The sequence below is a fragment of the Lotus japonicus genome, chromosome 6, assembly GCF_012489685.1.
Source record: "Lotus japonicus ecotype B-129 chromosome 6, LjGifu_v1.2".
In the NCBI taxonomy this organism is placed as follows: Eukaryota; Viridiplantae; Streptophyta; class Magnoliopsida; order Fabales; family Fabaceae; genus Lotus; species Lotus japonicus.
In genome coordinates, this window is record NC_080046.1 from 18,211,494 (window position 1) to 18,283,582 (window position 72,089).

The 72,089-nt window shown below is 42.9% G+C and overlaps 1 protein-coding gene, 1 long non-coding RNA gene and 1 other non-coding gene across 3 annotated transcripts; all 3 read left to right on the forward strand.

Moving 5' to 3' along the window:
- Positions 1-2,989: 2,989 nt before the first annotated feature.
- LOC130725037 (uncharacterized) lies at positions 2,990-4,795 on the forward strand. The gene has a single exon (XM_057576300.1). The coding sequence runs from the start codon at positions 2,990-2,992 to the stop codon at positions 4,793-4,795; it is 1,806 nt and encodes a 601-aa protein (XP_057432283.1).
- A 12,324-nt stretch (positions 4,796-17,119) lies between these two features.
- LOC130724411 (uncharacterized) lies at positions 17,120-18,987 on the forward strand. The gene is made up of 2 exons (XR_009014493.1): positions 17,120-17,223; positions 18,746-18,987. It is a non-coding gene; the product is annotated as an uncharacterized LOC130724411 (long non-coding RNA).
- Positions 18,988-44,210: 25,223 nt separating this feature from the next.
- On the forward strand, positions 44,211-44,317 carry LOC130727060 (small nucleolar RNA R71). The gene has a single exon (XR_009015100.1). It is a non-coding gene; the product is annotated as a small nucleolar RNA R71 (small nucleolar RNA).
- Positions 44,318-72,089: the final 27,772 nt, after the last annotated feature.

Below are 72,089 nucleotides of genomic sequence, written 5' to 3' on the forward strand. Positions count from 1 at the left end.
GATGCAAGGAATCAGATCCAAAGACAACTGCTACATGTGGGTCTCACCAGAGAAGGCACAAGTCTCTAGATGCTTGATATCAAAAGTTGATGAGTTGAATCTATGGCACCAGAGATTGGGTCATATCAATCTTAAGAGCATGCAGAAGATCATTTCTGAAGAAGCCATTCGTGGTTTACCAAAGTTAAAAATTGGTGAGGGAAGAATATGTGGAAAGTGAAAAATTGGAAAGCAAACCAAGATGTCTCATGCAAAGCTCCGACATCCAACCACGACAAAGGTCCTTGAACTGCTACACATGGATCTAATGGGACCCATGCAGGTTGAAAGTTTGGGAGGTAAAAAATATGTTTTTGTGTGTGTTGGTGATTTTTCCAGGTACACTTGGATTGATTTCATGAAAGAAAAATCAGAGACATTTGAGATTTTCAAGAGACTTTGCTTGAAGCTTCAAAATGAGAAAAGCAGTACTGTAGTAAGAATCAGAAGTTATCATGGAAGAGAGTTTGAGAACTCAAAATTCTCGGATTTCTGCGGCTCAGAAGGAATAAGTCATGAGTTTTCTGCTCCCATCACTCCTCAGCAGAATGATATTGTGGAAAGGAAAAATAGAACTCTTCAAGAATCCACCAGGGTGATGCTTCATGCAAGAAAGATTCCAAAGAAATTCTGGGCTGAAGCAATGAGTACTGCATGCTATGTCCACAACAGAGTAACGATTAGAGCAGGAACTTCATCTACTCAGTATGAAATCTGGAAAGAAAGGAAGCCTACTGTGAAACATTTTCATATTTTTGGGAGTAAATGTTATATTCTGGCTGATCGTGAACCAAGAAGGAAGCTTGATCCCAAGAGTGATGAAGGCATCTTGATAGGATACTCAACAAACAGTAAAGCTAATAGGGTGTATAATTCTCGTACAAAGGTCATGATGGAATCTGTCAATGTTATTATAGATGATGTACCAAGCAAAATGTCTAAGACAACTGCTAGTGAAGATGATGATGCTGATGTCCCAGTCGATGTCCCAACGATTGACCTCGACAATGAGTCTGTGACTAGTGCAGATGAACAAGAAGGAAAAATGATTGAGTCAAACAAAGCCCCATCCATCAGAATTCAGAAGAATCACCCTCAAGAAAATATTATTGGTGATCCTAAGGAAGGAGTAACTACCATATCTAAAAGTTTCATTGCTCATGGTTGTTTCATCTCTAAAATAGAACCCAAAAATGTCAAGGAAGCACTGACTGATGAATACTGGATAAATGCAATGCAGGAAGAGCTTGATTAGTTCAGAAGGAATGAAGTTTGGGACCTCATCTCACGCCCTGAAGGAGTGAACATTATTGGTACTAAATGGATTTTCAAGAACAAGTCAGATGAGAATGGAGTGGTCACTAGAAACAAAGCGAGATAGGTTGCTCAAGGCTATACTCAGATAGAAGGAGCGGATTTTGATGAAACTTTTGCTCTAGTGGCTAGACCGGAATCTATAAGGCTATTACTGGGAGTTGCTTGTTTGTTAAAGTTTAGACTCTATCAAATGGATGTAAAGAGTGCTTTTCTGAATGGGTACTTGAGTGAAGAAGTATATGTTGAACACACCAAAGGATTCATAGATCCTCATCATCCAGATCATGTGTACAAGTTGAATAAGGCCCTGTATGGATTGAAACAGGCTTCAAGAGCATGGTATGAAAGACTCACTGAATTTCTTGTCAGCAATGGCTATTGCAAGGGAGGAATAGACAAGACCCTGTTTGTAAAGAATGACAAAGGCAAGCTCATGATAGCACATATATATGTAGATGATATAGTATTTGGAGGAATGTTGAGCACGATGGTTGAGCATTTCGTTCAACAAATGAAATATGAATTTGAAATGAGTTTGGTAGGTGAGTTGAATTATTTCTTGGGTCTTCAGGTTAAGCAAATGGAAGACTCTCTGTTCATTTCACAAAGCAAGTATGCTAGGAGTATTGTTAAGAAGTTTGGACTAGAAAAGGCAGGTCACAAAAGAACTCATGCAGCGACACATATCAAGTTATCTAAGGATGAACAAGGAGAAGATGTTGATCAAAGCTTGTATAGGAGCATGATTGGTAGTCTTCTGTATCTTACTGCTAGCTGGCCAGACATCACCTTTGCTGTTGGTGCTTGTGCTAGATATCAAGCTGCTCCAAAGACTAGTCATCTCTTGCAAGTGAAGAGAATAATCAAATACGTTAATGGTACATGTGATTATGGTATTCTCTATACACACGATACGAATCCTACTCTTGTTGGTTATTGTGATGCAGATTGGGCAGGAAGTGCTGATGATAGGAAAAGCACATCTGGAGGTTGTTTCTACTTGGGGAACAACTTGATCTCTTGGTTCAGCAAGAAGAAAAATTGTGTCTCCTTGTCAACTGCTGAAGCTGAATATATTGCTGCTGGGAGTAGCTGCACTCAACTCATGTGGATGAAACAAATGCTGAAAGAGTATGAAGTCGAGCAGGATGTTATGACACTGTACTGTGACAATCTTAGTGCTATTAATATTTCCAAAAATCCTATTCAACATAGCAGGACCAAGCACATTGATATCAGACACCACTTCATTAGAGACTTGGTTGAAGATAAAATTATCACTCTAGAGCATGTTCCTACTAAAAAGCAATTGGCTGATATATTTACCAAACCACTTGATGCTGTCACGTTTGAGAAATTGAGAGGAAATCTTGGGATTTGCCTCTTTCAAGAAGCATAGCAATTACCGCATCACTTTGCTCTAACAGCTAATTTTCTGGTAACTACCAATAACTGCCGTTATGACATCATCATCATGATTGCTTCTCATCCACTCAACTGCTATATAATCATCACCAACGGCCATGTTTCTATCTTACAACTGATTGAGTTTTTTAATTGTGTAATTCTGATTCATCTTTGCTCTCAATTTTTCTTTGATCCTCTGGATCTGCATACTCTTCCATATTTCACCATGTCTCAAGTCTCAGGAAAGCAAGACTCCATCAAAGGCAAGATTGAGAAGACATCTTCTGGAGTCAAGGTTATGGGCTTGAATGCGCAATCCTCCGCTCAATCCAAGAAGGCTTCTGCAAGAAAAGATTCAAGAACTCCTGCCAGCAAGCGCTACATGTCGAGTACGAGATCTCAGGGCACTCGTGACTCACCTGTGCTTGAGGATGTTTCTCATGAAATTTCCTCTGCGGATGAAGAGGCAGATGTTGAGGCTTCTGCTCCTCAAACTGAAGTTCCTGTATCCAATGTGCCTGGTGAGGAGAATTCACCATCTCTGGATTCCTCCTCTGAGTCCAAGAACTCAGAACCAGAGAATGAAGCTCACGAGGAGGTATCTTCTGAGGAGTCTACCAAATCTCCTCCATCTGTTCTTGAAATTTCAGATGATGATGACTCAGATGATGTTCCTCTGGCAAGTGTTGCTGCCAGGATGAAGAAGAGAAGAAGGGTTCCTGTTGAAGACACCCCCTCTGGTTCACAAAAGAAGGCCAAATCCACTATGGATGTGAAGAGCAAAGGTAAACAAAAGGCTGTGGATTCCTCACACAAGAAGGTAAAGAAAACTGCTGAGAAGAAGAAAATTCCAACGATTGATTTGGAATCTGAGTCTGATGTTGAAGTCGATGTTCAGAACATTCGGACTTCTGAAAAGAAGAAATTCTCTGGTAAGCGAATTCCTTCAGATGTTCCTTCTTTCCCTATTGATAATGTTTCCTTTCATGCTGCTGAGAATGTTCTCAAGTGGAAATATGTTTGCAACCGTCGGATTGAAAAAGAAAGGGAGATTGACAAGGATGTGCTTGAGTGTAAGATGATTGTTGCTCTTATTGACCGGGCTAGTCTAAGGAAGACAGTCATGGATATTGGAAAATGTTATGAGAAGCTAGTGAAAGAGTTCCTAGTTAATTTGACAGATGATGTTGGTATTCCTAGAAGTGCTGAATTCAGGAAAGTTTATGTGCGAGGGAAGTGTGTAACTTTTTCTCCTGCTGTGATCAACCAAGCCCTTGGAAGAAGTGTTGTGGAGTTTGTTGAGGAAGAATTGTCCTTGGACAAGGTTGCCAAGGAACTCACTGCTGGACAAGTGAAGAAGTGGCCTGCTAAGAAGCTTTTATCTACAGGGTTGTTGAGTGTGAAGTATGCTATTCTGAACAGGATAGGAGTTGTGAATTGGATTCCCTCTCATCATACCTCTGCTGTATCTGCAATTTTAGCCAAGCTGATCTACAGGATTGGAACTGAGCTTCCTTTTGATTTTGGCTCTTTGGAGTTTGCTCAAACTTTAAAACATGTAGAAACTTGTGCTGTAAAGCTGCCCATTTCTTTTCCTTCGCTCTTGACTGCTATCATTCTGAAGCAGCATCCTGATATACTTAGAATGGATGATGTGGCTTTTCCTAAGGGTACCCCCATCACTTTGGATCATCGTCTGTTCATGGATCCCCATGTCCTGGATATTGATATGCCATCTCACAGGACATCAATTCCTGTTTCAATGTCTGCTTATGGAACTCAAAGTGTGATTGCTAAATTGGAGAATCTCTCAAAGGAGCTGCAGGTGTCTATCAAGGTTACTACTAAGAGGAAATTGAAGGTGGATGCTTTGCTTCTCAAGCTTAAAGAGGAGGCCGGTCATGAGGATGTTGCTGAGGAGGAAAGATCTGAAGACCTTGCAGAGGAGATCTTCTGGCATTTAATAATGGTCCTGTGTCTGTTCTGTTTTGGCTCATGTATTTGTTTTCAACCTTTGCCAAATTTGTGCTAAAAGGGGGAGTAGTTAGAAGACAAGATTTTTGTTGAAGATGTTGAAGACTGTGTTTTGTGTTTTCTGTTTCTGCTTCTGGTTTGTAATAATTAGCAGATTTATTTCAAGACAGTGTGACAGTACTATGTTTTTTTTTCAAGTTCTACTGATATTCCTCTCTGGCTTGGAATTTGGTAATTGTGTGCTGCTATAGTTATGACTTGTGTACTTCAGGCAGTTTTTATGAGTGTTGTTGGATGCTTCATTTGAGGGGGAGTTTCTCTATGTCTGCATATGAAGAAGCATCGTTTTGAGGGGGAGTGTTGTCTCTTTTGTTCCGCTGCTGATTCTGTGTGTTTTTACCCTCTCTGGTTATGAAGTTGTTTTTAGGAAAAATTTGACAAAGGGGGAGATTGTTGTTCCTTGTGTTGTCATGCATTTTCCTAAAAACAATCAGATGTCGAAGCCTACGTCCTGACATCAGATTCTGTGAAGCCAAGACATTCATTCCCTGGCTCGCGTGCATTGTGGGTCCCTTCTGTTATCTGTTAAAGATTTGTTTGTTGTTACTTGAGGATCAAGTAGCTGATTAAAGGGAGTTCTTTGCGGGTTGTTTATACTATATTGTTGAAACAAATCTATGATTGAAGATTTGTTTCTATCTCTTCTTAGTTGTTACGCAAATCATATCTTGGAAGATTGCGTTTGAATTTGTGTGGATCAATTCTGTTCTTCAGCCCAGTCAACCCTAGTGGTGCCTCTGCTGAAGTATAAAAGGAACAAAGACCTAAAACGTGAAGGGACCGGAGCTAAGATTGAATATCAAGTGTTTTAGGATTGTGAGTTGTGCTTTGTTCTTGTTATTTGTGAACTGTTCTTGCTCCCTGATTCTATAAAGCAAGATTCAGTTCTGTGTTGAGTTTGATTGTTCAAACACTCTTGTTATTTGTTTTCACCAATCACTGTGGCAGTGATTGAGAGAAAGTGAGAGGGGCTCTCATACTTAGGTTGAGATACTAAGTAGAAATACACTGGGTAGATTAGGAAAAGAACAACGAACTGGTTGTGTTCATGTGTGTCTGTAGTTCCTGAATCTTGAGATAGTGGATTTCCTTTCTTTGAGCTTAGCCCTCCAGACGTAGGTGAAGTTTCACTGAACTGGGTTACCAATTCTTGTGTCTTGTTACTTTTGTGTTTAACGTTTACTGATACTGTGTGATTGTTGTCATAATCGATTGTCCTGACATCGCGTACGACATTGTTCTAAGGGAACTAGAATTTGAACTTCATTTAGATAAAGCCTCGTCTTTCTTCGCCACTTCAGAACGAAGGTTTTCAAGGTCGGTCTCCATCAAAGAAAGGGTTTGATCTTTGGAAGCCGCCAGATCCGCCTTCGCCTCAGATTCTAGCTGCACCTCCTACTGAAGCTTCGCGAGAGCTTTTTCCAAGTCAGAAATTCTCCTGTCTCGAAACTCCAAGCTAACCTCAGCACGACGAGTCTGCTCGCTCGGCTCTTTGGAAAAGGAGGTTCCTTTGGCTTTCAGCTGGGCAAGAAGCGCTCGGCGTTCCTCAATAGATTCACCATTGAGGGCGCGGAGGCACACCACCTCAGATTGCAACTCGTCGGCACCCTGGGCGGACCATTTGTAACAGTGAAAGGCGTGGAGCATTGTCGCCAACGCGCTTTCCGAAACTCTGTCCAAGCCTTGCTTCTTGACCACTTCGTCCATCCTCGCGATTTGTGTTGATGTCAGGGATAGAGAATATGGCAATTCTCGGTTTGAAGAGCCCGGAGGCGGGTCGGGATTATGACTGGGCGAGGGTATGCTGGCGGATGGCATTAAGTGTTGACCAGGAAGCGGTGGGATAACTTTCGCACCAGGGGAAGGCCTGTCCTGTCAAAGGAATCACCCTGGGCGTCGGGCGAAGAAACTGGAACCGCCTTTGAAGGTCCGGCGGGCTGGTCCGACGTGGGAGTCTCCTCAGACTCATAAAAAGCTGCGGAGATAATATGAGTTCTTTCCCCGCTAGAAGACGATGCAACAGCCGCGGGGTGCGGTCTTTTTAAGGAAGGGCGAGGGGTTTCCTTGCCGAGAGGCCGTTTCCCACTTACTTTCTACAAGGACGTTTTGTCGCCTTTCAAATTAATTCGGGGAGGAAACGAGACGTTCCCTTTCTTCTCGAAGGCGGCCAGAAGGCCCACACTGGCATGGCGTATTTTTCCTAAAGCAAAGAGCGGCAAGGATGAGCTAGCAGAAAACAGGGAATACGAAGTTGTAAGATCAAGTTTTGATCGTGTAGTACAACTCTATGTTTTGATGATTACAAGTTAACATTTTAGTATGAACAATTATGGTACTCTAACATGTTTACTGAGTGTGCTCTTAACAGGCTCTGACCTTGACTTAATCTCACACAAATCAGAAGCACTTTGCTTAAGAGTGACCCTAGCAACGCTTTCGCAATCTCTACGTTCAATCTGAACAGTAGAAAAGCTTCAGAAGATCTGAAGTTAATCAAGCTCTGATAAGGACTCAATTCACTTTAAGTTCTGAAGATCCAGACGTTCTGACAACCCAGGCACTCTGAAGGCTCAGAAGTTCTGATGGTGTAGAAGACTCTGAAGATCCAGAAGCTGAAAGGTGAAGACTCTGAAGTCTAGAAGCAAACTGGCTCTGAAGACCAAGTACTTCTCCTCTGAGTTTAGAATCAGAAGGTACAACGGTCAGAGGATCCATGCTTCCCTCTGACTCTGATCAACAAGCTTCACAAGTTCCAACACGAAGCATTCCTCTGATCAGAAGTCAACAAGGTTTAAGGTCAAGTCACTATCCAAAGTACAAAAGCAAATGTACCATCCTGACGACCTAACCTAACATACTCAGCCACAGCAGAAGCTGGAAATCCGAGATCTGCCCTCCAACAGTAGCATTCCCATGCAACGTTCAAACCCTAATCCTTGGAGTATATATAGAGGCTGAAGACTGAAAGATGCGGTCGGAAGAATCTTACATGCGCAAGCTATATTCAAATCTTCTAAGCATTCTTTCTTGATTGAATTCATTGTGTTTACTACAAGCTTTTAAGAAGCAATTTCTTTGTAAACAATATTCTTCAAATAGTTGTTTGATTTACCTTTAGGAGATCAAGGTTGATCGGATCCTAGAGAAGACTAAGAGAGTGAATCTTAGTGTGAGCTAAGTCAGTGTATTGTTAGTCACTTGTAGGTTTCAAGTGCAGTTGTAACAAATCTCTGATTAGTGGATTGCCTTCATTCTAAGAAGGAAGAAATCACCTTGACGGGTGGACTGGACTAGCTTGAGTGATTCATCAAGTGAACCAGGATAAAATCCTTGTGTGCTTTTCTCATCTCTTATCTTAAGCACTTTACTTGTGTCTCGAAAGATTTGTTAAAATCTTAAGGTGGAAGTTTTATTCTGAAAACGCTATTCAAACCCCCCCTTTCTACCGTTTTTCATACCTTCAATTGGTATCAGAGCGCAAGTTCTGATTACCACACCTAACAATGTTCAGTGATCCGGGTCGGTGTGAAAAACAAAGGGCTACCACCAGTGAAATGCAAAAAGATGGTTACAATGCAAAGCCTCCCATGTTCGATGGTCAAAGGTTCGAATATTGGAAAGACAGAATTGAAAGTTTCTTTCTAGGCTTCGATGCAGATCTCTGGGATATCATTGTGGATGGCTATGAGCGTCTAGTTGATGCAGATGGCAAGAAGATCTCCAGATCAGAGATGACTGCTGAGCAAAAGAAGCTTTACTCACAGCACCACAAAGCTAGAGCTATTCTTCTTAGTGCTATTTCCTATGAAGAGTACTAGAAGATTACAGATCGTGAGTTTGCCAAGGGCATCTTTGAATCCTTGAAGATGTCTCATGAAGGAAATAAGAAAGTGAAAGAATCAAATGCGCTGTCTTTGATCCAGAAGTATGAATCCTTCATCATGGAACCTAACGAGTCCATTGAGGATATGTTTTCCAGATTTCAGTTGCTTGTAGCTGGAATAAGACCTCTCAACAAAAGCTACACTACAAAAGATCATGTCATAAGGGTTATCAGAAGTCTTCCTGAAAGCTGGATGCCTTTAGTGACTTCAATAGAGCTTACAAGAGATGTTGAGCATATGAGTCTAGAAGAACTCATCAGCATACTGAAATGTCATGAGCTGAAGCGCTCAGAGATGCAGGATCTGAGGAAGAAATCTATTGCCTTGAAATCGAAATCTGAGAAGTTTAAATCTGAGAAGTCAAAAGCTCTCCAACCTGAAGCAGAAGAATCTGAAGAAGCCACTGACTTAGCTCACACTAAGATTCACTCTCTTAGTCTTCTCTAGGATCCGATCAAACTTGATCTCCTAAAGGTAACTAAACAACTGTTTAAGAAAGAATGTTTACAAAGAATTTGCTTCTGAAAAGCTAATAGTAAACACAATGAATTCAGATGAAAGAATGCTTAGAAGGTTTTGAATATAGCTTGCGCGTGTGAGATTCTTCCAACCGCATCTTTCAATCTTCTGCCTCTATTTATACTCCAAGGATTAGGGTTTGAACGCTGCATGGAAATGCTACCGTTGGAGGGCAGTTCTGGAAATTCCAGCTTCTGTTGTGGCTGAGAATGTTAGGTAGGTCGTCAAGATAGTACATTTGCTTTTGTACTTGGATAGTGACTTGACCTTTAAACCTAGTAGACTTCTGATCAGGGGAATGCTTCATGTTGGAACTTGTGAAGCTAGTTGACCAGAGTCAGAGGGAAGCACAGATCCTCTGACCATTGTATCTTCTGATTCTGAACTCAGAGGGAAGTACATGGTCTTCAGAGTCATCTTGCTTCTGGACATCAGAGTTTCCACTTTTCAGCTTCTGGATCTTCAGAGTCTTCTACACCATCAGAACATCTGAAGCTTCAGAGTTTCTTGGTTGTCAGAACGTCTGGATCTTCAGAACTTCAAGTGACTGAGTCCATATCAGAGCTTGTATGACTTCAGATCTTCTGAAGTATTTCTACTGTTCAGAGTGAACATAGATGTTGCGAAAGCGTTGCTTGGGTCACTCTTTATACACAGTGCTTCTGATTTGTGTGAGATTGAATTGAGGTCAGAGCCTGTAAATAGCATACTCAGAAAAACACGTTAGAGTACCATAATTGTTCATACTAAAATGTTAACTTGTAATCAACAAAACATAGAGTTGTACTACTCGATCAAAACTTGATCTTACAGTCAGGGGCTTACCCACTCTGAAGTTCTCTTCAGATGCTCTTTGTGAAGCATGTCAGAAAGGAAAATTCACAAAAGTCCCTTTCAAGGCAAAGAATGTTGTCTCTACCTCAAGGCCGTTGGAACTTCTGCATATCGACCTGTTTGGACCAGTGAAAACTGAGTCTATAGGTTGCAAGAGATATGGGATGGTCATTGTTGACGACTATAGCCGCTGGACATGGGTAAAATTTCTATCCCGCAAGGATGAGTCTCATTCTGTGTTCTCTACCTTCATAGCCCAAGTGCAAAACGAGAAGGCTTGTAGGATTGTACGTGTCAGAAGTGACCATGGTGGAGAGTTTGAGAATGACAAATTTGAGAGTCTGTTTGATTCCTATGGAATTGCACATGATTTCTCTTGTCCTAGAACTCCTCAACAAAATGGTGTTGTTGAGAGGAAGAACAGAACTCTTCAGGAGATGGCTAGAACCATGCTCAAGAAACTGGCATGGCAAAGTACTTTTGGGCAGAGGCAGTAAACACAGCATGTTACATTCAGAACAGAATCTCTGTGAGACCAATTCTGAATAAGACTCCTTAGGAATTGTGGAAGAATATAAAACCCAACATTTCTTATTTTCATCCTTTTGGTTGTGTTTGCTATGTTCTAAACACTAAGGATAGATTGCATAAGTTTGATGCTAAGTCTTCTAAATGTCTATTACTTGGTTACTCTAATCGATCTAAAGGTTTCAGATTTTATAATACTGATGCTAAAACTATTAAAGAATCTATTCATATTAGATTTGATGATAAGCTTGACTCTGATCAGTCAAAGCTAGTTGAGAAGTTTGCAGATTTAAGTATAAATGTTCCTGACAAAGGCATAGCTCCAGAGGAAGCTGAGCCAGAGGAAGATGAACCAGAAGAAGCTGGTCCCTCTGATTCACAACCTCAGAAGAAGAGCAGAATCACTGCGTCTCATCCTAAGGAATTGATTCAGGGTAATAAAGATGAACCAGTCAGAACCAGATCGGCCTTCAGACCCTCTGAAGAGACCTTGCTCAGTCTGAAAGGATTGGTGTCCTTAATTGAACCTAAGTCAACTGATGAAGCTCTTCAAGACAAGGACTGGATTCTGGCTATGGAAGAAGAACTAAATCAATTTTCCAAGAATGATGTTTGGAGCCTAATGAAGAAACCTCAAGGCGTTCATGTGATTGGAACCAAATGGGTTTTCAGAAACAAGCTGAATGAGAAAGGAGATGTAGTCAGAAACAAGGCAAGGCTAGTTGCTCAAGGCTACAGTCAGCAAGAAGGAATAGACTATACTGAATCATTTGCTCCGGTAGCAAGACTGGAAGCTATCAGACTACTGATCTCATTCTCAGTGAATCACAACATAATTCTTCATCAGATGGATGTTAAAAGTGCCTTCCTAAATGGTTCCATCTCAGAGGAAGTCTACGTTCATCAACCCCCAGGTTTTGAAGATGAGAAGAACCCTGACCATGTTTTCAAATTGAAGAAATCTCTCTATGGTCTGAAGCAAGCTCCCAGAGCATGGTATGAGAGACTCAGCTCATTCCTTCTGGAAAATAAGTTTGTAAGGGGTAAAGTAGATACAACTCTCTTTTGAAAAACTTACAAAGATGATATATTAATTGTGCAAATTCTCTATGCAAAGATTTTTCTGAGATGATGCAGGCTGAATTTGAAATGAGTATGATGGGAGAACTCAAATACTTTCTGGGTATACAAGTTGATCAAACACCAGAAGGAACTTACATCCATCAGAGCAAGTACACTAAAGAACTTCTGAAGCAGTTCAACATGACAGAATCTACAATCTCTAAGACTCCAATGCATCCTACATGCATCCTGGAGAAAGAAGATGCAAGTGGTAAAGTTTGTCAGAAGCTCTATCGTGGTATGATAGGATCACTTCTATACTTAACTGCATCTAGGCTAGATATTCTGTTTAGTGTTCATCTATGTGCTCGTTTCCAATCAGATCCAAGGGAAACCCACTTAACTGCTGTTAAGAGGATCCTGAGATATCTGAAAGGTTCCACTAACCTTGGCTTGATGTATAAGAAAACATCAGAGTATAAGCTTTCAGGTTACTGTGATGCTGATTATGTTGGAGATAGAACAGAGAGAAAAAGCACTTCTGGAAACTGTCAATTTATGGGAAGTAACTTAGTCTCATGGGCAAGCAAGAGGCAATCAACCATTGCACTATCCACTGCAGAGGCAGAATATATCTCAGCAGCAATTTGCAGCACTCAGATTCTCTGGATGAAACATCAGTTGGAGGATTATCAAATCCTTGAGAGCAACATCCCAATCTATTGTGATAACACTGTTGCAATCTCACTGAGTAAGAATCCTATCTTACACTCAAGGGAAAAACACATTGAGGTAAAGTATCATTTTATTAGAGATTATGTTCAGAAGGGCGTACTTCTCCTGAAGTCTGTTGATACTGACCATCAATGGACAAATATCTTTACAAAGCCCTTAGCAGAGGATAGATTTAATTTCATTCTGAAAAATCTGAATATGGACTTTTGTCCAGCATGAATATGGACTATGATGCTTCTTTATCAGAAGATGTCTAGTTCAGAAGGTAACTCCATCAAAGGATAAGTACCCATTGGTGCTCACTCTGAAGCTGAGACAATAAACGTGTGTCAGTAGCTATGATACATTGTTTCTTGTGCCCGTGCTGACAATCTGTCGTAATGAGTGTTGATGTGCTTCTCTTCATCGTGTGATATGTGTATTAACTGTTTGTTATGATGACTTTAATTTTTAACCGTTGATTTTACTTTGCTTTTTAATCAACAACGGTTATTTTCAAAAACCAGTATGCACCCACGTTCTCCATCACTTATCTTACTTTACTCTCTCTCTCTCTCTTCGGTTTGCAAAACCCTTAATCCCCACGATCTCTCTCTTTCTCTCTTCATTCTGAAGGTATGAAAAACGGTAGAAAGGGGGGGGTTTGAATAACGTTTTCAGTATAAAACTTCCACCTTAAAGATTTTGACAAATCTTTCGAGAACTTAAGTGCTAAAGATAAGAGATAGAAAAGCACACAAGGATTTTATCCTGGTTCACTTGATAAATCACTCAAGCTACTCCAGTCCACCTGTTAAGGTGATTTCTTCCTTCTTAGAATGAAGCCAATCCACTAATCAGGTTTGAGTTACAACTGCACTTGAAACCTACAAGTGACTAACAATTACACTGACTTAGCTCACACTAAGATTCACTCTCTTAGTCTTCTCTAGGATCCGATCAACCTTGATCTCCTAAAGGAACTAAACAAACTGTTTATCAAAGAATTGTTTACAAGAGATTTGCTTCTAAAAAGCTAATAGTAAACTCAATGAATTTCAGATGAAAGAAAACTTAGAAGATTTTGAATATGTCTTGCGCGTATGTATTGCTTCTTGCCGTTTCTTTCAGTCTTCAGCCTCTTTATATACTCCAAGGATTAGGGTTGAGCAATGCATGGGAAATGCTACCGTTGGAGGGCAGTTCTGGAAAATCCAGCTTCTGCTGTGGCTGAGAACGTTAGGTAGGTCGTCAGGAAGGTACAGTTGCTTTTGTACTTGGATAGCGACGCGACCTTTAAACCTAGGAGACTTCTGATCAGGGGAATGCTTCATATTGGAACTTGTGAAGCCGGTTGATCAGAGTCAGAGGGAAAGCACAGATCCTCTGACCATTGTATCTTCTGATTCTGAACTCAGAGGGAAGAACATGGCCTTCAGAGTTTCTTGCTTCTGGACTTCAGAGTTTCCACTATTCAGCTTCTGGATCTTCAGAGTCTTCTACACCATCAGAACATCTGAGCCTTCAGTGTTTCTTGGTTATCAGACTTTCTGGATCTTCAGAACTTCTAGTGACTGAGTCCACATCAGAGTTTGTATAACTTCAGAACTTCTGAAGCTTTTCCACTGTTCATACTGAACATGGTGAATGCGAAAGCGTTGCTTGGGTCACTCTTTATACACAGTGCTTCTGATTTGTGTGAGATTGAGTTGAGGTCAGAGCCTGTAAATAGCACACTTAGAAAAACACGTTAGAGTACCACAATTGTTCATATCAAAAGGTTAACTTGTAATCATCAAAACATAGAGTTGTACTACTAGATCAAAACTTGATCTTACACATTCATCCTCTCTATTCCTACCCAAACCTTCAACCGCTTCAAAGATGGTGAAATCTAACAGAGGTGAAACTGTCGACGGAAGGATATTTTCTGTCATGGTAGTGGCTCAAATTACCGGTCAATCGAGCTCCACAACTCAGAGAAATCAACCAGAAACTCAAGCTATAGGCCAGATGATTCTTGTTGCACAAAGGGGTTGTGCCGTTACGTGTGTCTACTCTCCTGATGAACTCCAGGTTCTTGCTGAATGGAGATTTGATCTAGACAACATTGCTGCCAACGGGTTTGATCTCGTCCTGAAGTAAAGGCTCAAGGCTGGGAAGAATACTTCAACAGGCTTCGTGGTCCAGTCTACATCAAGTTGGTAAAGGAATTATGGAAACATGTCGACTGTGATGACAATCAAGTAGTCTCATACATTGCTGGCAGAAGAATCATCATCACGGAGAAATCAATTGTTGATCTTCTGGGTGAAAATACTGGCACAGGCTACAGATTCCAACTGTCGGAATCAAAGGTGAAACCCAAGACCAAAGAAGATGTTAACCGAGCTCTCTACACAAACAGGAAGCCAGGCAAGAGTGATTACAAAGTAGTAGAACTTCATCCTAAGCTGAGGATTTGGCACAAGATTCTGCTGCACTGCATCAATCAAAGGCCAAAGGGAAGCTCTCCAGACTACATCAATTTCTGTCAGAAAGTGATGCTTTTCTTCATTCAGGACCGCAAGAAGATCTGCCTTCCCTTCTTCCTGTTCTCTTATCTCAAAGAGTGCATCAAGAAGTCCAGAACAACTGCTTCTCCAAAGTCTGCAATCAGATACATTCCCTTTGGAAGATTGCTCTCAGACCTCTTTCTGGAAAGCAAATTGATAGAAGATCTGACTAAGGCAGGCTGCACAGAGGATCTGACGACTGTTGTTGGTGATGTCTTCACTTCCACATCCATGAAAAAGATGGGATTGATTAAAACAAAGGTTGCACCTGATCATGAAGATACCTCTGATGAAGTCAGACAGAGAAGAGTCCCTCTGACCAATTACCCTCTATGGTTCAAAGCTGATGATCCAGTTGCTATCTTGCACTATCTAGCTGACTTGAGGGAACAAGGTTATGAAATAGATGTGGACGAGTTCTTCAGAACCCTGCCACCAGCTCCAGAATTTGATTCTCCTCCCAAGAAGAAGAAGAAGAGAAGAATAATTATAGAGGAATCTTCTGAAGAGTCTGATCCTTCTGATGGTGTTGATCAGAAGAAGAAGAATGACAAGCTTAAGAGGAAGCATGAGGAACCCTCCAAGCCAGATGCTCCATCTGATGGTGATGATGATGATGCTCCTCCACCAAAGAAGTCAAAGAAGCAAGTGAGAATAGTGGTGAAGCCAACTCGTGTGGAACCAGCTGTTGAGGTAACCAGAACAGAGGCTCCTGCCAGGGTTACTCGGTCTGTAGTGAGATCACCAAGTAAGTCTTATGTTCCATTTCATGATGATGATTTAAGCTCATTTGATGCACTCCCAATTTCTGCCCTTCTCAATCGCACTGCTATCCCACTCTCTCCCATTCAAGAGTCTCAACCAGCTGAACAAAACACCTCTCCAACCACTTCACCTAGATCTTCATTCTTTCAACCCTCTCATGAAGAAGCACCTCTTTGGAATATGCTTCAGACTCCCAGACCCTCTAAACCTACCTCACCTATAACCATTCAATACAACCCACAAGCCTCTGAACCCATTATTTCTGACCAATCTCACCATGAACCCAGAACCTCTGATCACTCTGTCCTCAGAGCATCAGATCATCCGGTTCGCAGAACAAATGATACAGATACCACAACTCCTTGTCCCTCTGTATCCTTTCCCATAAATGTTGCTGGTTCCTCACCCTCAAATAACTCTGAATCCATTCGTAAATTTGATCAAATTGCGAAACAGAAAGAGTTTGCAATTCCTGAGTACTACCAGACCATTCCTAGCACAAGGAAATATCCTGGACCTAGACCAGAACGTCTAGTTGATCCAGATCATCCCATTCAAGTAGTCCCTCTGAATGCAGCATCTCCTTCATGTCTTCCTGTCCAACCAGCACTTCCCACACAACCAGAACTTGTCCAACCCGAACACTCGGTCTCTAACCATTCCTCGGTTAGATCACCAAACCCTGAGGTTCAAACCTCTCAGCCTAACCTTGAGATCAAATGTCCAAACTCTAGATGTAGGTTCTCCTCAAGGTGCTTCTGAAGCAAATAGCAGTAATCACCCCACTTCTCCTGAAACCAATCTCTCCATTGTCCCTATACATATCTCAAACCCAACTCCCTTCTTGAGTGCATCAGTGAGTTTAATTATGAAGCATCATTAATGGTTCGCAATGTGCAAGGTCACACTGACCTTCATGAGAACCCTGACTCTGTTGCTGGAAAATGGGATCATCTGTGTGATTGGATGATTGCTCAAGTTCCTACTATGATGTGTCATCTCACTGCTGAAAGGGATCAGAGGATTGATGTAAGGCCCTAAGTTCAACTTGGAACAATTTTATGGAAGTTCGAATAAAATTGAAGTTTTAGTTAATGTTTGATAGCTAGCAGATTAGAACTGTCAACTTGGGTGAATTTTTAGAGGGTCTTAACGACTTCATTTGGGAAAACTTCCTTCATGAGAGTTGTAGCCCTTTAAGTCTAGAAAATTCTCGAAGTGGACTCAGGTCATTCCGACCTCTGTAGCTCGAGATATCATCGGTTTAGTGACGATGGTCCTGGCTGTACAGTACCAGCCGATTTAATTGATTTGTTTCCTTTCAATTCCGAGTTTGATCGTGATATTACTAAAAAGGGCTGAGGTTTTTGATTAGTTTCAGACCTGAGTAAGTTCTTAAGGGATGGGGTCAAGGGTTTTGACTTGGGTCGGGCTTGAAGGAAAACAAACCCTAGCCCAAGAGAGGGAGAGAAGAGGGACGGCGAGAGAAGCTGAGAACGTGGACAGCAACGTTTCTGAACCGTGTTCATCACCAAAGCTTCTTCTTTTCAGACCAAGAACCCAAGGTAAGGGCTGGTCCTAGGATTGGGTAGATTGCCTAGGGTATTTGCCATGTTTTACTATGAGAAAAGCCACGAACATGATTGCTTTTGCAAGAGTTTTGTGTTCATGATGCTTGCTGTTTTTTTTGCCTTGAGATCTTGATGTTTTGCTTCTGATTTGAGATGAAATGCTGATGCCATGATTCTCCATTAATCATCACTACAACTACCGTTTCTTCTATGACTTTGCTTGATTAAAATGATTGAAGATTTATATGCTTAGATCTGCCTTTTGTGCTAGAATTGATGGTTATCTTGGTTCTGGAAATTTAAGCATGATATATGATATATGATATGTGGTTCTTGCTGCTGGAATATGGTTTAAAACTCTGGGACTTGAATGGTTGAAAAATTAATTTGAAGGCAAAAGTATCTCTGCCAGTTTCCTGTACTGGACAGCGAGTTTTGGAGCTTAATTACACCTAATTCGGGGTCTCAAATGAAAAAGAGATAAACTGGAAAATTGTAGATTTTCGAATTGGCTTTCTATGCATATAAAGAACATAATTTTTGGTCTAGTAATGAGGTCTGGAGGTCGATCTTAGTGACTGTTGCACCTGCTGTTCTTCCTGTACCGGACAGCAAGCTTTAAGGCCTAATATCACCTAATTCTGGATCTCAAATGGAAAAGTGATAAACTATAAAAGTGTAGAGTTTCGAATTATCTTTCCAGTCATGTATCATGTGAATTTTGTGGCTAAGTATTGCGGTCTGTAGACCAGTTTTAGTACACGCTGCACCTGTTGTCCAAAAACACTAAATTTGAGAAATTGTTGGAAATGTTAGTAACATGTGATTAGGGACCTTTGTGAGATTTTTATATGATGATATCTGTAAACTGAGCCTCTGGAATTTGTAAATAATTTGTGAATTTGGGAGCCCCTGATTATTTCTATGCTTTGCATGAAGTTTAGTTGTGACTTGTTTAGGAGGTCGCTCACCCAGCTGTAATTCCTCCTAGTGTGACTGTTATTTCTTGACGTTGTAATCTGATACGATATTAACTCATAAGACTCTAGGATTGACATTAGAGCCTTAAACACCAAGAGAATGAATTTATAACTCGCTTGCAAGTAAATGTGAATAATTTGGACATAGGTCAGGTAGACTATGGTCCATGAGAACGATGGTACCTTGCACGCGAGGGAGTTATTTGGGTTGACTGCGGTCTCCCGTGAACCTTGTGGGCCGGTGTGGCTTCACGTGATTTGGTTGACTGCGGTCATCGTGAACTTTTGTGGATCATTGCGGCTCCACGTGATTTGGTTGACTGCGGTCACCGTGATAACCGTGCCTCTGCGGAAGCACGAAGATGGCCATGGAATTTTTGGTGGGTTGTGTGAAGTGAGATTCCGTTAGTAACTGACTCTTTCCCATAAAAGACATATAATGTACTTATATTATGTTGTTGTTGATTTTGTCATTATCATTCTTTTTGTTGGACCTGACCCTGCTTGTTTGCTATGTGTTTATTTGGGGGGGGTAGATGGTCGTGAAGATAATGGCGATGACTCATTCTTGGGAGTTGATGCTACGTGACGTGCCAATACCGGAGGACGACTACACTTCAGAGGAAGAGGAAGAGGCTAAGGAATAGGGTTTTGGTTGAGAGTCTTTTGTTTTCTGTTGGGGTTGAGAGTTTCCGAAGTGTTGGTATCGAACAATTTTATTGCTTAAATTCGAATGAACAAGTTTTGATGTAATCTTTATTTTCATTCAGGCCTTTGATTCGTACTCTTTACAGTTGGTTATTTAAAAAGTTTTACGATGTTGGTTACTTCCGCGTGTTTTTGGAAAGGTTATGTTTCAAGAGTTTTCGTAAAATGAAAGGTTTGTCATTAATTGAAGATTAATAAGTGAATCGACGAAAACTCTTTACGAAAATTGGTTAATTAGTTACTGTGTAACACTCGAGAAATCGGGGCGTTACAATTGAAGCTTCCAGGCAGCGTTTCAACAGAAGGGTGGCTATGCAAGAACAACAACTAAGGGTTGAGTTACTTGAAGCTATTGAGGAAGCAAGAAAGAAGATAGAACAAGCAGAAGAAGCTACATGTCTAGAAGCTGAACAAATTGAGAATGCAAAGTTAGAAGCTCTGAAAGAAGCTGAAAGGCTACAGGCTGAAGCTGATGCTCTCAGAGGTCAAGTTCTTGCACCAGTGCCTTTCACAAGTGCTGCTTCACAGTCCACTCAAGCTCCTCACTCTGCTCAGGATGTTCCATCCACTTCTACTCAGTCAAGTTCTTCCTGACTTGCTATTTTGGAACAACGTCTTAATTCTCATGAGACTCTCCTGTTCAGCATGAATGAAGCTACTCAAGAGCTCCTGCATCGCACTGCCAAACCTTAGTTTTTAGGATCTCTCTCGTTTTTCTTCTTTGTTTGATAAACTTTCTGTTATTTGTTTTCTTTGCTTTTAGTTATTTACTTCTATATACTATGTCTATTTATTGCCTTATGTGTTTGTTTATTTCGTGTTTCTTCTTGCACGCAACACAACATATATCTGAAAATTTTTCTTTTATATATCATATCTCAATTACATATTACATCATCATATTTCTGCATTAATCTAAAATGGAGGATCCTTCCTCATTCTCCTACACTCTTGGCGCTGCTCTACTCTTTCCTTCTCCAGATGATCGAGCATGTACTCTATGTTGCCGAGCTTTTTGCTCAGTTCATCCCTCTCCAGACGATCTTCCATCGTCTCCAGATCTCTCTCCACTGCTTCCTTTTCTTCAAGAAGATTCAGCTCCAGCTTGCACAGCTCCTGAATCTCCTCCACGAAGCAGAGGAACTCCTTCAGATATTTCTCCAACTCTGGACTAAGATCCTTCTCCAGCAGCGTTGTAGTAAGCTCATGTATGGTTCTCGAACCATCTGGATGCCTAACATTCATGAAAAGATCTTCTTCAAAGGCCCTCTTTCTGAGCTCTTCCAATGCAACGATGTATGATGCCATTTGTGATTCGAAAGTAATCTTGTTGTGAAGCTTACTGTGTTCCTAATCGCTTTATATAAGCATCATTTTCTCTCCGGAAGTTATTGCTCTTGCAGTTTCTCGAGGATAAGTCCTTGGTAACTGAAGCTTCTCTTTACTCCCGTGGCCGGGGTAAACGTTCTACATATGCATTAATTCCTTTCTTTAATTCGCTAATCTCTTTTTCATCATTAATTAATTCTCCATCTTTTTGAACTTAGTCCTTCTTTAAGGGGGAGTACCTTGTACTTCATGCTAAGTTTTTCACACCCCCAGCTTTTTGCTTATGACAAAAAGGGGGAGTATAACCCAGAGTTTTTGATGTATACGCTGATTAGTGTGATTTTTTTTCTTTTGGAGAATTTAAGAGTTCCACTTTTATGACCATAGATGTGTCACTGGGCGAATACAAGGAATACATTTCACTTCTTCTGAAGTGATATTGGTTAACTCTGATACCCTACTCGTGACTCTTAATACTTATGCACTCTGATTATTTCATCTCATCTATGTCATGCATTTTCACTCTGAACTCTTCTATTATTTAGCTCAGAATCTAGATATCACTAATGTTTCCATTAAGTCTTAGATTCAGGGGGAGCTAAGCTTAGAATCAAGCTGTGACTTGGATTCAGAAGGAGCAAAATAAACCATTCACATCAGGATAAGTCTAATTCTATTTCACTAAACTCTGAGTGAATTCAGTTTATTGTTTAAGAATTGTGCATCAAAATACTTGGTTTTGTCATCATCAAAAAGGGGGAGATTGTAAGATCAAGTTTTGATCGTGTAGTAAAACTCTATGTTTTGATGATTACAAGTTAACATTTTAGTATGAACAATTATGGTACGCTAACGTGTTTTCTGAGTGTGCTCTTAACAGGCTCTGACCTTGACTTAATCTCACACAAATCAGAAGCACTTTGCTTAAGAGTGACCCTAGCAACGCTTTCGCAATCTCTATGTTCAATCTGAACAGTAGAAAAGCTTCAGAAGATCTGAAGTTAATCAAGCTCTGATAAGGACTCAACTCACTTTAAGTTCTGAAGATCCAGACGTTCTGACAACCCAGACACTCTGAAGGCTCAGAAGTTCTGATGGTGTAGAAGAATCTGAAGATCCAGAAGCTGAAAAGTGAAGACTCTGAAGTCCAGAAGCAAACTGGCTCTGAAGACCAAGTACTTCTCCTCTGAGTTCAGAATCAGAAGGTATAACGGTCAGAGGATCCATGCTTCCCTCTGACTCTGATCAACAAGCTTCACAAGTTCCAACACGAAGCATTCCTCTGATCAGAAGTCAACAAGGTTTAAGGTCAAGTCACTATCCAGAGTACAAAAGCAAATGTACCATCCAGACGACCTAACCTAACATACTCAGCCACAGCAGAAGCTGGAAATCCTAGATCTGCCCTTCAACGGTAGCATTCCCATGCAACGTTCAAACCCTAATCCTTGGAGTATATATAGAGGCTGAAGACTGAAAGATGCGGTCGGAAGAATCTTACATGCGCAAGCTATATTCAAATCTTCAAAGCATTCTTTCTTGATTGAATTCATTGTGTTTACTACAAGCTTTTAAGAAGCAATTTCTTTGTAAACAATATTCTTCAAACAGTTGTTTGATTTACCTTTAGGAGATCAAGGTTGATCGGATCCTAGAGAAGACTAAGAGAGTGAATCTTAGTGTGAGCTAAGTTAGTGTATTGTTAGTCACTTGTAGGTTTCAAGTGCAGTTGTAACAAATCTCTGATTAGTGGATTGCCTTCATTCTAAGAAGGAAGAAATCACCTTGACGGGTGGACTGGACTAGCTTGAGTCATTCATCAAGTGAACCAGGATAAAATCCTTGTGTGCTTTTCTCATCTCTTATCTTAAGCACTTTACTTGTGTCTCGAAAGATTTGTTAAAATCTTAAGGTGGAAGTTTTATTCTGAAAACGTTATTCAAACCCCCCCTTTCTACCGTTTTTCATACCTTCAGAAGTAAATAAGGGAGAAGGATTTACCAATTACACGAGTGCAGTCTAAAACAGGGAGTCTAGCCAGGAAGCTGATGACAGCTTTGTCCTCAGGGGTTAAGGAATCCTCAGGTGGGTCAATTACTTGGAGCACCTCTTGGGTCCAGTAGAAGGGAAATCGGGCGGTGCCGTCCCTGTGGGTAAAAACCTCGGGATACTCATGGGACACCACGACCCTGAAGAACTTCCGAGCCAAATCAACGGTAATGTTGGGCCAAAAAGGGTTGAAGCGCTGACGTCCGGATCTAGCTTCCAGGGAAACCTAGCTCCGTGGCGGCGACGGTTGGGCGGACACGCAATAGAAATAGAAGAAGTGGGAGGGTTCAGGCTCTTGCTGAATCGCGTCGCAGAGGATTTCAAAGCATCGCGGGAAAGCCCAACTGTTCGGGTGAAGTTGGCTGGGAGCGACATTGATGCTATGAAGTACGGAGCAGATGAAGGGAGAAAAGGGAAACCTAATTCCCAAACTGGTGAACATGTATCCATACGCATAGAAGAAGTGGGGAACACCCACGTGGTTGTCTTGAGGACGGAGCCAAGGACGCTCGGCAGCTGAGCACACACCGTAATACATAAGATTGTCAAGAGGTTTTTCATGATAAAACCCACCGGATTCCGAAGAAATTTCACAAATGGATGACCACTGATCCAAGCTAGATGGTTGGTTGGGCATCGTCCCGGCGGGCAGAGCCCTAACGGCGGGGGCTGGCAAGGATTCCCAGGTCCTCGTTCGGAAGGCAACAATGTCCTTTTCTTCAAGCGGAGCTCCCCCTGGGGAGGGTAGATAAACAGGAGGAACGTACTGTAGGGGGTGGCGACGGTGATGTCGTGTTTGGAGTTTCTGGTACGGCGCTTCGGTGTCATTACGAAAAAGGGTATAAGGATTAAGGGTTATTTTAACGTTGTGAAGGTCCGCCGAAAGGAAGGGCGGCGCGTGGGAAGCTATGAAAGTGAAGACATTGGTCTGCGGAGGGAGATTCGCGCGTCGTAAAAAGATTAAGGGGTAAGGGGAACAACGTCTTTATAAGCAAAAGGTAATTGTTAAAGAAAACGTGTGAAGGGACGTTGGGGGCAGTTGTTGGAAAATGTGGAGGAAAGGTGGGAGATCATGCCCTATAACGGGGGAAATGATTTTAGTTGCGGGATTTCGGGAAGTGGAAATGACCCAGTGAGTGGAAATTGCAAATGGTTGAAGATAATTGGCTCAGCATCCAAAACTGACAAGTTTCGTAGGGATTCGAGGGGACGTTTCGGGAGAGCAGTTGAATTTTGCAGACCCAGGCTGCCACGTGTCGAAGGCCTTGAGCGCATCGAGATCTCAAGATTCAGGGCACGTGTGTAGCCACGACAGGGCGAGCAGATCAAGCATCATTGCCACAAGCTCGCTTGTGGACTCAAGCCGCCAGAGGAGCGTGATGGGGCGTTCGAAGCTTGAATTTTTAAGCTTTAAATTACCAAGCCATGTTGGCAATTGTCCTTTGATTTCATACCTTATGTTTTAATATTAGTTAGTTTTGTATGACCGTCGCCTTGTTTCTTCAGTTTAAAGACACACTTAGCTCTCATACTTCGTGCTCAGTGTCTTGTGGACTGGGCGAGACCCCATGGTCCCTCGCCCAGGAGCGCTTGCTTAGGGCGATGAGCGGACCAGGGACTTGGGCCTTCATCCCGGAGGCCCAACTGGCCCATTAGGATGATTCCGAGGCGCTAAGCCCAACTCCCCCAACTATAAATAGGGGAGGAATACCAATTGTAAGGGACTCTTAGTTCATTTGTGAAATAACAAGATTGAAATTCAGTTATTCTCTCTCCAAAGCAATTACGCTCTCATTCTCCCTAGGAATCTCACATCACGTTCCTTACACCTTTGGTACTATACCTCATCTCAATGTTCGTGATGGAACACTTGGATTTGGACACGGTTTTTGGTGTTGATGAAAACGCCAAGCTTTTGCGTGTACGGTATTTAGTATTGCAGGTCGTGGCATCCTACAACGTCATTATTGGACGGAACACGCTCAACCGTCTTTGCGCGGTGATCTCGACGGCTCACCTGGCGGTGAAGTACCCTCTGATCTGTGGAAAGGAGGGAAAAATCACAGTTGATCAGAGGAGAGCAAGGGAGTGTTATAACAATTGTCTTAGCTTATATGGAAAAAAGGGAGCCGGCGAGGGACAGAGGTGGCACGAGATTGAGCTTTTGGAGGGTGAACAAGAGGGCCCAAGCGTGCAGGATCAGGGGAAGGACGGACCAGGAAGGCTAGAGTAGATGATCGATCGAAAGATAGAACAGATGAGGTACAACCAAGGTCAAAGAAGGCCATGAGACAGGACAGGCTAGAGTAGATAATCTTCTGGTACTCTTCATAGGAAATAGCACTTAGAAGAATTGCTCTTGCTTTGTGATGTTGTGAGTACAGCTTCTTTTGATCTGCAGTCATCTCTGACCTTGGGATCTTCTTGCCATCTGCATCAACTGGACGCTCGTAGCCATCCACAATAATATCCCAGAGATCTGCATCGAAACCCAGAAAGAAACTTTCCAGTCTATCTTTCCAATATTCGAACCTTTGACCGTCGAACATAGGAGGCTTTGCATTGTAACCATCTCTTTGAGTTTCACTGGTGGTGGCAGCCATTGTTTTTCACACCGGCCCGGATCACTGAACACTGTTAGGTGTGGTAATCAGAACTTGCGCTCTGATACCAATTGAAGGTATGAAAAACGGTAGAAAGGGGGGGTTTGAATAACGTTTTCAGTATAAAACTTCCACCTTAAAGATTTTGACAAATCTTTCGAGAACTTAAGTGCTAAAGATAAGAGATAGAAAAGCACACAAGGATTTTATCCTGGTTCACTTGATAAATCACTCAAGCTACTCCAGTCCACCCGTTAAGGTGATTTCTTCCTTCTTAGAATGAAGCCAATCCACTAATCAGGTTTGAGTTACAACTGCACTTGAAACCTACAAGTGACTAACAATTACACTGACTTAGCTCACACTAAGATTCACTCTCTTAGTCTTCTCTAGGATCCGATCAACCTTGATCTCCTAAAGGAACTAAACAAACTGTTTATCAAAGAATTGTTTACAAGAGATTTGCTTCTAAAAAGCTAATAGTAAACTCAATGAATTTCAGATGAAAGAAAACTTAGAAGATTTTGAATATGTCTTGCGCGTATGTATTGCTTCTTGCCGTTTCTTTCAGTCTTCAGCCTCTTTATATACTCCAAGGATTAGGGTTGAGCAATGCATGGGAAATGCTACCGTTGGAGGGCAGTTCTGGAAAATCCAGCTTCTGCTGTGGCTGAGAACGTTAGGTAGGTCGTCAGGAAGGTACAGTTGCTTTTGTACTTGGATAGCGACGCGACCTTTAAACCTAGGAGACTTCTGATCAGGGGAATGCTTCATATTGGAACTTGTGAAGCCGGTTGATCAGAGTCAGAGGGAAAGCACAGATCCTCTGACCATTGTATCTTCTGATTCTGAACTCAGAGGGAAGAACATGGCCTTCAGAGTTTCTTGCTTCTGGACTTCAGAGTTTCCACTATTCAGCTTCTGCAACTTCAGAGTCTTCTACACCATCAGAACATCTGAACCTTCAGTGTTTCTTGGTTATCAGAACTTCTGGATCTTCAGAGCTTCTAGTGACTGAGTCCTCATCAGAGTTTGTATAACTTCAGAACTTCTGAAGCTTTTCCACTGTTCATACTGAACATGGTGAATGCGAAAGCGTTGCTTGGGTCACTCTTTATACACAGTGCTTCTGATATGTGTGAGATTGAGTTGAGGTCAGAGCCTGTAAATAGCACACTCAGAAAAACACGTTAGAGTACCACAATTGTTCATATCAAAAGGTTAACTTGTAATCATCAAAACATAGAGTTGTACTACTAGATCAAAACTTGATCTTACAATCTCCCCCTTTTTGATGATGACAAAACTAAGATTTTTGATGAACAATTCTTAAACATTAAACTGAATTCACTCAGAGTTTAGAGATATAGAATAATACTTATCCTGATGTGAATAGTTTATCTTGCTCATTCTGAATTCAAGTCACTGCTTGATTCTGAGCTTAGCTCCCCCTGAATCTAATACTTGATGAAAACGTTAGTAAAGTCTAGATTCTGAGCTAAATGATATAAGAGTTCAGAGTGAAAAACTTATGACATAGATGAAAATCGAGTAATCAGAGCGCAAGTAATCAGAGTCATGGACAAGGTATCAGAGTCTTGGGTATCAGAGTCAACTTATAATCACTTCAGAAGAAGTGAAATGTATTCCTTGTATTTTCCCAGTGACACATCTATGGTCATGAAGGTGGAACTCTTAAATTCTCCAAAAGAAAAATAAATCACACTAACACATCTTACACATCAAAAACTGGGTTTACTCCCCCTTTTTGTCATAAGCAAAAAGCTTGGGGTGTGAAAAACTTAGCTTGAAGTACAAGGTACTCCCCCTTAGAGAAGGTCTAAGTTTAAAGAAGATGAAACCGATGCAAGAATCAGAGTTAGGCGAAATAAATAGAAGAGTTAATGCAAGAGAAGAACGTTTACCACCGGTCGAGTGAGTAAAGAGAAGGGTCAGTTACCAAGAACTTAACCTCGAGAAACTGTAGGAGCATTAACTTTCAGAGAGAAAGTGAAGCCTATATAAATCGTTGGAGAGAAAGGTAAGCTTCACACCTCGAACAAGTTTCAGTAAAGAAAATGGCATCATACATCGTAGCACTAGAAGAGCTGAGGAAGAAGGCCTTTGAGGAGGACTTGTTCCTTAACATCAGGCATCCAGAGGGTACAGCAACCATCTCGGAGCTAACACAGACACTGCTGAAAGAGGACCTGCGTCCAGAGTTGGAGAGAGACCTGAAGGAATTTCTTGCCTTCGTGGAGGAGGTGCAAGAACACAGCCGGCTTGAACTCAAGCTGCTGGAAGAAAAAGAAAGGTTGGAAGAGAAGCTCAAGACTGCAGAAGAGATTTTGGAGAGGGATGAGCTAAAGGACAGGCTCAGCAACATCCAGCATGTATTGGAGCGTCTGGAGAAGGATAGGTCAGAGCAGCGCCAGGAGTGCAGAAGAATGAGGAGGGATCCTCCATTCTAGATTGTAGGAAAGAATGTATGATGTAAAAAAAATTATGAATAAAAAGAGTTTTGCAAACATATGTGACACAAATATATATAGAGATGCATGTATAATCACAAACGAACAAAGTAAATAAAAAGAAACAGAGTTTAACAAGAAAATAAAACAGCGTTAAAGAAAAAAGAAAGAAAAAGAAGAGATCCTAAAACTAAGGTTTGTCAGATCGTCGCAGAAGTTCCATCATCATGTGCTTCATCTCAATCAGCATGGATTCATGAATGTCAAGACGCTGTTCCATGATGTCGAGTCTGGATGAGCTTGGCTGAGTAGAACTGGAAGGAACATTCTGAGCAGCTTGAGGATCTGGAATGGAAGCAAGAGCATCAGGAGTAAACACTACTGGTGCAAGTGCTTGGCATCTAAGAGCTTCAGCCTCAGCTTCAAGTCGCTCTGCCTCTAGTCTGGCTTGTTCAGCCTGAGCTGCTGCTAGACGTGCAGCTTCTTCTGCTTGAGCCTTCTTTCTCTTGGCTTCTTCAATAGCTTCAAGAAGCTTATTCCTCTGTTCTTGTTCATGAAGAGCCACCCTTCGAGCAAACCTTTGCCTTGCAGCCTCAATGCTCTGACTTCCCTCTGCATGCAGGAGCTGCATCATAATTGGAACTTGAGCCACTAGCCAAGTGCCCAGATTGTTCCACTCATCAGCCACACATTCAACGTTCTCACTGAGGTCAGTCTGACCGTGCACATTGCGGAGCCTCAAGGAGGCTTCATGATAGAAAATATTGATGCACTCAGAGAGAGATGTGGGTTGGAGGTGAGTATAGGGAATTATGGAGAGGTTGGTTTCAGGAGAGGCTGGGTGATTGCTGCTATGAGCTTCAGAGGCACCTTGTGGAGAACCAATGTTAATCAGTTGAGCATTGGGTTCAGAGGTTCCAAGGTGAGGGTCTAAAGTTTCAACCAGAGGATGGGGTGATCTAACCGAGGATTGGTTAGACACTGATTGTTCGGGTTCAGGATCTGGTTGAATAGGCTCTTGTAGGTCTGGGGCAGGGTGAGCTTGTTGAGCCAAAGGGTCTGCCTCTTGTAAGGGATTGGCCAAGATAGGTTCATCTGGGTCAACTAGACGTTCAGGTCTAGGGCCAGGATATCTCCTAGGGCTTGGACAGGTGAGGTAATATTCCTCTAAGGTAGACACCTTTTCTTTTCTAACCTCCATGAATTTTCTAATGGATTCAGAGTTATTGGAGGGAGAAGAATCAGCAACATTGGTTGGGAAGGATACAGGGGTATAGGCTGTGGAAGAGTCTGTATCCGTGGTTCTGGCAGCAGGACGTGCTGATGCTCTGGGAACAGAGTGATCAGACGTTCTGGGTTGTGGTTCTGTTTGGTTTGGCTCTGGTTGTTCATGGATGATGGGTTCAGAAGATAATGGGTCGTACGGGATGGTAATGAGAGAGGTTGGATCTTCTGACCTAGAGGGTTGGTTCTGAAGCAAATTCCAGAGAGGTGCTTCAGTAGGGGAAGGTTGAAAGAATGAAGATCTTGGGGAATGTGGTGGAGTGGTGGTTTGTGCAGCTGGTTGGGGTTCAGGAATAGGAGTGAGGGGATTTGAGGAGTGTTTGAGCATGGCAGAAATAGGGAGTGCATCAAATAAATTCAAATCATCATCAGAAGCAAGTGCAGGCTTACTTGAATGTGTTGATGATCTAGTCACTCTGGCAGGAGGTTCAGTCCTTCTGACCACTTCAGCAGTTGGTTCCACCCGAGTAGGCTTCACCACGATTCTGACCTTCTTCTTCTTCTTCTTAGGAGGACCATCCTCATTATCACTATCATCACCATCATCAGGCTTTCTCTTCTTCTTTTGGACCAGAGGGACATCGGATTCCTCTGAAGATTCGTCCATTATCACCTTCCTCTGAGCTTTCTTCTTGGGAGGAGAAGGAAACTCTGGAGCTGGCGGCAGTCTGCTGACGAAATCATCAAGATCAATTTCGAATCCTTGAGCCCTTAGGTCTTCAACATAGCACCGGATGGCGTCAGGATTGTCTGCCTGTGTCCACAGAGGGTAGTCATTCAGAGGCATCCTTCTGCTTCTGATCTCAGAAGATGTGTCTTCATGAGCAGGAGCAATCTTCTTCTGGACCAAACCCATCTTCTTCAGAGAATTTGCAGTGAAGACATCACTGACCATGGTGCTCAGATCCTCTGTGCATCCAGCATTGATCAGATCTTGCACCAGGTTGCTTTCAATGAGAAAGTCTGAGAGCAGTCTCCCAAAGGGGATATATTTGATTGCTGACTTGATGGATGCAGTGGTGCGAGACTTCCGGATGCATTCCTTCAAATAGGAGAACAGGAAGTAGGGAAGGCAGATCTTCTTCTGATCTTGGATGAAGAATAACATCACCTTCTGGTTGAAGTTGATGTAGTCTGGAGAACTGCCCTTCGGTCTCTGGTTTATGCAATGGAGCAGGATTTTGTGCCAGATCCTGAGCTTAGGATGAAGGTCCATCACCTTGTAACTCATCTTGCCCGGTTTGTAAGTAGTGTACAGGGCCTGGTTGACGATATCCTTGGTGCTGGGTTTCAGCTTCGATTCCGTGAGTTGGAAACGAAACCCATAAGCAGTGTCTGCACCAAGCAAATTCACGAAGGACTTCTCCGTGATGATGATCTTCCTTCCGAGAATGTACGATACCACCTGAGTATCGTCGCAGTCGGCATGCTTCCAGAATTCCTTGACCAATCTATCATACACCGGTCCTCGAAGTCTGTTGAAGTAATTTCCCCAACCTTGAGCTTGGACTTCAGGACGAAGATCATACCCATTTGTAGCCAGGTTGTCGAGGTTGAATCTCCATTCTGCCAGGACTTGGAGTTCCTCAGGAGGATATACGCAGTGAACGACACAACCCCGTTCTGCAATTGGAACACTCTGTTCTTGAGCTTGAACTTGTTCTTGTGTCGGATTCTCAGGGCCCCTTTGACCCGTTGCAAGACCAACTACCATGTGAGGGAACTGAGGAGCATCTGCAGTAGATCTTCTGGTTTATCTCACCATTTTTGAAGAGGTTGAAGGTTTGAGGTAGAAGATGAAGGTTGAAAGATGAAAAGAGATCGAGAGAGAAATCGAGAACAAGCGGTTTCGAAAAAGCAGAGAGAGCGAGAGTAAAAACCGGAAGTGAGAGAGATCGTGTGTGTATAGTGGGTTTTATCAAATAACCGTTGTTGATTCAAAAAGCACTTTAAGATCAACGGTTGAAAATTAAAGATAGATAGTAACAGTAAAATACACAAATCACACACAGGAGAGAAGCATATCTACACGCAATCATAACAGACTGTCACACGGGCACAAGGAACTATGCATCAGAAATACTGACACACGTGTTGTTGTCTCAGCTTCAGAGTCAGTACCAGTGGGTACACACACTCTGATTGAGTTACCTTCTGGACTAGACATCTTCTGATCAAGAAGTATCATAGTCAGAGGTTCTGATCCATCTTCACTCTGGACAAAAGTCCATGTTCAGATGTTTCAGAATAAAATTAAATCTATCCTCTGCTAAGGGCTTTGTAAAGATATCTGCCCATTGATGGTCAGTATCAACAAACTTCAGAAGAAGTACGCCCTTCTGTACATAATCTCTAATAAAGTGATACTTTACCTCAATGTGTTTTGCCCTTGAATGCAAGATAGGATTCTTACTCAATGAGATTGCAGCAGTGTTATCACAATAGATTGGGATATTGCTCTCAAGGATCTGATAATCCTCCACCTGATGTTTCATCCAGAGCATCTGAGTGCTGCATATTGCTGCTGAGATATATTCTGCCTCTGCAGTTGATAGTGCAATGGTTGATTGCCTCTTGCTTGCCCATGAGACTAGATTGCTTCCCAGAAATTGACAATTTCCAGAAGTACTTTTTCTCTCTGTTCTATCTCCAGCATAATCAGCATCACAATAACCTGAAAGCTTATACTCTGATGTTTTCTTATACATCAAGCCAAGGTTAGTGGTGCCTTTCAGATACCTTAGGATCCTCTTAACAGCAGGTAAGTGGGTTTCCCTTGGATCTGATTGGAAACGAGCACATAAATGAACACTAAATAGTATGTCTGGCCTAGATGCAGTTAAGTATAGAAGTGAACCTATCATGCCACGATAGAGCTTCTGACATACTTTACCACTTTTATCTTCTTTCTCCAGAATGCATGTAGGATGCATTGGAGTCTTGGCCACTGTAGATTCCAGCATATTGAACTTCTTCAGAAGTTCTTTAGTGTACTTGCTCTGATGGATATATGTTCCTTCTGGTGTTTGATCAACTTGTATTTCCAGAAAGTACTTTAATTCTCCCATCATACTCATCTCAAATTCAGCCTGCATCATCTCAGAAAATTCTTTGCATAGAGATTGATTAGCAGAACCAAATATAATATCATCAACATAAATTTGCACAATTAAGATATCATCTTTATAAGTCTTGCAAAAAAGAGTTGTATCTACTTTACCCCTTACAAACTCATTCTCCAGAAGGAATGAGCTAAGTCTCTCATACCATGCTCTGGGAGCTTGCTTCAGACCGTAGAGTGATTTCTTCAATTTGAACACATGGTCTGGTTTCTTCTCATCTTCAAAACCTGGGGGTTGATGAACATAGACTTCCTCTGAGATATAACCATTTAGGAAGGCACTCTTTACGTCCATCTGATGTAGAACTATGTTGTGATTTACTGAGAAAAAGATCAACAGTCTGATTGCCTCCAGTCTTGCTACTGGAGCAAATGTTTCAGTGTAGTCTATTCCTTCCTGCTGGCTGTAGCCTTGAGCAACTAGCCTTGCCTTGTTTCTGACTACATCTCCTTTCTCATTCAGCTTGTTTCTGAATACCCACTTTGTTCCAATAACATGGACACTCTCAGGCTTCTTCACTAAGCTCCAAACATCATTCTTGGAGAATTGATTCAATTCTTCTTCCATGGCCAGAATCCAATCCTTGTCCTGAAGAGCTTCATCTATGGACTTGGGTTCAATTAAGGACACCAATCCTTTCAGACTGAGCAAGGTCTCTTCAGAAGGTCTGAAGGCAGATCTGGTTCTGACTGGTTCGTCTTTGTTGCCCAGAATCAATTCCTTAGGGTGAGCTGCAGTGATTCTGCTCTTCTTCAGAGTTTGTGAGTTAGAGGGACCAGCTTCTTCCTCTGGTTCATCTTCCTCTGGCTCATCTTCCTCTGGAGCTTTGCCTTTGTCAGAAACATTAATGCTTAAATCTGCAAACTTTTCAACTAGCTTTGACTGGTCAGAGTCAAGCTTATCATCAAATCTAACATGAATAGATTCTTCAATAGTCTTAGCATCAGTATTATAAAATCTAAAACCTTTAGATCTCTCAGAGTAACCGAGTAATAGACACTTGGAAGACTTAGCATCAAATTTATGCAATCTATCCTTAGTATTGAGAACATAACAAACACAGCCAAACGGATGAAAATAAGAAATGTTGGGTTTTATGTTCTTCCACAATTCATAAGGAGTCTTATTCAGAATTGGTCTTGTTGGAGCATGTTGCCTTGCATTTTGTCAAAACAACTGATTGTCGAAGCATGTTGCCTTGCATTTTGTCAAAACAACTGATTGGAGCATGTTGCCTTGTTTTTGCTCAGAAGTTTGTTCTGTTCAGATGTTCGCAGATCAGAAGATGTTTTAGTTCAGAAGATGTTTTTGTTCAGAAGTTTGTTTTGTTCAGATGTTCGCAGATCAGAAGTTTGTTTTGTTCAGATGTTCGCAGATCAGAAGTTGTTTTTGTTCAGATGTTCATGTTCTCAGAAGTTGTGAGAAGTTGCTTCTGTTTCTACTGTGCTATGTGTGTTCTGATAGTGTTAGCTCTGGTCTGAAGACAAGTTCAAGACGATGGCTATGTTTGTTTTCTGAAATGTTACTTCTGATGAGCGGTATTTCTGACGGTGCTTCTGATGAGCAGTATTTCTGTTAGCTGTACTTCTGGGTATGTGCTGCCAGCTTCTGATGGTAGTATTTCTGATACGATGATGTTCAAACTGATCCATTTTGATGTTATCATGTGCTAAGGCTGATTGTACCTCTGGTTGTGTGTTTGTGCTGCTAAAGTGTTTTGTTCCGACTATGCCTTCTGAAGTATGATAGTGGGTTGTGTAGATGCGTTTGTTTGAGGGGGAGTTCTGACTAAGGGGGAGAGTTTTTTCTCTAGGTTTTATCCTCTCTGATTGTGAGTTGTTTTAGACAAAATTTGACAAAGGGGGAGATTGTTGGAGCATGTTGCCTTGCATTTTGTCAAAACAACTGATTGTCGAAGCAGATGCCGTGGCATCTGACCTCGTGAGGCTAGGACATCAGTCCTCAGCTTGTGTTTCTGTTATGGGCCTTCTGAAGATTTGTTGAAGATATGTTTTGAGTTACTTGAGGAGCAAGTAACTATCTCAGAAGGGTTTTAGTTGTTGGGTTGTTATTTGTTGAAACAATCTTTGTTAAAAGATTGATTTCTATCTTTACTTGTGCAGTAAGAAACCGAATCTATCAAGATTGCGTTTTCAAATTGCTGTTATTGGAATCTGTTTCTTCAGCCCGTGCTAACCCTAAAGCCCATGCTACCGCTGCTGAAGTCTATAAAAGGATGAAGACCTAAAACGTGAAGTCTACCGAAGCTGATAGAGAGAGATCGTGTGTTTTAGGATTTGTTAGTGTGCTTCGTTCTTTGTTATTTGTGAATCCTCTTTGCTCACTGATTCTATAAAGCAAAGAAGGGTTCTGTGTTGTTTGATTACATTCAAACTCTGATTGTTCATTGTGTTTACCAATCACTGTGGCAGTGATTGAGAGAAAGTGAGAGGGGCTCTCATACTTAGGTTGAGATTCTAAGTAGAAATACACTGGGTAGATTAGGAAGTGAACTATGAACTGAGGTGTTCATGAGTGTCTGTAATTCCTGAATCTTGAGATAGTGGATTTCCTTTCTTTGGGTGCAAACCCTCCAGACTTAGAAGATTTTGAATATGTCTTGCGCGTATGTATTGCTTCTTGTCGTTTCTTTCAGTCTTCAGCCTCTTTATATACTCCAAGGATTAGGGTTGAGCAATGCATGGGAAATGCTACCGTTGGAGGGCAGTTCTGGAAAATCCAGCTTCTGCTGTGGCTGAGAACGTTAGGTAGGTCGTCAGGAAGGTACAGTTGCTTTTGTACTTGGATAGCGACGCGACCTTTAAACCTAGGAGACTTCTGATCAGGGGAATGCTTCATATTGGAACTTGTGAAGCCGGTTGATCAGAGTCAGAGGGAAAGCACAGATCCTCTGACCATTGTATCTTCTGATTCTGAACTCAGAGGGAAGAACATGGCCTTCAGAGTTTCTTGCTTCTGGACTTCAGAGTTTCCACTATTCAGCTTCTGCAACTTCAGAGTCTTCTACACCATCAGAACATCTGAACCTTCAGTGTTTCTTGGTTATCAGAACTTCTGGATCTTCAGAGCTTCTAGTGACTGAGTCCTCATCAGAGTTTGTATAACTTCAGAACTTCTGAAGCTTTTCCACTGTTCATACTGAACATGGTGAATGCGAAAGCGTTGCTTGGGTCACTCTTTATACACAGTGCTTCTGATATGTGTGAGATTGAGTTGAGGTCAGAGCCTGTAAATAGCACACTCAGAAAAACACGTTAGAGTACCACAATTGTTCATATCAAAAGGTTAACTTGTAATCATCAAAACATAGAGTTGTACTACTAGATCAAAACTTGATCTTACAGAGTATAAGTTTAGCAGAGACGTGCTCGCAATCGAACCCAGGCTCACGACCAATCAGGAAAGGCGCCTGGAAAAGTTGGTAGAGGACAATTTTGACCTCTTCAATTGGAGTCAGAAGGACGCGACGTTCTAGAGATTGCCTAAATTCAGGAAGCCAACCTTTTTGGGAACGATCTGGAAAGAGAGAAAGGACAATAGAGCGGCGGAGCAAATGACGGAGCGACAGGGTTTTCAACGCGGGGGCGGCGAGCGGAAGGTACGGGGTATTGGAGACCTATGGATGCGACAGTTGTTAAGCCAAAAGCAACTAAGTGCGGCAAGGGAAAGGTAAGATAGGCGAGAGCCCGCGTTACTCTGGGGCGAGCTGGCGGAGGGATCAGCCCTACTATGACAACGACAGGGAGGCGAGCACGTCGGGGACAAAAGACGAGGTGCTTGGCGTGGTGCTCTAATTTGGGGGAAAAAGCCAAGGGCAGGAGCAAGGATGCGGCGAGAAGGCGGGAAGATTAGGATAAAAATAAAGATGAACTCTTTTTCTCCATCGCGGGAGTTTTTTAATGAGGCATCCCTCAATAAATGTAAAATCTCATTTTACAATCAAATACAAAAAGGATATTCCCTGTAATACTCCTAGCTCGACTGAATTATCACGGTCGCCCGGTGGGAAAAATTCCCTGAAGGTGGCGATCCCAACACGACCTTGATGTCTGGGGATCGCTCCCGAAAGTCCGGCGCGAACCGCTGCTACACACTTAGCAACTCAACCAAAATATCACGGTCGCCTGGTGGGAAAAATTCCCTGAAACTGGCGATCCCAACACGACCTAGATGTCTGGGAATCGCTTCGGAAAGTCCAGCGCGAGCCGCTGATCACTCGTTGGCGATGTGTGCGGATAAGTTACTTATCCCAAAAGTCTCCCCGAAATATGGGCGAGCAAAACCCCCCCGAAATATGGGTGAGAACCCAAAGCTAGGCTAAGTCTTGGGCAACCTATATGGCCATTGGGTCCCAAGCAGTCATAAGTCCTCGCCAGGAAAAAACTGGCAAGGCCACACCTGATCTTACAGGAAATACGGTGTGAATAAAGCCTCGGTTCAAAACTGAGCGAAAGTCCTAGCTTTCTTTGGCACACATTCAAAATCGATACACGACGGCTAAACCCAAAGGCGTAAAACGAACGAATGGAGAAAATATAGCAGCGCGATGAATAAAACAAGCGAAACTATAGCGAAATTATGTTCATTAAACGCAAAACAACATTAGGTACAAAGGGGTAAGGAAAAGTCAATACAGAATATTAAAGTTATGTTAACATTCTCCGTTTTCCCTGCATTTTCAGCAGCCGCAAAGTATACGGCGTCGAAGCCTGGAGGATCGTCGGGGCCGACCAAACCCTCGGGGGTAATCTTCTTGAATGCTCTCATTCCGCAGAGATCTATTCCCTCGTAAAGGTGCTGGACCTGGGCTTTGGCGAGGAAAAAACCGTGACCACGCCCCTCTACAGCCTCAACAGCGGCTTTGACCTCCAGCCTCGCCCGAAGGGTTTTGACCTCCGAGACCGCCCGAGTCTCCATTTCCGCAATGGCTTTGATTTTTGTTGCGAGTTGATTCTTCACTTCGGCGAGAGTCTCATTCGACAGCGCCAACTCGCTGCGCAGGGCCGCTATCTCCTTATCTTTGGCGACACAGGCGGCCCTGCTCGCGGTGATTGCCTCGTTCTTCGCCTCCAACTCCTTCTGCAAATCGGGAAAATGTTTTATTCACACCTCATTTTGAGGTGGAAGGAGGTGGAGGAGGAGAGAGATAGGAAGAAAAGAAAAGTAAGAGAGAGAAAGGTTTAGATGTGATAGATGATAAGAGGAGAGATATAGAAACAAAAATAGGTGGAAATGAAGTGTTTAAGAGATGAGGTGTGTACATATCATTACTCCTGCAAATCGTCCCGCTCGTCTCTAAAATCCCCCATTCTCTCTTCACAAGTAGATAAGTCGGCCTCGCGACTGTGCATCTCGATTCCCAAGTTGGTCAACTTAGTTACTTGGGCCGTCACCTGTGTCAGCAACCTGTCACGCTCTCCGTACGCCTCAAGTGTGGCGAGATGATAACTTTCAGCCTTCTGGTGGAGCTCTTCAACTTCAGTCGTAGAGGCTGAGACCTGGGATAACTGGGCGAAGAGACACCCCGCACGCAGGAGGCTCGAGGTGGCTTCTTCTGCCACGCCATCAAGGTCGGAATTCTCAGTTCCTCTCATGTTATCAAAGAGCGGATCAGACAACATGAAATCGACGGGAGTAAGTTGTGGTTTGGAGGGGAGTTTTCTTCATCGACAACGTTTGGATGAATGATGGCAGGAGAACAGGGGAGAGGGGAAGGAGAGACAACAGGAGCTTTGTTGGTCAATTCGCAAGTGTACGAATACCTCCGGGTTTTAAAATATCGAACCACAGGGATTGTGAGTGAGATTTGTTGATTTAAGTCTAAAGTCTGCAAGTTCTTTAAGCAGTAAAATTCAGAAATTGGTTTTGGTTGATGGTGACAGAGGTTTTGCAAAATAGCAATGATGCAAATGTTGGAAATAACAAAGAATGGTAAATTGCCTTGGGTTGTTGATCATCTAATCCACTTTAGTCCACCTATCCTATGCATGTGAAACCTTGATTTAACTCTTGTTGTTATAGCCTATGTACTTACTAGTTGATTCCTCACAAAAGTAATTCTCTCAAATTGAAAGTTAAGCCCAATTCCTTGTGTACTTAAACATTCATAAGAGGTATGATAGCATGTATATTCAGGCCAACAAAATCCTACCCTCACTCTATGCCTAGAAGCAAGTATAGAAGGATCTACTTCAATTCATGTCCCTAAATCATAACAAACTTCCATTTGAATATAAGCTAGTCTATAGCAAAGGTGCACCAAAGCTAAACATGCAATAAGGAATTGAAATACAAGATTGAATCAAGAACTCATGCATAGAGATAGGATTTAACAAACTAAAATTTCATAGAATCTCTTAACCCAAAGCAAAAAAGAAACTAGCCACTCATGGCTAGAGAATTCATGCAGAAACTGTAATGAAAACCTGAGAAAAATACAAGTTGGAAACCTCCCTTGGCCCCAAAGTTCTCCTCAGCTCTCAAACTTGATCAAAAATGAGTAAAAATGTCTAACTCCCTAAAGAAATTGGCCTAAGCCTTATTTATAGGCAAAATAAACGAGACTGGGCGCTCAGGCGCCAATTCAGAGCGCCTGAGCGCCAATTGCATGTTAAAAAACATGCTTCTGGACATAATTGGCGCCTAGGCGCCAATTCCCAGCGCCTAGGCGCTCAAGCTTGCCTGGAACAGCCTTTTCAGCTTCTGAAACTCCTCTTTTAATCCTCTTTAAATCCTCTTTTAAGTCTTCCTTCAATTCCATGCTTCTTGGCTTTCTTTCTTCTTCAGTTTCTGACCTGCACACTTAACCAACAAGACAAGGAAAATTCCAGAAGCTCAAAGAGCTTATTAGCACAAGAGGTCCTTCATAAAATAAGAGAAAATCATGCAAGTCCTAAACTTTACTTAAAATGCAAGAAAACTCCCTATAAAACTACTAAATTACCAAAACAAAATAAAAACTAAAGAAAAGATAAAAAAATGCATGAGAATGCATGAAACACTACATGAGACTCAACAAAAAGACTCAAAACAAACCAAGAAATGACCCTAAAAACACTACTAAAATAGGGTCATCACACCACTATACTCAACGGCAGCTCGCCCTCGAGCGTAAATAACACTCGCTTGCCCTCAAGCGCAAGAAATGCTCCCAAACAAGTGCTCTCAACAAGGAATACTTCACAAAAACAGGGGGATAAAGGAATCACAGCTAGTTCCAAGAGAAGGACCCGACAACCTACTTCATGCATATTTTGAAAAGAGAAGAGTGTAGAGTCCATTAATGAGAAACATATAGAACTTAAAATCCTAGGATGAGATGTTAATTTAGTGCACTGAGCACACAAGCAAGTTCATAGGTCCTGAATGTCATTCACTCGATAGCAACAAAGATCAAACATGCAAATATTCAAAGAGACTTCCATAAGGGTTGAAACTTTGGCTAGGTAAAACATGATGGTGGTTGGTCCCTAAGGGAAAACTAGGCTTTCAAGCACATTGAGTGTGGTCCTCTTCTAATAACCCCGGGGCTTTTCACAACAAACATTTTTTACAAGTCTCTTGCACCCACTTTTTAAACTCTTTTTTTTTTCCTTTTTTTCCAACTCCAACTTTTGTCTAGGAGCTCTTTCTTTTCTTTTTCAAACTTTTAATTTGGGGCAAGAGACTATTTCACATTTTTCAGCTCCATATAAATGAAACAAGGACCAGCACTCCCCAATATTCCAACCAAACATCCATCCCAAACTTTTGGCTACAAAAAGATTCTCCAATTAAGCTCAAATGGGACAACTAAAGGTAATGTTCAACCAACAAACTCAGAACCTCAAGAAATCCTACAAGTCTCAAGAATAAAACAGAAATCACTAAGCATGCTATGAGTGAAATTAACGCGCAAAACCAAGAATTGCAAGTGAGTCAGGATCCTCCAGGGAATTTCTATGGTGAAGGGTCAAAGATAGACCCTTAATGGACTCACCTCGACTCCTTTCTCAAGAATCACTCGGAAGACCGAAGTCTTCTCCTCTCTTCCCCACAAGCAATCACTCATCCCCAAAAACAACAACAAATATTCACAAAAGCATTTTCAAAACAGCACAAGTAGGGAAGCAAAACTATAGCTAAAAGCATGTGAGTATAGGGAAGTAAAAGACCCAATAACAAAAAACTAATTAACAATGTATGATAAAAAGAAAAACAAAGTCTATAAATTGAAAAATATGCTAAAGATTCATGACCTAAACTAAGAGTAGGAATACCTCAACAAAGTCACTCCATGGGGTCATGGTCACCCCTTCCATCGCCATAATCCGGATGGACACCGACATCATGCATTAAGCTCAAGTCTATCATCCCCTGCTCCAAGGTATTAAAATCCATGGGCCCATTGTACCTGGGGTCTGATGTGCTACCTCCCCTCCAATGGAGGTCAAGATCCCTGTGTAGGCGATCTTGCCTCAAAAACATTCGCCCGAAAGCGGCCTCCATCCAAGCAGGAGAAGGGTCAGCACGTGGTGGAGTAACCACCTCATTTACCACCTCGACATTTTCTTCTTCCTCCTCTTCTTCTTCCTCTTCTTCTTCATCTTCCCCCGCTGGCTCCTCAGGATCCTCTTCCTCTTCCTCCTCTTGAGGCATTCTTGCCGTCCATTCTTTATAAAGTTGAGTGATCCTCTCCTTACTGAGCAGAGGTGCCACAGGCAACCTCTTCTCAATAACATGGATTGGCCTCCTAGCTCTGTCCCTCACTGCATGAATCAAAGAGCAAATCAAGTGAGGAAAGATGGGTCGATGCTTATCTTTACTCCCGTTGTAGAGGGAATAAATCCGACCAGCAATGATGGTGGCCACGTCCATAGGATGGCCTCTCACAATGCAGTAGATGGCAACCATTGTAACCTATCTAACTTCAGATTTGTTAGAGCTAGGAATGAGGGAATCCTGCAAAAATTCGGCCCAAACTCTAGCCTGCAGTGTCATATCCTTCCTCCGCACAAAAATGATCTCATCATCAACTGCTTCCCTGTCCCGCCCAAGCCTAACAATCACTGCCTTCATGTCTTCCAAGATCTCCGGTGACTTCTCCTCCAAGAGCTCATGATAGGTGGCCTTCTCGGGGAAAAGCTCCTTCTCTTGCTCCTCCGTGAGGAGGCCAAGATGCCTGCGAATGACTGCTGGATTGTAATCAATCACATCTCCCCTGAACCAAGATGAATTCACCGGTGGCCTGGACCTGTCCTCTTGATTGTCACAGTAGGTGTTCGCGTAGAACTCCCTAACCATGACCTCACAAGCAAATGGAATGGGGTTGACCCAATTCTTCCACCTCCTAATCTCCATGGCTTCTTGCATGCCCAAGAGGTCTCTCCTTCCCTCCCGATAAAGAACTTCCCGCTCCTTCACACACTCCTTGTGTGCTAGGTGAGATCGGTAAAACTCCTCCTTAATCGCTGATAGGAAGCGGGAGCGATCAAAGCTCCGGGAGGTGGAGGAAGAAGCTGCAGCTCTTGTGTTGGTTCTTGCTCTTTTTACAGGCATCTGCAAAATTGTTAGCCCATACACAAGCCACAAATGTTAGAGATGTTAGTTCAATAATAAAAAAAAAAAATGAAAGAAGAAACTTTGTACAAAAATAAAAAATTAAACTTCCTAAGAGCACCCAACAAGTCTCTTAGTGACTTTGGCAAAGAAGCAAAGATCACCACTGAAGCACTTGCCAAAAATCGACTAAGAGAACTCAATGAGGCATTCTAACAAACACCTTGTAAGCAACAACTCAAATACACTAAACCACAAAATCCTAACTACCCATTCCTCACAAATTCACAAACCCTTTCTAATTAAGCACAAAATCAACCCACTAAGAACACAAACAACCCACACCCAACTTGCACAAACAACAAATCACTCACCCAAACCCCAATGAAGCATGCATTGCAAAACCCATGAACTATGATGAAGGGAAGTGGAAGATGGAACTTACCTTGACTTGAGAGTGAGTGGGTGCAAGTGAAAGGAACTTGAAACAATGCAGAACTTGGAAGCAATTGGAAGAGCTAAAGTGTGTGCAAGTGAGAAATGAGGAGTAGAAATGGGGTATGGAGAGAGTGGGGTGCGTTTTTTATGGGAAAATGAGAGTAAAGAGTGGGAAAATGAAAAGGTTGGGGTTATAAAACCCAAAAAGTGGGCAAAACACGTACAGGAGCGCTCGAGCGCTCGAGGGGAGCGCTCAGGCGCTCAAGCCAGGTCCAGAGGCAGTGCCTCTGCCACTAATTGGCGCCTAGGCGCTCATGAATTGGCGCCTAGGCGCTCAGCCCAGTTTTTTCACAAAATTTTTACTTTTTTTTTTTTTTTTTTTTGAAATTAAACACCTAAAATAGTACAAAATTAAAAGATAGAAAATAACAAAATTAAAAGAATGGGTTGTCTCCCATTTAGCCCTAGGTTATAGTCCTAGGTGGACTCTTCTTCCGATGGTGTTAGGAAGGAAATTCCTTTCCATTGATTAACTTACCACAAGTGCAAGGAAGAAACCTTGCACAAAATCTGTGAAGTAGATCCTCCCATGAGGCTATGTCCTTCTGCTCATCAAACTAAGCTCTAGCCTCCCTCGTCAAAGAATGAGGGAAGAGTTTAATCTTCACTTCATCACTTGAAACACCTTCAATCTTAGCAAGGGTGCTAGCTTGGGTAAACTTCACCATATGAGCATGTAAGTTCTCGTATTTGGACCCCCCATACTTGTTACCACTAACAAGCTTGATGAGAGCCGGATGGAACTCATCAATTTGGGCATTAACTTTGGGGGTCTCTTCTGAAACCTTTGACCTGCTTCTAATCACATCACAGACAAAGTCATTGTCATGGTTAGTCTCATTCATAGGATTAAAAACAAAAAACCGTACCTTTTCCTTACCAACACGGAGAATGAGGTGACCCTTGTCAACATCAATCTTAGCTCTACCAGTAGCTAAGAAAGGTCGACCAAGGATGAGAGGAATCTTCTCATCCTCCTCCATATCAAGCACAACAAAGTCCACGGGGAACACATACTTATCCACCCGCACCATTACATCCTCCACAATCCCATATGGAGTCTTAAGGGATCGATCCGCCATTTGCAAGGAGAGCATGGTTGGGGTAAACTCTCCTAGGTTCATCCTCTCAAACATGGTGAGCGACATCAAATTGATACTCGCTCCAAGGTCGCACAAGGCTTCCACATCCGCCATGCCTTCAATTTCTACCGGAATAGTGAAACTTCCGGGGTCCCTTCTTTTCTTTGGCACCTTCCGCTGCAAAATGGCACTACATTCCTCCGTCATCAACACCGTCTCATCTACTCCCTTCAACCTTCTTCTCTTATGCAAAATATCCTTCATAAACTTAGCATATATAGGCATTTGTTCCAAAGCATCGGCGAACAGAATACTAATGTGGAGCTTTTTGAAAACATCAACAAATTTTGAAAACTTTTTATCTAAGCTCTTCTTAGCCAATGCTTTAGGGAACGGAACCTTGCTAGTTTCAGGAGTAAGATCAACTTCCTCTCTCACCTTAATAGGCACAACTACTTCTCCTCCCACTATCTCCTCTCTCTTTTCTCCCTCGGTTTTTTTCTTCAATTCATTCATCACTCTCCCACTTCTAGTGGCTACAACAGAGGCATTCTCTTGCTTAGGATTGGGGATAGTGTCGGAGGGAAACTTACCTTGAGGTGTCTCGGCTATTTGCTTGGCCAGCTGGCCAAATTGATTCTCAAGATTCTTGATAGCCGCCTCTTGATTCTTGTAATTATTCTCCGTCCGGTTGATGAAAGCTTCCACCAACTCTTCTAAGCTTTTCTTGGAACCACTCCCTTCACCTTCTCCTCGCTCTTGAGGTTGTCTTGAGCTTTGGCCTTGGAATCCTTGGCTAGGAAATTGCCTTTGAAAGCCATTTCCTTACCCACCATTACCTTGCCTCCAAGAAAAGTTGGGGTGATTCCTCCATCCTGGATTGTAAGTACTTGAGAATGGGTCATTCCGAGCTTGACCCATGGCCTTCACTTCCTCCTCCGGTCTAGTCTCTGTGCATTCTTCGCTGTCATGTGGCCCTCCACAAGTCACACACTCCACCTTGGCAACTCGACCACCAATCTTGGTAGTCTTCATTTGATTTTGAATCTCATTCATTTGCTTGGAGAGTTGCTTGTTGGAGGCCATAAGTTGATCATAAGCTTCAACCTCAAGGACTCCTCTTCGGGCTTGGCGATCATTACTAGAGTTCATGGCTCTTATAGCCATTTTTTCAATCAACTTGTACCCCACTTGTGGAAGTAAGGCATCGAACTCACCGCTTGAAGCCGCATCCAAACCAAACCTCGAAGAATATTGGAGACCATCATAGAACTTTGCCACTTGTTCAGCTTGAGTAAGGTTATGTTGAGGACACCTCCTCAAGAGCTTCTTGAACCTCTCCCAAGCTTCATAGAGATTCTCATCGGTGGATTGAGTAAAAGTCATGATGTCATTCTTGAGCTTTCTCAAGAGGGCTCTTGGAACAAACGTTGTGGTGAACTTCTCAGCCAAGTCTTCCCAAGATGTAATGCTACCTTGGGGCTGTGAATTCAACCACTCCTCAGCAGTATCCCTCAATGAAAAAGGGAATAAACTCAAGCGGATGGTGTCCGCTGAAACATTCTGAACTCTATAGGTGTTGCAATTGCGGATAAACCGCTCCATGTGTGCATGAGGATCTTCAAGAGCACCTCCACCATACTGATTTTGGCTCACCAAATTAATGAATGCCGGCCTCAGCTCAAAATTTCCCGTGCCATCGGAGGAAACTATGCTGCCCGGATAATCGTAGCTTATGGCAGCCGAGGTGAGGTCTCTAAGAGAACGATTGGCGTTCTCCAATTCTTGCTCTTGAAGTCTTTGAGCAATAGCCTCATTCACTCTTTCTTCAATGTGGGCTTGCATCTCCTCCTCCGTCATATGGGCAGCCATGGCGGCTATCTCAGCAGCTCTTTGTTGAGCTCGTCGACGATGGAGGGTGCGTTCTGGCTCCGGATCAAACAGCAGTGGATCCGAACCAAGTCTACTGTGCATAAACTGAAATCACAAAGACAGAGAAAAGGTTAGTAACACCTATTCAATGCAATGCTTAGTAAAACAAACAAACAAACTCGTTAACTTAAACCGAAAACCACAAACAATCCCCGGCAACGGCGCCAAAAACTTGTTGGTCAATTCGCAAGTGTACGAATACCTCCGGGTTTTAAAATATCGAACCACAGGGATTGTGAGTGAGATTTGTTGATTTAAGTCTAAAGTCTGCAAGTTCTTTAAGCAGTAAAATTCAGAAATTGGTTTTGGTTGATGGTGACAGAGGTTTTGCAAAATAGCAATGATGCAAATGTTGGAAATAACAAAGAATGGTAAATTGCCTAGGGTTGTTGATCATCTAATCCACTTTAGTCCACCTATCCTATGCATGTGAAACCTTGATTTAACTCTTGTTGTTATAGCCTATGTACTTACTAGTTGATTCCTCACAAAAGTAATTCTCTCAAATTGAAAGTTAAGCCCAATTCCTTGTGTACTTAAACATTCATAAGTGGTATGATAGCATGTATATTCAGGCCAACAAAATCCTACCCTCACTCTATGCCTAGAAGCAAGTATATAAGGATCTACTTCAATTCATGTCCCTAAATCATAACAAACTTCCATTTGAATAAAATCTAGTCTATAGCAAAGGTGCACCAAAGCTAAACATGCAATAAGGAATTGAAATACAAGATTGAATCAAGAACTCATGCATAGAGATAGGATTTAACAAACTAAAATTTCATAGAATCTCTTAACCCAAAGCAAAAAAGAAACTAGCCACTCATGGCTAGAGAATTCATGCAGAAACTGTAATGAAAACTTGAGAAAAATACAAGTTGGAAACCTCCCTTGGCCCCAAAGTTCTCCTCAGCTCTCAAACTTGATCACAAATGAGTAAAAATGTCTAACTCCCTAAAGAAATTGGCCTAAGCCTTATTTATAGGCAAAATAAACGATATTGGGCGCTCAGGCGCCAATTCAGAGCGCCTGAGCGCCAATTGCATGTTAAAAAGCATGCTTCTGGACATAATTGGCGCCTAGGCGCCAATTCCCAGCGCCTAGGCGCTCAAGCTCGCCTGGAACAGCCTTTTCAGCTTCTGAAACTCCTCTTTTAATCCTCTTTAAATCCTCTTTTAAGTCTTCCTTCAATTCCATGCTTCTTGGCTTTCTTTCTTCTTCAGTTTCTGACCTGTACACTTAACCAACAAGACAAGGAAAATTACATAAGCTCAAAGAGCTTATTACCACAAGAGGTCCTTCATAAAATAAGAGAAAATCATGCAAGTCCTAAACTTTACTTAAAATGCAAGAAAACTCCCTATAAAACTACTAAATTACCAAAACAAAACAAAAACTAAAGAAAAGATAAAAAATGCATGAGAATGCATGAAACACTACATGAGACTCAACAAAAAGACTCAAAACAAACAAAGAAATGACCCTAAAAACACTACTAAAAATGGATTGAATAAAAATGAGGTTTTTGTCCAAGTTTGAAAATTGACAGATTATAGCTGTCAACTTGTGTAAATTTTTAGAGGGTTTTAACGACCTCACTTGGGAAAACTTCCTTCATGAGCGTTGTAGCCCTTAAAGTGTAGAAATTTCTCGAAGTGAAATCAGGTCATTCCGACTTCTGTAGCTCGAGATATTCGAATTTTACCGAGCAAGGTTCTGGGCGTGAAGTGCCAGCGAATAAATTGATGTGTTTTTATTTTAATTCCGAATTTGATTGGGTTTTTTATTAAAAATAGTTGGGTTATAATTAGGTTCAGACCCGATTAGGGTTTTAAGTAGTGGGTCAAAGGTTTATGTGATTTGGGCTTAAAAAGGGAAAAGCAAAACCCTAGCCCACATGTTGGATTTGCATGGGGATATAGTCAAGGGGGGACAACCCTTATTTCTTTCACAATCAGAAGTTGAGTTGCACCCACACCTCTTGTCACGTAAAAACCAGTGGAAAAACAGAAGAGAGAACTCGAGAGAGAGGAGGAGAGAGCCGCCGCCCTTAGCCCTAGCCACCGCCGCACGCACGCAAGGGAAAGGAGAGGAGATCGCGAGAGAGAGAGAGAGGGACCGAGAGCAAGGAGGGAGAGAAAGGGAACTTGGACAGTGAGAAACCATCTCCATTCTCTTCTATTTTCAAGCCCTAAGATCAAGGTAAGGGCTGATCTCTAGGACATGGGTAGAGTTTAGGGATTTCTATGTGAAAAGCTATGATTTTATGTGTAAAGAATGCGGTTTTGATGGGTTTCTCTATGGGGAATTTATTTGTATGATAGGGGGGCTCTACTTAAGCATGTATATGATGCAATACTTCTGTTTTTTTTTCCAGTAGCTAAGTGATGCCATGATCCTTGATGTTTTCATGCTTAAAAATTGCTAAATGTGCCTTGTGTTGCATAGGTTTGTGTTGGTTATAAATTTTATGATAGACCTGGACTTTTTATGGTATTTACATGAGGATATGTGTGCTGTAAATTGGCCTTGAAGGTTGATCATGATAGATCAAGAATTTTAGGAAAACCCTAGAGCCTAAAAGCTCACGGCCGAACCCACCATGTAGGGTTTCGGTGAAATTTTCGTGCCATCTTTTGTCCGTGAGATGGCTGGATAATTTTGCTACTGTTTTAGGGACTAAGTTTATGATAACATGAGTATGATATTGATGATGTTATGAATGCTATCCATGTACAAAATTTTGTGACAGGAATTGCTCTTAAAATTGTTATTTTATCGCTATCTTTGCAAGTCTTTCGAACATGAAGTAAGTAACATGATTAGATATGAAATTGGTGCTGATTTGTCATGATGTATGCCTGCTGGACTTTGGCTTGGTTAATTGAAACGAAGAGAGCAAATTGTTTTGGAAAACCTTGGGCCAGCTTTGGCTCATGGTCGAACCCATGTTTGAGGGTACGGTGAAATTTTCTTGTTCTCCTCTTTGGGTTATGATATGTGTATGGTTGCTGAAATTTGTACCGTAGGAGTAAGGGTATGTGAACATCATGGGTGTGGGTACCTTATACGGAATGTGATAGTATGTTTGGCTTTTATGTTTTGGCGAATTGTTGGCTGAAATTTATTTACGAAGGTCGCTCATCCAGCTGTAATTCCTTCCGCTGCTTATTTTATCTGTATCGTTGAGTTTTTTTCGATGCATGAAATAAGACTCTAGGTTGACTATTAGAGCCCTAATAAAGAGAATTGAGACCTAATCGCTTGCAAGTAAAATGTGATGTAATTGGAACGTAGGTCTAGTGATGACTATGGACCATGAGAACGATGGTACCGTTAGAGACAAACGGTTACTTGCACGCGAGGGTGTTTGTGGGTTGTACGGTGTGTCCCCACGTGATTTGGTTGACTGCGGTCACCTTGTTATCTTGTGGGTGTACGGTGTGTCCCCCACATGATCGAGGGTTGTACGGTGTGTCCCCTCCGAGAATTGTTCATCTGTGGATGATCGTGATTATGGCCATTGGTGTTGAGGTGGTTGTGTGAATGGTGAGGTCGTTAGCCTAACTGAACTTAGGTGACTGACTGTGATATAACGTAAAGATTATGCTTATTATACCTTGTTATTTATGAGAATACATGAACATGTGAATGTTTCTATGAGAACATGTGATCTGACCCTGTTATTTGTTTATGTGTTTATTTGGGGGGGTAGATGGTGACCACCAAGATAGTGGAGACTATCATGAGATGGGAGACCGTTCTGAGTAGGCCAGAGGAAGACCGGCTTTGGGAGACCGACGGTTCCGGAGTCCGGAGAGTCTACGTCGGCGATGCGGTGCTCTTAGGAAGGAACAGGACTGGGACGGTCGTGGAGAGTCAGATCCTTAAGGATGGGTCAGTTATGCTACCGCATCCTCCAGCTAGATTTCATGAGACTACAGTGGACGAGGAGGAGGAAGATCCTTCGGAGGACACTACAGTGGAGTCACGGTTGATCGTGGAAGAGGAGGCAGTGGAGCCTTCACCACCAGAGGCCAAGCCGGGAGTCTGTGCACAGCGTATCCCAGGGCGTCCAAAGTGCTTTAGAGTGGGACCTCAGAAGAGCGTGATAAAGCTGGAGCAGGCTAAGAAGCGAGCGCATGGAGCGGGATCTGGTTTAGAGTATTCCTTTCTGTGGGGCTGAGAGTTCGTGTCGAACTATTTATTTTTCTTATTTCATTTTCCTTCGATGTACTTTGATGTAGGGCTTAAGCCCAAGGGTTATTTATGTACTTTGAGATTATGATTTCTTTGATTACGAGTATTGTATTCAGAATTGCACGTCTTTTATTCCGCAAATTCGTTCATAAGTTTCAAGAGTTTTCGATAAAATTAATCTTTGTCATTAACGTTGGTTAATAATTGAACGACGAAAATTCCCAGTGAAAATACACGCGTTTGGTTTACTATGTGACACTCGAGAAATCGAGGCGTTACATTGTGGTATCAGAGCTCCGGTTGAGAAACCAGAGCACTAAGGGTTTTGGGCTTACGAGTTTCCAAACTCGTTGATGTTTTTTGTTTTTGATAAAGATGTTTTCAAAGCTTCGCGGTGAGATTGGGTAGACTTGTGTGCTAAGATGTTTGCTTGGCTGTGATTGTCTGAATAGTATCATTGTCGTGATACTTGAGATAGATTATTTATTGTATACTTAAATATTTCTTTTAATTTGAGGGCACTGACATTGGGTTGTGGTTCTATTTCTAAGCAGGATTTCCCTCATGCCTCCGAGACAGGACCCAACCAATGCTCAGCTTGCTCAAGCATCAGGTGATGACCCAGCAGGCTGCCACTGCTGCTGCCCAAGCCGCGGCGCAGCTTCAGCGGGAAGCTGAAGAGAACACCAGGAGAGCTGAGGAAGATGTCAGAAGGGCACAACGGGATGAAAGGGAGCTGGCACAGGACCAGATCCGTATGAGAACTGACTTCAACCGCCATGGACCACCCAAGTTCCAAGGCGAAGTTGAACCCGAGAAAGTTGATCTGTGGATTCAGAAAATGGAGAAAATCTTTGAGTCTCTCCACACTCCTGATGCTGAGAAGGTGAACTTGGCGACCTTTATGCTGAAGGGTGACGCTGAGTACTGGTGGCGGAGCGCCAAACAGTTGATGACTGCTAACCATGTGGCCATAACTTGGGAGGTCCGATCCGTTCTGGGCAGAGGCCGACCGGAAGGTTTGAGGGACAGAGATAAGCTGGTAGGTTTGACAGGGGCAAGGCTCCGATGAAAAAGCCGTACCAACGCCCTGCTGACAGGGTGCCTTTTGCTGGAAAGGGTGAAACACGTGTTCCTAAGGATGATGTCGTCTGTTACAAGTGCAACCAGAAGGAACACTACGCGAATGAATGTGGAAAGGAGGTTGTATGCTGGAAGTGCCAGAAACCAGGGCATGTGGAGAGAAATTGTCCTAGTGCTGCTAAGACCGAGCCAGTACTGAATGCTGTCAGGGGAAAACGACCTTCTGCTCCAGGTCGTGTGTTTGCAATGTCTGGGGAACAAGCTGCTGTGACCGATGTTCTTATCCAGGGTACGTGTGTTATCGCTGGAACTTCTTTAATGGTGTTATTTGATTATGGTGCTACACACTCATTCATTGCTGAGGAGTGTGTGAAGAAGTTAGGGTTGCTAACTGTTGACTTACCGTTCGATTTGGTGGTGACAACCCCTGCCGCCGATCGACTAGTTACGCGCACGGCATGGTTGCAATGCCCGCTGATTTATGAGGATCGGAAGTTCCTTGCGAACCTCGTCTGTTTGGGGCTTAAAGAGCTCGATGTGATTCTGGGAATGGACTGGTTGGCACAGTATCACGTTCTTTTGGATTGTGCTAATAAGGCCGTAGTCTTCCCGGATTCTGGCGTTACGGATTACTTGAATTCGTACAACTTGGGAAAGGGTTCACCAGCATTCGTGAACTCCATCGTAGTTGAGGCGAAGAACGACGACGATGTGCGCAACGTTTTGGTGGTGCAAGATTTCGTGGATGTGTTTCCAGAGGATGTGCCTGGAATACCGCCAGTAAGGGAGACAGAGTTCTCTATTGATATCATGCCCGATACAGAACCAATATCAATGGCGCCCTATCGGATGGCACCAGCAGAGTTGGCGGAATTAGCCAAGCAGTTGGAGGATCTCTCTTCCAAGGGATTCATCCGACCAAGTGTGTCGCCTTGGGGTGCACCAGTGTTGTTGGTGAAGAAGAAGGACGGGAGGTCCAGATTATGTGTGGACTACCGACAACTCAACAAAGTGACCGTGAAGAATCGTTATCTGATGCCTCGGATAGATGATTTGATGGATCAACTTCAGGGTGCTGTTGTTTTCTCGAAGATAGATCTGAAGTCAGGATATCACCAGATCCGTGTCAAGGAGGCGGATATCAAGAAGACCGTATTCAGAACTCGATATGGGCATTATGAGTATCTTGTGATGCCGTTTGGAGTTACAAATGCACCCACAGTGTTTATGGACTACATGAACAGAGTGTTCAGGCCATTCCTGGACAAGTTCGTGGTGGTGTTCATTGACGATATTCTGATTTACTCAAAGAGTAAAGAAGAACACGAAGAGCATTTGCGTCAAGTGCTAGGAGTGTTGCGGGAGAAGGAGCTATATGCTAATGGCTCGAAGTGTGAGTTCTGGATGGAAGAGGTTAAGTTCCTAGGTCACGTCATATCAAGTCAGGGTGTGGTTGTTGACCCCAGCAAGATTGAATCGATCATGTCATGGGAACAACCTAAGACAGCAAGCGACATCAGAAGTTTTGTTGGGCTTGCTGGCTACTACAGACGCTTTGTGAAGGACTATGCAAAGTTGACTTCATCGTTGACTCAGTTGACAAAGAAGAATCAACCTTTTGCATGGACGGAGAAATGTGAAGAGAGTTTTCAAGAAATGAAGAAGAGACTGACTACTACACCAATACTAGCCTTACCCAAGGAAGGAGAACCATACGACGTTTACTGTGATGCTTCACATAATGGGTTGGGTTGTGTAATGATGCAAGAGAAGAAAGTGATTGCTTATGCTTCGCGGCAGTTGAAGATTCATGAGAAGAACTATCCTACGCATGATTTGGAGTTGGCTGCTATAGTATATGCTCTCAAGATTTGGAGGCATTACCTGTATGGTAGTACATTCACGATCTATAGTGATCACAAGAGTCTGGAGTACCTGTTCGACCAGAAAGATTTGAACATGAGACATCGAAGATGGATGGAATTTCTTCAGGACTACGAGTTTGACCTATAGTATTATCCGGGGAAAACCAATGTTGTAGCTGACGCTCTTAGTCGAAAGGCTATGCATGTATCCTCGTTGATGGTCAAGGAGTTAGAACTGCTGGAGGCGTTCCGAGATCTGAGTTTGGATATGAAGATAGCTCCAGGGAAGCTTAGTTTCGGGATGGTGACGGTGTCGAGTTGGCTCTTGGATGAGATCAAATCGAAGCAAGAGACCGATGAAGGATTGCTTGAGTGGCGCAAACTAGTTACTCAAGGGAAAGCACCAGAGTTTGCTGTCGGAAACGATAACATCCTGCGTTGTAGAGGGCGAGTTTGTGTGCCCAATGACGCAACTATGAGAAGGTTGATCTTGCATGAAGGTCACAAGAGCAGGTTGAGCATTCATCCGGGAATGAACAAGATGTATCAAGACCTGAAACTTCATTTCTGGTGGCCTGGGATGAAGAAACAAGTAGCTGAGTATGTGTCGACATGCTTGACTTGTCAGAAGGCTAAGGTGGAACATCAGAAGCCAGCAGGAAAACTACAGTCGTTGGATGTTCCGGAGTGGAAATGGGATAGCATCTCCATGGACTTCGTGACGGCATTCCCCCTAACATGAAGGAGATTTGATGCAATTTGGATAGTGGTTGATCGATTGACGAAGACTGCTCACTTCGTGCCGATCAATCTGAATTACAAGGTGGAGAAACTAGCAGAGATCTACATCGCAGAGATTGTTCGTCTGCATGGGGTACCATCTAGCATTGTGTCGGACAGAGACCCGAGGTTTACCTCACGTTTCTGGGGAGCTTTGCAACAAGCTTTGGGAACCAAGTTGAGATCGAGTTCCGCTTATCATCCACAGACGGATGGGAAAACCGAAAGGACTATTCAATCCATGGAGGATTTGCTAAGAGCTTGCGTGCTAGATCATAAAGGAAGCTGGGATGAGTTGTTGCCGCTGATTGAGTTCACCTACAACAACAGTTTCCATGCAAGCATCGGGATGGCACCTCATGAAGCTTTGTATGGTCGGAGGTGTAACGCCCCGATTTCTCGAGTGTCACACAGTAACCAATTTTTCACAAAAATTTTCGCCGATTCATTTATTACTCTTGATTAGGTGATAAAGGTCATTTTTACTTTTGAAAGCTCTTGAATACCATTGTTAGAAATCACATTAGTGTTTTCCGATTCATAACATAACCAAAAACAGCGGGTTAATGAAATATGTTTTGCATTAAACTCCTACACGGATAGAGCATCAACTGTTATAAAATCAACTGCAAGTAAATAAAGAAAACCGTGCCCACACCCACGTATGGAAAAACCACGGCGGAAGTAAACAGTTTACATCAGTTACTCAAGTTCTCATAAAACTCAACAAAATAAAATGAAGTTCCAAAAGAACGCTCGCTCATAGGGCTCCCAATCCAGTCATCAGTGTCACGGTCACTCGGCAGGTTCATCCTTTGGCTTCTCATCTTCTACCACCTGTCTTCTCTTTTTGGGTCTCGGCCCCACCAAGTTGTTGTGTATAAACCTGGCGCCTCCACCATAGCGTCGTTGTCCCGCAACCGAAGCGTCAGACCCGTCTTGAGGCACGAACTCAGCAGGTGTCCCAGCCTTAGTCTCAGTAGGTGTTTCCCCGACTCCCTCGACCTCAGGTAGCAGGAACCTAGGAGGTGGATAGAGCATGTCAAGGATGCCCCCTTCAACCGTGCGAACCTCCACTATATTGTCGTCCCGGTCCATCCCTATAAAGCTAACATCCCCGACATAAACTCTGCGGATCCCGGAGAAGTCGGCTCTCCAGGCCCGATCATCTAGCTCCCCATCAAGTCTCAGCATCCAGCGATGCACGAAAGTCGTTGTCGTCAACGCCATCTACCCCCCCCCCCCAAATAAACACATAAACAACAGCAAGGGTCAGGTCTAAAAGAAAACACATAATACAGTAGATATAATGAAATAACTTCCATAATTACAAATAATTATCTCTTTTGCATTAGGGTTTAAGATGTTAGTTAGTCATCTATCGGTTCCTCACTTCACACAACCCACCAGAACTTCCATGGCCATCTTCGTGCTTCCGCAGAGGCACGGTTATCACGGTGACCGCAGTCAACCAATTCACGTGGAGCCGCAATGATCCACAAAAGTTCACGGTGACCGCAGTCAACCAAATCACGTGAGCCACACCGGCCCACAAAGTTCACGGGTGACCGCAGTCGACCCAAAAGAATCTCCCTCGCGTGCAAGGTACCATCGTTCTCATGGTACATCTTGCAAGCGAGTCAAATCACTTCTTAAGATCAAGGCTCTAGGTCAAGTCAACTTATGTCTTTTACTTACTCATCTCAAGGTTTACACTTTCACAAACACAATTAAATTCTCAAGGGTAACATGGGAATTACAGCTAGTTGAGCGACCCATGTTACTAAACAATCACAACCACACAAACTTACTTAACAAGATACCTAGGAACGTTCATCATGGCTTGTGTAACAAACAAAGGAAAGGAATCACCAAAACCCCCATGAAATAGGGCTTGGCCGAGGCCTTCAAAGGCCCCTAGGGTTTCCAAGTAAAATTTTTCTTCCATTCCCTTTATTCACACATCCATGGGACATTCCCAAATAATCAATCATTCCATAAAAAAACTCAGCACTTTTCACCACAGCTCATATCCATAATATAATAAGAACTCTTCAAGACAACTTGACAAAGTGCACATCATCATGGCATCAAGATCCCAACACCTAATCAACACAAATATCATTTAGAAATTAGGAAACAAGGCGTCATGAGGCTTATGCATCGAAACAAAGGAAAACAAGGCCCCAAAACCCTCAAGTAGGGCTCGGCCAACCAAGGGAGAGTCCTTGGGGTTTTTCAAAAATTTTCTTTTCCTTTCCATTGATCATAAACATCATAGGACAGCCCTCAAAATTACTTTGCTCACATGAAAACTCAGAATTAAATCACATCTCCAACATCATGTTATAGCAATATAATTCGCCTAGCAATTTTGGCAAGTAAGCATGTGATTATCTCAAGGCATCAAGGACCATACCACATATGATGATTAGTGGGTAGCAAAGCATAGTATCACGCATGAAAAACACAGAAACAACCTCTTAACAAATTTCTCAGCAACCAAACATAACCAGAATTTCCTTCATAGCAAAGTTCATAGATTTTCAAGAAAACTCATGAAATCATTCCTAATCTACCCAAAGGATCCTAAGACCAGCCCTTACCTTGGGTTAATGGTCTGAAAAGGAAGAGAAGATGAAGATTCAAGATCAAAAAGCTTGCTGTCCACGTCCTTCTTCTCCCCCTCCACGCGGTTCCCTTTCCTCTCGCAGCTCCTCCTTCACGCGCAAGGTGTTATGGGTGGTGATGGTGGCCGGCGGTGGCTTGGATGGTGGTGGTGCTTGGAGCAAGATGAAGGAGATGGGGGTGTGTTTACGTGATTAGCTTCTGTTTTTCTGAAGTATGAAAGAAAGAAAGAAAAATTGATTTTTCTCTCCCTTTTACTTACAAAACTGGCGGTCAAGGGGAAAATAGTGGGCTAGGGTTGTGGTTTTTGGGTTTAATGCTGGTTTAAGTCAGAGGGGACAGGGTTTAATTGGTACTAATCACTCTTTACTTCAGAAAAAGTCAAAATCTCCCTCCCTTTTCTCCTTGCAAGGCTGCGGCATCACCACTAATGGGCTAGGATTCTCATACCCCTAGCTCCTTCCTTCTCATCCAAGTCACTTGGCCCACTTAGCCTCTCCTTAATCTCCTGATCATGATCTCATAAGCCCACTAACCAACCCAAATAACACATTAAACAAGGCTTTAGCCCAAAGTTTTAAGTTAGAGCTCGTAAGGTCTGGGCAGCTGGACCTTTGCTCACTAAAACGGGGATATCGGAAGCTACAGATATCGGATTGACTCGAAACCACTTGGAGAATTTTCTAGACCTGAAGGGCTACAACTCTCATGAAGGAAGTTTTCCCAAATGAAGTCGTAAAGACCTTCTAAAAATTCACACAAGTTGACAGTTCTAATCTGCCAGTTATCAAACATTAGCTAAAACTTCAATTTTATTCAAACTTTCATAAAATTGTTCCAAATTGAACTTAGGGCCTTACAGGAGGTGTCGTACGCCTTTGTGTTGGCATCAAGACGGGGAGAACTTAGTTATTGGGCCTGTAACACCCCGATTTCGGTAGCGTCACTTTAGTAACCAAAAAGAAACTTAAAGCGGAAAAACGTGAATATTTTTTTTTTCGATATAATTAAAGACTGAAAAGAATGAAACTCAACAACAAAAGATAACAGAACTAATATACAATAATATTTACAGCCCCCGCTGTAAGTATCAAACCACGTCACGAGTATCCTCCAGTGACGGGAAGTAGTAAAAAGTAGTTCCCGTAGGCAATATGTACAGTGCAAAGGAAAAGTTAAGTGTTCGCAACACCATCCCTCAAAAATGAGAATAAGTTAGCCCAAACGGCCTAAAACAAGACCCCCTAGTCCAACCAACTCTCTGTGATTTCCGTAGAGAAACCACACAAAAAGCATGCTAGCGTGTAGGAGGAGCTCACACTAGCACTCAATCCTACATGCTAGCGTGATCGTCGTCCGAATCTGAATCCAGAACGACCAAGTCTATGTACACCATCCTACCTCCTCTCGCTACCCCGATACGCTCCAGTGCTGGCCTCACGGGCTTAGGGCCCGAGCCAAAATCATCGATGACAGCGATAGTGGGCGAGCTAGACTCCGCAGAAGTCCCTCCCACAGGCTCCTTTTCTGAGCGGTCCTCGTCATCAGAAGATGACGGTGGTGGTGGTGCTTCCACTCCTGGTCCGCAGTGCACGCCAGGTGGCAAGTTGAAGCTCACAGTGTACCTCCTCAGCACTCCCTCCGTCAGGTGTCCCAGTCGGTCGACGCGGTCCTCCTTAATCCTCCCCGAATAGGTCGCACGGTGGCCAGCGGGGTCGACCACCCATGAACCGGGGTCATCCTGGTCCAGCATCTCAAACCGGGTCCCCCCCGAAGGGTGGACCATCGTAAACCAGTCCGCCATAGACATGTGTAGTAGCATAGTTAAATTAGCACAATCCAACAATCATAACTCATGTATCAACACATCCTAAATTAACCACGTAGCACTTAGCATATAGAGCAGATATCACACATCCTAGATTAACCATTTAACACATAGCATGTGATTCAAACTCAAAAACAGTCAATAGATGAATAATCATCATTGTCAGCCGAAGCCTCAGAAAACATTTTCCCAGTCAAACACAAACAAGTGCATAAACAGTAAATCAAGTCGAATGCGTCGACACCTAAAGCATTAGCTAATAGTTCAGTGAGTAGCCCTCACCTGTAGCTCCTCCAGGGTTCTCCTCAAATGATCCCTCACAATCCACGCCTTGTTCTTCGGGAATTTCCTCAAAAGAATCTTAAAGCAAAAACCACAGAATTCCATCATAATCAGTCAGAAACTCAGCAATCAATACTCACTAAGGTTACAAGAAGTAGCATATACTCCGAGGTACGATAATCTAACGAAATCGGACAAGTTTTCGAGAAAGAAATTTTCTTCCTCCCCTAGTGTAGCTCACGGCCACACACAACAATTGTGTGCGCCGACTTTTCTTCGATCAAACTTGGTTCCTAGGTTATTATTAGTCGTAACTAAGGTGAATCTAAACTCGGAAAAATTATTGGATCGAAAACTGTCGCAGGGGTATTTTGGTCAATATTTTTAGCTCAGAATTTCAAAATTGAAATTTCGAAAAACAAATTGGATGGGGACGTCAACAACGACGTTTATGACGACTAATCCTACTAGCACTAAGCTAAGTCGATAGTTTTCAGTCCAAAGGTTGAAACTTTGCCTAAAAATGGGTATTTGGAGCAGAATTGAAACTCGGCGGCAATTCGGCGAGAATCGGCGAAATGTAATCCGCTAAACATGCTCTTGGGCACGTATGGAAGATGTTTAGATAGAAAGATGAAGTTATTTGGACAATTTTGCAAAAACCTCAAAACTTAGAGCACAGAAAGACATAGAGAAAAACTACGGAATTGACGATCAGAGGCAAGGATTAGCAACTATACTTCGATACCTTCAAGCAGCAATTGTCAGAGCAATGATCAAGCAAGAAATGGCGAAAATCTTCTCCTCCTTCCTCCTCCTTGAGCTCGCGGGTTTTGGGTATGAAATGGGTAAGTTTTTGCAAATTTTCTCATTTTCTTGCTATTTATAGGTTTTGGAAAATACGGAAAAATGAAAATTTCGCGATTCCGATTTTTCCTGCGCTTTCCTCCGTGAATTCTAAGATAGGTTTTGGCGACAGAATTCCAAAACTCAAAAGAGGTTTCTTGGAATTAAGGTAAACGATTCAAAGTCGGTGTAAATCTATTTTACCTGAAAAAGTACTTTTTGCAGTCAATGTCGGAAGAGAAAACTTCCTTCTGAAGAAAGATTGGAAACATCAAGAGAAATGGGTGTTCGCGTGTGGAATCTTCATTTGAAGCTCCGAATAGAAAAATTCTTCATCGTCGGTTGATTTTAGTTTTCTTGAACTATCAGGGTTTTAGTTTCGGCAAACCTCCGAGTATTGGAATTTGACGTTCGTACATTCCAGGGTTTCGTATCGAAACGCTTGTTTATAGACGATCAAGAGAAGTTCTAACATTTCTCTGAAGATTTTTGGAATTAGTTTCCATCGTGTCTTAAAGTGTAAATTAGCTATTTACTAGCGTTCTTGACCTAGGTTTAAGTGAATATTAGTCGTGCTATAACTTCTGTCGATTTTGATACAATCCTTAGACTTTTCCTGAACTTTCTCCTTCATGAATTTATTCCATCCAATAAAATCTTGTTCAGGTTTCCCTTCACGATACATCAAACCTAATCGTGAATAGGAATTTTATTCACTTATCCTAAACTTAAAAACTTGGGTCTTACATTACTACCCTCCAAAAAGAAAGTTTCGACCTCGAAACTTAGGGTTCAGTAAATAGTTCTGGATACTGTTCCTTGATCTTTTCCTTCAGCTCCCATGTCACATCACCAGTGTCTTTGTTCCAAATGACCTTCACTAACTCGATCTCTTTTCCTTTCAACTGTTTTATCCTTGTGTCACCAATGCTAATTGGCGGTGTCTCGAAAGACAGATCATCCTTCAACTCAATGTCATCCAGCTCGATAACATGTGTCGGATCAGCAATATACTTCCTCAGTTGTGACACATGGAATACATCGTGAATGTTTGATAGAAATGGTGGTAGTGCAATCTGATAAGCTACCGGTCCTACACGACGAGTAATCTGATAAGGTCCAATGAACTTTGGCGTAAGCTTCCTTGACTTGATTGCTCGACCAACTCCTGTAGTCTGGGTAACTCGCAGAAATACATGGTCTCCTTTTTCGAATTCTAGAGTTCTGCGCCTTTGATCTGCATAACTCTTCTGTCTACTTTGAGAAGTCTTCATTTTCTCTCTAATCTGCTTGATCTTCTCGGTTGTCTGTTGCAGAAGTTCTGGTCCTACTAACAGATTCTCACCATTTTGGTACCAACATAAAGGTGTTCTACACTTGCGGCCATACAAAGCCTCATACGGTGCCATACCTATGCTCGTATGAAAACTGTTGTTGTATGTGAACTCAATCAATGGCAATAGGTTATCCCAACTGCCCTTGTTGTCTAACACGCAAGCTCGTAGCAAATCCTCCAATGATTGGATAGTTCTCTCAGTCTGTCCATCAGTCTGTGGATGATAAGCAGAACTTAATCTCAGCCTCGTTCCCAAATCCTCCTGAAGAGCTCCCCAAAAATGTGAAGTAAACTTTGGATCTCGATCGGAAACAATACTTGTGGGTACCCCATGAAGTCGTACAATCTCAGCTATATATATCTCTGATAGTTTCTCCACGTTGTACGTAGTTCTCACAGGTATGAAATGAGCCGACTTAGTCAATCGATCCACTATTACCCAAATTGAATCATATCCCTTCTGAGTTCTTGGCAAAGCCACGACGAAATCCATCGATATGCTCTCCCATTTCCATTCTGGTACATCCAAGCTTTGTAGCATACCTGAAGATTTCTGATGTTCCACCTTCGCTTTCTGACAGGTTAAACATGCAGCTACATACTCAGCCACTTGTCTTTTTATTCCTGGCCACCAAAAATTCACCTTCAAGTCCTGTTACATCTTTTTCATTCCAGGATGAATGCTCAACTTGCTCTTGTGACCTTCGTCCATAATCAACCTCCTCAAGTCAGGGTTGTTAGGTACGCAAACTCTATCCTTACACCGTAGGATATTGTCACTTCGTACCTTGAATTCCGGGTCCTTACCCTGAATTACCAAGTTCCTTTTCCCGAGTAGAAATTCATCTTGTAACTGTTGGTCTCGGATTTCTTCCATCAATCCATTGGCGATTCTGATCATTCCGAACTTCAGTTCTCCCTCGGATAATCTCACATCTAAGCTCAAATCTCGAAATTGTTCCAGTAGTTGCAGCTCTTTAACCATCATTGACGAGATGTGCATCTTCCTGCTCAAGGCATCAGCGACAACGTTAGCCTTTCCGGGATGATATTGTAGGGTAAACTCGTAATCCTTGAGAAATTCCATCCAGCGTCGTTGTCTCATGTTCAGCTCCTTCTGCTCTAACAAGTACTTCAAGCTCTTGTGATCACTGAATATGGTAAAATTGCATCCATATAAGTGATGTCTCCAGATTTTCAGCGAAAATACGATGGCAGCGAGTTCCAAGTCATGAGTCGGATAGTTCTTCTCATGAACCTTCAGTTGTCGTGAAGCATAAGCCACCACTTTCCGATGTTGCATCAGCACACATTCCAAACCTTGATGCGAAGCATCACAATACACTTCATACGGTTCCTCTGGTTGCGGTAGGACGAGTACAGGTGACGTCGTCAAACGTTCCTTCATCGTCTGAAAACTAGTTTCGCACGCTTCGGTCCATGCAAAAGGTTGATCCTTCCTCGTAAGTTGAGTCAAAGGTCCAACAATCTTGGCGAAATTCTCGATGAAACGACGATAATATCCCGCCAAACCGACAAAACTCCTTATCTCAGTCACAGTCCTTGGCCGTTCCCATGACAATACGGTCTCTACCTTTGCTGGGTCCACAGCTATACCCTCCTTAGAGATCACATGGCCTAAGAATTTTACTTCTTCGAGCCAAAATTCGCACTTAGAAGGGTTGGCGTACAATTCCTTCTCCCTCAGCACTTGTAAAACCTGACGCAAGTGCCCCTCATGATCCTCAGCATTCTTTGAGTAGATCAGAATGTCGTCGATAAACACCACGACGAATCGATCTAAGAATGTATGGAAAGTCTTGTTCATGTAATCCATGAAAATGGCAGGTGCGTTTGTCACCCCAAATGGCATCACTAAATACTCATAGTGTCCATAACGAGTTCTGAATGCGGTCTTCTGGATATCCTCGGTCTTTTCTCTAATCTGATGGTATCCCGACTTCAGGTCTATCTTTGAGAATATCGCAGCTCCTCGCAGTTGATCCATCAAATCATCAATTCTAGGTAACAGATAACTATTCTTGACAGTTACTTTGTTCAGTTGTCGGTAGTCGACACACAATCTAGATTTCCCGTCCTTCTTCTTCACCAATAAGACAGGCGCTCCCCAAGGTGAAACGCTTGGTCGGATAAATCCCTTCGACAGAAGATCCTCTAGTTGAGACTTCAATTCTACTAACTCCGCAGGTGCCATACGATATGGTGCAATCGAAATCGGCCCTGTTCCCGGTACGATGTCAATAGCAAACTCAATGTCGCGTACAGGCGGCAGTCCAGGTACATCGCCAGGAAAAACATCCGTGAAGTCTCTCACAACTAGGATATTGTTAACTTTCGGATTCCCTTTACTCTCCAAGCTTAGCAATACGGAATACTCTTGAGATCCTTCATTCAAAGAGACGCTAATATGATTGGCGGATAGATACTCGGAAAGATCCGAGTCAGGAAATACCACTCTCTTTCGGTTGCAGTCCAAAAGACAATGATAGTGGGACAACCAGTCCATTCCTAGGATAACATCTAGGTTCTTGAGAGTTAGGCACACTAAGTTAGCATGGTAGACTCTATCTCTATATGTTACTGGACAATACATACATGCCGTATTAGCAAGTAGAGTTTTGGCAGGGGTGGTAACTATAAGATCCAAGCTCAAAGCAGTAATAGGAAGTTTTAATCTGGTCACACATTCCATAGAGATAAAAGAGTGCGTTGCACCGGAATCGAAAAGTACAGTTAGGAGATTACCGTCAATCTCGCAGTCTCCCCTGATCAGACCGTCAACTCCTTCAGTATCCTCACCTTCCATGGTGTAGACTATTGCTTTAGCATCAGGACGCTTTCCACGAGCAGTGTTGACAGTTGGTTTCGTCTTGGGTGCTCTGCACTGACCGGCAGTTTGCCCCAATTTGTTACAATTAAAGCATTTGGGCCTCGTGTCGGGACAAACATTAGCATAGTGCCCCGGCTTCCCACATCTGAAACAGGTCGTCTCCCTGTTCAAAGTCTGACCTCCAGAACCACCAGCAGTACCCACCATGGGTCTGTAAGATCCTGAAGCAAATCCTCTACCAGCAGGACGTTGATACGGCCTCCTGCTCTGAAATTTCCCTCTGCCTTGAAAGTTTTGAGAGCCCGACCTCATCGGCCCTCCTGTTCCAGCACGAATCAGTCTCTTGTTCTTCATCAATTCCACTTCTGTAGCTTTCTCAACCAAAGACTGGAAGCGTATGATTCCCAATGGCCTCACTGAGTCCTCGATGTCAGGCCTCAGTCCATTAACAAAACGCTTACACATGTAGCACTCATCAACATGATCGTTGAAAAATTGGAAATTCTTCGCCAGAGATTCCAACTTGGAAGCAAATTCTAGTACAGACATACCTCCTTGACGAAGGGTCAGAAACTGTGCCTCCCGCTCATCCCGAGCACTTGTTGGAAAATACTTTTCCAAGAACGCGGTTCGAAAGGAGTTCCAGTTGATCTCCTCATGATTGGCTTCCATAATCCCCCCGGTGCCTCTCCACCAGTACTCAGCATCACCAAGCAGCAGATAAGTTGCCATGCCCACCTTGGCACCCTCACCAGTTTGCAATACGCCAAATATCTTCTCGATTTCCTGGATCCAGAGATCCGCTTTGTCCGGGTCAGTACCACCCGAGAACTTTGGTGGATCTTGCCTCCTAAAGTCATTCAGGCCTTTGTTCTGGTCCAGTGTCACTTCTCTCTGACGCTGATGCTGATCACGTGCCTCCTCGGCAGCACGCCTCATAGCATTATCGTTTGCCTGTGCAGTCACAGCTTGGGCCATAGTGGCCATCATCTCAGCTAATTGGTTAGCGTTCACCATGTTCTGTTAAGTTAAACAAACAGTTAGTACTCATCATAAGATAGCATCTAACATAACTATACAATATGATTAAGCAATAACTTCAATCAATTCTAAGCGAAGAATCGCTTGCAGACAATCAATTTTCACTCTTTGTAGAGTCACACAACCTAGCACAGAAGACCTATTCCCCAAAGACTCCCGAAAGACTCGACTAGCTCTGATACCACAATGTAACACCCCGATTTCGGTAGCGTCACTTTAGTAACCAAAAAGAAACTTAAAGCGGAAAAACGTGAATATTTTTTTTTCGATATAATTAAAGACTGAAAAGAATGAAACTCAACAACAAAACATAACAGAACTAATATACAATAATATTTACAGCCCCCGCTGTAAGTAACAAACCACGTCACGAGTATCCTCCAGTGACGGGAAGTAGTAAAAAGTAGCGCCCGTAGGCAATATGTACAGTCCAAAGGAAAAGTTAAGTGTTCGCAACACCATCCCTAAAAAATGAGAATAAGTTAGCCCAAACGGCCTAAAACAAGACCCCCTAGTCCAACCAACTCTCTGTGATTTCCGTAGAGAAACCACACAAAAAGCTATCGGCAGGAAACTACCCTGTCCCCAACTAAAAACATGACGGTCAGAGCTAAGACTCTACTCTTACACTCATCCTGTCTCCAGGAGCTCACACCAGCACTCAATCCTACATGCTAGCGAGATCGTCGTCCGAATCTGAATCCAGAACGACCAAGTCTATGTACACCATCCTACCTCCTCTCGCTACCCCGATGCGCTCCGGTGCTGGCCTCACGGGCTTAGGGCCCGAGCCAAAATCATCGATGACAGCGATAGTGGGCGAGCTAGACTCCGCAGAAGTCCCTCCCACAGGCTCCTCCTCTGAGGGGTCCTCGTCATCAGAAGATGACGGTGGTGGTGGTGCTCCCACTCCTGGTCCGCAGTGCACGCCAGGTGGCAAGTTGAAGCTCACAGTGTACCTCCTCAGCACTCCCTCCGTCAGGTGTCCTAGTCGGTCGACGCGGTCATCCATAATCCTCCCCGAATAGGTCGCACGGTGGCCAGCGGGGTCGACCACCCATGAACCGGGGTCATCCTGGTCCAGCATCTCAAACCGGGTCCCCCCCGAAGGGTGGACCATCGTAAACCAGTCCGCCATAGACATATGTGTAATAGCATAGTTAAATTAACACAATCCAACAATCATAACTCATGTATCAACACATCCTAAATTAACCACGTAGCACTTAGCATATAGAGCAGATATCACACATCCTAGATTAACCATTTAACACATAGCATGTGATTCAAACTCAAAAGCAGTCAATAGATGAATAATCATCATTGTCAGTCGAAGCCTCCGAAAACATTTTCCCAGTCAAACACAAACAAGTGCATAAACAGTAAATCAAGTTGAATGCGTCGACACCTAAAGCATAAGCTAATAGTTCAGTGAGTAGCCCTCACCTGTAGCTCCTCCAGGGTTCTCCTCAAACGCTCCTTCACAATCCACGCCTTGTTCTTCGGGAATTTCCTCAAAAGAACCTTAAAGCAAAAACCACAGAATTCCATCATAATCAGTCAGAAACTCAGCAATCAATACTCACTATGGTTACACGAAGTAGCATATACTCCGAGGTACGATAATCTAACGAAATCAGACAAGTTTTCAAAAAAGAAATTTTCGTCCTCCCCTAGGGTAGCTCACGGCCACACACAACAATTGTGTGCGCCGACTTTTCTTCGATCAAACTTGGTTCCTAGGTTATTATTAGTCGTAACTAAGGTGAATCTAAACTCGGAAAAATTATCGGATCGAAAACTGTCGCAGGGGTATTTTGGTCAATATTTTTAGCTCAGAATTTCAAAATTGAAATTTCGAAAAACAAATTGGATGGGGACGTCAACAACGACTTTTATGACGACTAATCCTACTAGCACTAAGCTAAGTCGATAATTTTCAGTCCAAAGGTTGAAACTTTGCCTAAAAATGGGTATTTGGAGCAGAATTGAAACTCGGCGGCAATTCGGCGAGAATCGGCGAAATATAATCCGCTAAACATGCTCTTGGGCACGTAGGGAAGATGTTTAGATAGAAAGATGAAGTTATTTGGACAGTTTTGCAAAAACCTCAAAACTTAGAGCACAGAAAGACATAGAGAAAAACAACGGAATTGACGATCAGAGGCAAGGATTAGCAACTATACCTCGATACCTTCAAGCAGCAATTGTCAGAGCAACGATCAAGCAAGAAATGGCGAAAATCTTCTCCTCCTTCCTCCTCCTTGAGCTCGCGGGTTTTGGGTATGAAATGGGTAAGTTTTTGCAAATTTTCTCATTTTCTTGCTATTTATAGGTTTTGGAAAATGCGGAAAAATGAAAATTTCACCATTCCGATTTTTCCTGCGCGTTCCTCCGTGAATTCTAAGATAGGTTTTGGCGAATAAATTCCAAAACTCAAAAGAGGTTTCTTGGAATTAAGGTAAACGATTCAAAGTCGGTGTAAATCTATTTTACCCGAAAAAACTACTTTTTGCAGTGAATGTCGGAAGAGAAAACTTCCTTCTGAAGAAAGATTGGAAACATCAAGAGAAATGGGTGTACGCGTGTGGAATCTTCATTTGAAGCTTCGAATAGAAAAAGTCTTCATCGTCGGTTGATTTTAGTTTTCTTGAACTATCAGGGTTTTAGTTTCGGCAAACCTCCGAGTATTGGAATTTGACGTTCGTACATTCCAGGGTTTCGTATCGAAACGCTTGTTTATAGACGATCAAGAGAAGTTCTAACATTTCTCTGAAGATTTTTGGAATTAGTTTCCATCGTGTCTTAAAGTGTAAATTAGCTATTTACTAGCGTTCTTAACCTAGGTTTAAGCGAATATTAGTCGTGCTATAACTTCTATCGATTTTGATACAATCCTTAGACTTTTCCTGAACTTTCTCCTCCATGAATTTATTCCATCCAATAAACTCTTGTTCAGGTTTCCCTTCACGATACATCAAACCTAATCGTGAATAGGAGTTTTATTCACTTATCCTAAACTTAAAAACTTGGGTCTTACAGGGCCGGAGTTGGTTCAGCAAACCACGGAAGAAGTAAAGCGAATCCAAGAAAAGATGAGGATTTCGCAGAGTCGACATAAGAGTTATGCTGAGAACAGGAGAAAAGATCAGGAATTTCAAGCTGGAGATCAGGTTTTCCTACAGGTTACCCCGATGACAGGTGTCGGAAGAGTGATCAAGTCTAAGAAGCTTACTCAAAAGTTCATTGGACCGTACCAGATTACGGAGCGAATTGGGCCAGTGGCATATAGGATTGCGTTGCCGCCATTCCTATACATTATCCATGATGTGCTTCATGTGTCGCAATTGCGAAAGTATATGGCTGATGACTCTCACGTTCTGGAAACCGATGACATTCAGCTAAAGGATGATCTGACGATGGTGATGCCACCCATCAACATCGTCGACCGGAGTACGAAGCGCTTGAGGAATAAAGAGGTATCCTTGGTGAAGGTCGTGTGGAATCAAGCTACGGGCGATGCGACTTGGGAATTAGAGGATAAAATGCGGGAGTCACATCCCGATTTGTTTGTAAACCCTTAAGTTTCGAGGGCAAAACTGTTTTAAGGGGGTGGTATTGTAAGTCCCTAGTCCTTATTTTTGTAATGCTTTGATGATGGATTGAATAAAAATGAGGTTTTTGTCCAAGTTTGAAAATTGACAGATTATAGCTGTCAACTTGTGTGACTTTTTAAAGGGTCTTAACGACCTCACTTGGGAAAACTTCCTTCATGCGCGTTGTAGCCCTTTAAGTTTAGAAAATTCTCGAAGTGGAATCAGGTCATTCCGACCTCTATAGCTCAAGATATTTGAATTTTACCGAGCAAGGTTCTGGCTGTGAAGTACCAGCGAATAAATTGATGTGTTTTTATTTTAATTCCGAATTTGATTGGGTTTTTTATTAAAAAGAGGTGGGTTATAATTAGGTTCAGACCTGATTAGGGTTTTAAGTAGTGGGTCAAAGGTTTATGTGATTTGGGCTTAAAAAGGGAAAAGCAAAACCCTAGCCCACATGTTGGATTTGCATGGGGATATAGTCAAGGGGGGAAAACCCTTATTTCTTTCACAATCAGAAGTTGAGTTGCACCCACACCTCTTGTCACATAAAAACCAGAGGAAAAACAGAAGAGAGAACTTGAGAGAGAGGAGGAGAGCGTCGCCGCCCCTAGCCCCAGCCACCGCCGCACGCACGCAAGGGAAAGGAGAGGTGATCGCGAGAGAGAGAGAGGGACCGAGAGCAAGGAGGGAGAGAAAGGGAACTTGGACAGTGAGAAACCATCTCCATTCTCTTCTATTTTCAAGCCCTAAGATCAAGGTAAGGGCTGATCTCTAGGACATGGGTAGAGTTTAGGGATTTCTATGTGAAAAGCTATGATTTAATGTGTAAAGAATGCGGTTTTGATGGGTTTCTCTATGGGGAAATTATTTGTATGATGGGGGGGCTCTACTTATGCATGTATATGATGCAATACTTCTGTTTTTTTTTTCCATTAGATAAGTGATGCCATGATCCTTGATGTTTTCATGCTTAAAAATTGTTAAATGTGCCTTGTGTTGCATAGGTTTGTGTTGGTTATAAATTGTATGATAGACCTGGACTTTTTATGGTATTTGCATGAGGATATGTGTTCTGGAAATTGGCCTTTAAGTTTGATCATGATAGATCAATAATTTTAGGAAAACCCTAGAGCCTAAAAGCTCACGGCCGAACCCACCATGTAGGGTTTCGGTGAAATTTTCTTGCCATCTTTTATCCGTGAGATGGCTGGATAATTTTGCTACTGTTTTAGGTACTAAGTTTATGATAACATGAGTACGATATTGATGATGTTATGAATGTTATCCATGTACAAAATTTTGTGATAGGAATTGCTCTTAAAGTTGCTATTTTATCGCTATCTTTGCAAGTCTTTCGAACATGAAGTAAGTAATATGATTAGATCTGAAATTGGTGCTGATTTGTCATGATGTATGCCTGCTGGACTTTAGCTTGGTTAATTGAAACGAAGAGAGCAAATTGTTTTGGAAAACCTTGGGCCAGCTTTGGCTCATGGTCGAACCCATGTTTGAGGGTACGGCGAAATTTTCTTGTTCTCCTCTTTGGTTTATGATATGTGTATGGTTGCTGAAATTTGTACCGTAGGAGTAAGGGTATGTGAACATGATGGGTGTGGGTACCTTATATGGAATGTGACAGTTTGTTTGGCTTTTATGTTTTGGCAAATTGTTGGCTGAAATTTATTTACGAAGGTCGCTCATCCAGCTGTAATTCCTTCCGCTGCTTATTTTATCTGTATCGTTGAGTTTTGTTCGATGCATGAAATAAGACTCTAGGTTGACTATTAGAACCCTAATAAAGAGAATTGAGACCTAATCGCTTGCAAGTAAAATGTGATGTAATTGGAACATAGGTCTAGTGATGACTATGGACCATGAGAACAATGGTACTGTTAGAGACAAACGGTTACTTGCACGTGTAACATCCCGATCTGACGACTAGCCTCACGGTAACAACACGAGTCTTTTCAGTGCACTTTGTCCTCACTCATGCGCTTCCTGGGAAAACTTCCCAGGAGGTCACCCATCATAATATTGCTCCAAGGCTAGCACACTTAACCATGAATTTCTAATGAGTTGGGCTCCCGAAAAGAAGTTGCAACTTGTTCTTATGGGTAGTACAATCAAATCATATATGCCCTCCACAACTGTATAGTCCATCCATACACAGTCTCGGAATACCTCTTGTTCGGGTGTGGTGCGTCCCTCCACATAGAAGGCGATCAATCCTCGCCCTCGTCAGCTCAAGGTGTCACAGGCCCACCAACTTCCGCTTGGTTCGTCCTCGAACCACACCGTACTGGGAGAGGTCGGCTCTGATACCATTTGTAACATCCCGATCTGACGACTGGCCTCACGGTAACAACACGAGTCTTTTCAGCGCCCTTTGTCCTCACTCATGCGCTTCCTGGGAAAACTTCCCAGGAGGTCACCCATCATAATATTGCTCCAAGGCTAGCACACTTAACCATGGATTTCTAATGAGTTGGGCTCCCGAAAAGAATTTGCAACTTGTTGTTATGGGTAGTACAATCAAATCATATATGCCCTCCTCAATTGTATAGTCCATCCATACACAGTCTCGGAATACCTCTTGTTCGGGTGTGGTGCGTCCCTCCACATAGAAGGCGATCAATCCTCGCCCTCGTTAGCTCAAGGCGTCACAGCACGCGAGGGTGTTTGTGGGTTGTACGGTGTGTCCCCACGTGATTTGGTTGACCGCGGTCACCTTGTGATCTTGTGGGTGTACGATGTGTCCCACACATGATCGAGGGTTGTACGGTGTGTCCCCTCCAAGAATTGTTCATCTGCGGATGATCGTGATTATGGCCATTGGTGTTGAGGTGGTTGTGTGAATGGTGAGGTCGTTATACCTTGTTATTTATGAGAATACAAGAACATGTGAATGTTTCTATGAGAACATGTGATCTGACCCTGTTATTTGTTTATGTGTTTATTTGGAGGGGGGGGGGTAGATGGTGACCACCAAGATAGTGGAGACTATCGTGAGATGGGAGATCAATCTGAGTAGGCCAGAGGAAGACCGACTCTGGGAGACCGACGGTTACGGAGTCCGGAGAGTCTACGTCGGCGATGCGGTGCTCTTAGGAAGGAACAGGACTGGGACGGTCGTGGAGAGTTAGATCCTTAAGGATGGGTCAGTTATGCTACCGCATCCTCCAGCTAGATTTCATGAGACTACAGAGGACGAGGAGGAGGAAGATCCTTCGGAGGACACTACAGTGGAGTCACGATTGATCGAGGAGGAGGAGGCAGTGGAGCCTTCACCACCAAAGGCCAAGCCGGGAGTCTGTGCACAGCGTATCCCAGGGCGTCCAAAGTTCTTTAGAGTGGGACCTCCGAAGAGCGTGATAAAGCTAGAGCAGGCTAAGAAGAGAGCGCATGGAGCGGGATCTGGTTTAGAGTATTCCTTTCTGTGGGGCTGAGAGTTCGTGTCGAACTGTTTATTTTTCTTATTTCATTTTCCTTCGATGTACTTTGATGTAGGGCTTAAGCCCAAGGGTTATTTATGTACTTTGAGATTATGATTTCTTTGATTACGAGTATTGTATTCAGAATTGCACGTCTTTTATTCCGCAAATTCATTCATAAGTTTCAAGAGTTTTCGATAAAATGAATCTTTGTCATTAACGTTGGTTAATAATTGAACGACGAAAATTCCCAATGAAAATACACGCGTTTGGTTTACTGTGTGACACTCGATAAATCGGGGTGTTACACCCCAGCTTGTTGGGATGCGTGGACAGAAGGGGATGCTGTTTGAGTAGGATCAGGAGTGGCGTCCTCGGAGGCACCTTGGCCAAGGGGAGTCTCCTTAAGAATTGGCGAGGTTTCCACCTCACTGCCTTTGGGGTCTGGTACGCCTTTGCCCGCCACGTCCTGGCGAGGAATAGACGATTTGACGGTTTGGACGGTGTTGCCCCCCTTGGTCCTCTTTTTCCTCTTCTTCAGCAGAGGGGGGGCAGCCAAAGTTTCTCCGTATGGGCCGAAGTCAGCTTCTTTGTATTTGTGGGAATCTTCCGCTAAAGAGGGAAGAGTGGTGTTGATTGAAGAACCCGGCTCCGGCTTGTCAGTCTCCGGAGGAATGACAACATCAGGCGTGGGTTCGCTAGACTCAAGGACTGCAGTATAAGGCATGGCACCGCCGACCTTAGGAGAGGGCGGCGCAGGCTCAACTGGTGCGGGTCTGCGTACCCGTTTCCTTGGGGAGGGGGCGGTGGCCTCGGCGTCGGCATCCGTGGCAGTATGTTTCCTCTTACTTCCGTTGGTGTTGAAGACGGGAGGAAATTCGACGGTTTCGGTGGACAGGGCACGCTCCAGTTCAGCTTTAGTAAAATTCATTCCTCCCAGGAATGAACCAAGGGTGTTCTTGCGAGCGGCCTCGAGCAATTGGGAGCACTCAAGGACCGAAAGCCCAGCGACGCATCTGACGGCAGCGAAACATCTCGAGGGTTCTTGGTCCAGTAGAAGAGAAACAAGGCAGTCCCGTCCCGAAGGGTAAAAGCCTCAGGATAGGTGGGGTGCACGGTTATACGGAAGTACCGGCGTCCGGGTCCCATCTTGACGTTGCTCTTGTAGGGGTAGAGACGTTGGCGGCCCGTGCGTGACTTCAGGGAAACCCACCCTGGGGTTTTGGTTTTTAGGGACTTCAGTCCACGGCATAGAAGTAAAAGAAGTGGGCGGTTTTTGGTTCAAGGCCAACGGCATCGCAGAGAATCTCAAAACAGCGAGCGAAGGCCCAGGCATTCTGATGTAGCTGGCAGGGGGGCACGTTGATTTCCCTCATGACCTGGCAAAGAAAAGGGGAGAAGGGCAGTTTGATTCCTAGATCAAGGAACAGATATTCGTAAACATAAAAGAAGTGGGGTCTCTCCACGCCAT

Coding starts and splice junctions, on each gene's coding strand:
- LOC130725037 (XM_057576300.1), top strand. CDS start 2,990: ATGTCTCAAGTCTCAGGAAAGCAAGACTCCATCAAAGGCAAGATTGAG.